The sequence below is a fragment of the Dioscorea cayenensis genome, chromosome 13, assembly GCF_009730915.1.
Source record: "Dioscorea cayenensis subsp. rotundata cultivar TDr96_F1 chromosome 13, TDr96_F1_v2_PseudoChromosome.rev07_lg8_w22 25.fasta, whole genome shotgun sequence".
In the NCBI taxonomy this organism is placed as follows: Eukaryota; Viridiplantae; Streptophyta; class Magnoliopsida; order Dioscoreales; family Dioscoreaceae; genus Dioscorea; species Dioscorea cayenensis.
Genome location: NC_052483.1, coordinates 7,190,127 through 7,251,613, shown reverse-complemented (window position 1 = coordinate 7,251,613; position 61,487 = coordinate 7,190,127). Strand labels below are relative to the sequence as shown.

At 34.3% G+C, this 61,487-nt stretch overlaps 4 protein-coding genes across 4 annotated transcripts; 1 reads left to right on the top strand and 3 right to left on the bottom strand.

Moving 5' to 3' along the window:
- The first annotated feature begins 19,712 nt into the window (after positions 1-19,712).
- Positions 19,713-22,269, top strand: LOC120274801 (small nuclear ribonucleoprotein-associated protein B'-like). The gene is given in 4 exon segments (XM_039281339.1): positions 19,713-20,277; positions 20,279-20,469; positions 20,471-20,671; positions 21,974-22,269. Coding segments are annotated over 3 exon segments (834 nt in total). The 5' UTR covers positions 19,713-19,818; the 3' UTR covers positions 20,655-20,671; positions 21,974-22,269.
- Positions 22,270-24,894: 2,625 nt separating this feature from the next.
- LOC120274975 (inner centromere protein) lies at positions 24,895-26,369 on the bottom strand. Its single transcript, XM_039281504.1, is given in 3 exon segments — positions 24,895-25,225; positions 25,227-25,283; positions 25,839-26,369. Coding segments are annotated over 3 exon segments (603 nt in total). The 5' UTR covers positions 26,271-26,369; the 3' UTR covers positions 24,895-25,111.
- A 721-nt stretch (positions 26,370-27,090) lies between these two features.
- Positions 27,091-35,227, bottom strand: LOC120274704 (protein RRP6-like 2). The gene is given in 15 exon segments (XM_039281232.1): positions 27,091-27,567; positions 27,569-27,994; positions 28,203-28,319; positions 28,424-28,702; positions 28,791-28,960; positions 29,060-29,147; positions 29,611-29,656; positions 29,808-29,890; positions 30,071-30,170; positions 30,290-30,340; positions 30,455-30,534; positions 31,639-31,722; positions 31,801-31,959; positions 32,957-33,112; positions 34,417-35,227. Coding segments are annotated over 15 exon segments (2,763 nt in total). The 5' UTR covers positions 35,095-35,227; the 3' UTR covers positions 27,091-27,321.
- Positions 35,228-36,740: 1,513 nt separating this feature from the next.
- On the bottom strand, positions 36,741-40,429 carry LOC120274965. Its single transcript, XM_039281497.1, is given in 13 exon segments — positions 36,741-37,112; positions 37,245-37,488; positions 37,573-37,685; positions 37,752-38,313; positions 38,443-38,471; positions 38,473-38,580; positions 38,582-38,613; positions 38,721-38,854; positions 39,148-39,155; positions 39,485-39,655; positions 39,763-39,858; positions 39,985-40,234; positions 40,372-40,429. Coding segments are annotated over 13 exon segments (2,016 nt in total). The 5' UTR covers positions 40,425-40,429; the 3' UTR covers positions 36,741-36,896.
- Positions 40,430-61,487: the final 21,058 nt, after the last annotated feature.

Genomic DNA, 61,487 nt, shown 5'->3' with positions numbered 1-61,487 from the left:
AATTCTCATGATGAAATCAATGTCTATTATGCAATTAAAAATTTCAATTATTAATATCATATTTAATATAAATAAAAATATTAAAATTATTACTTGAATCACTGCCAGAGCAGTTTATACATCACTTTAATAGTATTTATACATATCTATAGATACTATTAAAGTAGATGTGTATAATCTACTCCGGAAGCATTTCAAGAAACAATTTTAATTTTTTTTAAAATAATATTTAAGTTTTTATTTATATTACTTATAATATTAATAATTGAAAAACATTAATTATACCTAATTATTTATGTAATAAATGTTCATAAGATCTTTAAAATTCAAAGTATAAAATAGTTTATATAGTGTGAGTTGTTTAATTATATTATTTGATATATGATATTGTCTCAAAACTCTTCACAAAATTTTAAAAACTCCGATGCAAAGCCGGGAAAAATGCCTAATTAAGATTAATTTTGTTCCTTTCATGCACAAAGGTTCAATGGCCCTTCAGTATGTATAATTAACTTAAGTTATAAAAACAGTCTTTGGGAGATTGAAAAAAAAAAAAAAAAAAAAATAAAATAAGAGGACTGCCAGTCTTTGGTTTCGTTGCATAAAGATTTGGGCCCAACCCAGTTTTGCTATGGGCTTGGGCCAACTCAATTCCAATATATTTTTACATGATTCATGCCTTTATTTTCACTCATTTTAACTCAACTTTAATAATATATTATGGATACAAAAATAGGCCTTGTCAAGTATAAACACAAATACATTATTCCCCTCCCCTTCAATTTAAAAAAAGTTGGGGCATGCATGGGACGGGGAATTAATTTCTAAAATCTCAACCCATCTATGCCCTCATCTTACGAGTGAATTTGGATCATCCTCAAAACAAACACTATACACAAGAGACTTGGTGTTTATAAACCAATAGATTGTTAGTGTAAATACATTATTTATAACTATATATATATATATATAATTTTTTTTTAAAAATATATAACAAATACCTTAGAAAACATAGATGTGTTTTCAATGGATTCAAAAAATATATCTAATGAAATAAAGAATACAAAATTCATTAAAATAAAGATGTATGAGAAAAAAAAAAGTATATGAAAAAAACTTATATTTTCTTTTCCTGTAATCTTATTGTCTTCCGTCCAAACAAGGACAAAAACACAAGAAAACATTTTTCACCCTAGCCTCTTCTCCATGAATTTTCCTTCAATCCAAAATATACTAATAAAATGTATTTATTATATTGTTGTAGACATTTCACCTGGAAATATGGAATGGCTCTTGACGCACCAAACTTATCATATGATTTCATATGCTATCAAACAACATTATCAAACTATCTTCCTCCCATCCAATCAAACACTTCCAAAATAATAAATAAATATATATCATAAAGATAACATGCCCACAAGTCGTCAAAGCAATTTTATTTAAATGATTAGAAGTATTAGTATAGGTCCCTCATGTGGGGTACGGAGTGATGCGGGTTTAAATTTTTATTGGAGAAATTAATTTACAAGTGATGTTATACTCTCTCACGATGCACCCACGAGATGAGAGTGTGTTCGAGACATTAACTCACCGCACATATCATTTTGGACAAATGTGTAATGCGTTTGAGGCATTGACCTAAGCGCGATAGAGATACTAATATGTACTTGTCGCCTTTGTCTAAAAAACAAACTTAGATATTAATTATTTGATTAGAATCTTTTCATTCAAATGTATGTTTTATATATATAGCATGGTCATATGATTAATAACCTATAGACAAATTGAATCCCTTAAATAACTCTTTTGAGCCCACGTTAGGCTAGTGCTCATGGTGGTGGCTGATGGACTTAACCGATCCATATATATATATAACTAGTTTTACCAGATTAATTTTTAAAAACTCGACCATGGTTTTTAGTTTGGATTAATATTATATTACTTCAAAAAATTTGGACCAAGTAATATAGAAATGTGTTTGGTGCTGATATTTTCTATGAACAGTAATTTAAAGGTATCACTTAACCATGTTTGATAGTGTAATTTCCCAAAAATATGATATTGGAATGGAAAAGTGATTTTTTTTATATATACAGTGATCAAGTCACTTTTTCATGAGAATGGGATGTAAAGTCATTTTTTTCCCAAAATACCCTCAATCTTTCATCAAATTTATTCCACTCCTTAGCCTATGTTTTTCTTAACATCACTCTGTTTAGGACTGAAATGCTCAAATGATTATGATTTCAATGCTAAAAATATTTGACAAGTTATTGGTAAGTAAAATAATATAAGGGTATTTTTGTCATTATACTAAAAGATTCTCAAAAATGTCTTTTTACACCAAATATAAAAATAGTTTTTTTCATCAATTTAATCAGATTTTTCAATGCATAGAAAAAACCTATTATTTTTCTTTAGAATCATTTTTTTATCAATTACTTTCTTATTAATTAAATTTTATTAAACATCAACATTTACAAGGTAAATCACTAAATATTCCCTAAGATTAACTAGTTTGATTAATGAGGATAAAACTATTGTATTCCCAAAATATGATAATTTGAACAATATTACCAACTCAATTGGTGGTAATACAACATTCTTAGGGGGAATGTGAAGATTTTGTTTCATTATAGCCTTTAAATCGAATAAAATAACTAAAACATCAATTTTTTACAAAATTAAAAAATAAGTAAATTTCATGTTTTTTTCTTTCTTTACATACCTATCTCTCACACAATAATATATTTAATAAAATATTTGGTTGGAGATAAAAAAAAATATTTGAGATTAATTTGTTTAAAATATTAAATTGAGGAAAATTTTTATTTATTTAAAATAATTAAGTTTGATTTAATTAATATTAATACAATTAAATGGTTTAAAATTAAAATTTACCTTTTTCTAAATAACACATATTTATTACTAAATAATTTTAATATTTCTATCAACATATACTTAGTAAGTAAGGGCATTTTAGTAAAAAATCAATGACAATATAAAATTTTTGACTAACCAAACATTTATATTATTGCATTGTTAATCAAACAAAAATTACACATATTATATTCAATATGACTCTGGAATTACATTCTATAGAGTAATGTAAGATTCATTGAACCAAACAACCATAACAGTCACACACACTTCTATTTTCTTAATACCATTATTGCATATTTGCATTGACGCTTTAAAACTCTTTGCCTTGATACTGTTAGGCAAGGAAATTTCACCTAGATTAATTGCATCCTAATGACTAGAGGGATGTTGAAATCGTTGCATAGACTAGGAAATTTGGTCTTAGGGCAGTGTTTAACACACGTAATCCCAAATTTAGCAATTCTTAATTATGTTTCCTCTTTTTAGTTAAATTAATTGCACGCCATAGGTTAAGTCTCTCTCTCTCTCTCTCTCTCCGAACGTTCCTGAGCATTCTTGTCTCAGCCTTTCTTCCTCTCCTTCTCGGCTCTCCTTCATCCTTTGCCATGGCAAGCAGGGGAACCGCTCCTCCTCCATCATAGGCAGACATCGCCACAACGGTTCAAAGGCATTCCAACCCCTCTGATTGGTAGAATGGTCCAATGCTATCAAAGCTCAAAGCCAACACGACAGAGTTCATTCATATGGATGGAGATGCTATGTCGAGAGCTCGAATGTGTTTTCAAAACTCTGTATATGCATGGGAAGTTTTTTTGGTAAGCCTCCCCCATTTGATCAGGTAAAGCTGATACTTCAATCAAAGTGGAGTAATATAGGGGTTATTCATATATCTGATCTTCCTAATAGCTATCTTCTCCTTCATTGTAAAATGCACGAGGCCATGCAGAAACTTCTGATAGATGGCCCTTGGGCGGTTAATGGAATTATTCTGCAATTGGCACCATGGCAACCTTTCTTTGAGCCTACTTTTACTAAATTAACTATTGCAACTATCTAGTTGCAATTGCATAATCTCCCAATTGATTTCTAGGATGGGGATTCTTTGGAGACTATTGCTTCTTATAGTGCCAAGTTACTGAAGGTTGATGAGTATACAACCCCTCTGTCTTGTTCTAAGTTTGCTTGAATATGTGTTGAAATCGATTTAGCCAAACCTTTAAAGAAGGGATTATGGATTGATGATGATAATCATCGAGTGTTTGTTGTTATCTTATATGAAAAATTACCAACCTTTGTTATATTTGTGGAATGGTAGGGCATGGTTCCAACACCTGCAGCCACCGGAGTTCAGAAAATCAATGTCAAACTTCTCCATCCCTTTTCTTTGATCCTAGAGATCAATAGGGATTGGCGGTCAAGGAGATCTTGGTTCAGACGAATGAGGGCATGGATGTAATATGGAACAAGAGCCTTCAGACACTACTCATGAGAGTAAAAAGTTAATGGAGCAGCCTGATATGGATTATGGTCAATAAAATGCTCGTCTCCAAACAGCGGGGATGTGGCCAGGGTCATGGAGGCACCGGAGGTAAGAGATGCTTCCAAAGCTCATGACACATGCAATGACACTCCTCACGTGACACGTGGAGGGGCAAGTATTAGGAGGAGAGGAGGTCGTATTGAGGCTCACACCCGTTACACTCTTCCAGTTACTGTTGAGGAGGCTAACTTTATGGATGATAGGACCTCTCCTGCTGTCGATAAGATGATCACTCTAGAGAAATCCACAGCCATTGATCTTACGCAAGGTAATGGAGTGGATGTCACATGTCAGCCCATGCTGGAAACGAGTTTTAGGGTGAAATTGAGTCCTGATGTGAGGATGAGTTCCAAGGCTAAATTAAAAGATCCCCTTTACCTTTCTGCCCTTCCCCATATCCTTCTGACTTCTGAGAGGAGAGTTTGCATGGAGGTCTTAATGATGGGATTCTCCTATATAATCATTCCGAAGTGGTGGATAAAGAGGTTGTTGCTCTCAAGCCCCTCGCCCCTGGTCTCTTCAGTGGGGGAACTTGATCTTTCAATGAGTGAAACTGAGTTTGAAGAAAAGGAAATGAATGACTTTGAGGACCAGGAAAAACTAGAAAAACCAGATGATTCAATGACCTTGGATGAGTATCAACATGGTCTCTGAAAGGAAACACTGGCCCGAAAGGTTCCCTAACTGCAGACGGCTTCCCATAAGAAGGGAAGGGTTAATTAGGGATGTTTCTTCTCATTCTCTAGTTCTTTTATTTATACTGTTTTTCTATGAATTTAATCAAGATTATTTGTTGGAATTGCAGGGGTGTTTCAGGTCGAGGTACCACTTCCCAAATCGTTTATCTAATGAAAAACTTAATCCTCTTGTTTACTTTGTGGTAGAAACCAGAGCTAATAATGATAGGCTTGAAAGATTTTGTAATAAGCTTGGTTGTGAATGGGATTGGGCAGCTATAGTAGCTGAGGTGTACTCCGGCGGTATTGTTACATTTTGGCGTAAGAATATAGGGATTGTATCTTCCCTTGCTTCGTCCAAGTTTGCTCTTCATCTTGTTATTTCCACTAACCTCAACAATTCTTGGCTTCTCACAGTGGTTTATAATTCTAACCGCATTAGAGGCCAAATTGCCCTATGGAATGTGTTATCAAGCATGACTTCCTTAAATTTACCTTGTTTAATTATAGGAGCTTTAATTATGTTCTCTCCATGGATGAGTATGAGGGTGGCCCTCATTCTTATTATTCTTGTAAGGCGGGTAAGATTGCTGAATTTATGTATTCTAATAATCTTCTGGATGTGGATTTTATAGGTGTAGATTTTACCTGGTGTAACAATCAATTAGGGTTGGCCAGAAGATGGGATCCACTTGATAGATGTCTAGTTAATTCTCTTTGGTCAACCAATTTTGATTGTTGCATTCTGAAGCATCTTCCTCATATCTTTTCTGATCATGCTCCTATTCTCTTGTCTGCTTCTCCTTATAACTATCTCAAGTCTAAAATTTTTGTTTTGACAACTACTAGTTAGATTATATTGGTTGTCACACTGCTATTAAAGAAGCTTAGAATTTCCTTCCCCATTCTAGCCCCATGCATGTTTTTTCCCATCTTCTTGCTAGAACTAGGGCTAAGCTTCTAAATTGGAGATCAAAAGGCATGAATTCCATTGAAACTGATATGACCAATCTTGAAAAAGAAATTTTAGAAGCTGAGACTGTTGATGTTGTGGACACTAATAGAGAAAATTTTGAAGTCAATTTAGATGCAATGTACAGTAGATTCACATCTCTTCAAAGGCAACAATCTCTTAAATGGGCTGAAAGAGCTAGACTTATATGGGTGCATAATGGAGATTTTAACTCAACTTTTTTTCATAATACTATTAGCATTTGTAATCATCATAATAATATCTCCCATATCATGAATTCATAAGGTAATGTATTTACACATTGGAATGGTATTAAGCATACTTTTGTTAATTTCTTCTTTGGTCTTTGGGTTGAGGGCAGTGGTAAAAATTTTATTGATATTTTTCATGCTCTCCCTGATGATTTACCTTCAGTTTTAGATATTGATTATGAATCTCTTACTGCTGAAGTTTCCAAAAATGAAGTGTATCAAGTGTTACTTTCACTCCCTTCTAGTAAGAGTCCCAGTCCCGATGGCTTTAATATGGAATTTTTTTGGTTTTATTGGGATATTGTTGGAGATCATTTATTTGCTACTATTCAGTACTTCTTCTCTAATTCTGTTATACCTAGGTCTTGGTGTAAAACTTTTGATACCTTAATTCCTAAAAAAATCAACCCTTAGTATTTCTTTGACTTTCAGCCAATTTTCCTTTTCAATGTGTGTTATAAAATCATTTCTATAATCATTTAAAAATATTGCTGCCTAGACTTATTGGAAAAGAAAACAATGTTGTTTTGTTTCTGGGAGATGTCCTTTTGACAACATTATTGCCCTTCAGGAGGTTGTGCATTTCATTGATAGAGAGACTAATCACTTCCCTAGGATGTTAGTGAAAATTGATATTGAAAAGGCATATGATACAATGAGTTGGAATGCAATTCTTTCCACTCTTGCCAAAATGCATTTTTTCTAGTGTTTGGATTTTCTGGATTTATTCCTGCATTAGTTCTGCTTCTTGTTCCTTGATCATTAGTAAACAACCCTCTACTTGGATTTCCCCTTCTAGAGGCCTCAGACAGAGAGATCCTATATATCTCTTCCTATCTTTTTATCATTGTTTCTCAAAATCTAATTGCTCTCTTGAATTTTGCCATGAGAACCCATATGATTCCTGGTTTTAATTCTAATCTTTGGTGTAATTTCAATCACTTAATGTATGCTAATGATTTAATCCTCGCCACTCATGCTACCAGAAAAGTTGCTCTAAATATTAACTTTGTTTTGCTATCTATGAGAAATTAACTGGTCATTGTGCTAATTGTTCCAAGTATGAGATCTTTTCCCTAATACGTTTAATAGGAGACTCAAATTAAGCATTTGTAATATTCTCAACATTAATTCTGGTTCCTTTCCATTTACCTATTTGGGTATTTTAATCTCCTCTAAAAAGTTGGCCTTATCTCACTTATGTTCTATGTTAGACAAAGTTAAAAAGGCTATTGCTTCTTGGAATAAATCTTGAATCTTTTTAGTAGGTAAAAGAATTCTGATTAATTCCTCAGTTATGTCCATCCCTTTGTATTACCTTTCTGTATTCTAGACGGGATCTCTAAAATTGCTAGGAATTTTTTTTTTGTCCAAGGATGCCAATCGAAATGGCATCAACTCTGTTAGTTGGAAGGATATTACACTTGATCTTACTGAGGGGCTATCAAGAATCTTAAACACTCCAAGTTGGCTTTGAAGTTAAAAAAATGTTCTCAACTTTCTTAATAATTATGATTGTGTGCGGGTTGACATCCTTGTGCATAAATATGCGAAGATCAATATTTGGTCTGACTCTATCCGTCCTAGCTGCTCTTGGTTTTTCAGAGGCATGTGCCGAACTGCCAATATTACTAAACCTTACTTATGGTTGAAGAATGTGAATCCTGATAAAATTGATTTTCTTTATGACCCTTGGTATTTTGAAATTCCACTTGTTTTTAAGCCTACGTACTTGAACACGGATATAAATCTAGACTCTTATCAGGTGGCTAATCTTCTTTTGGATACTCATTGGAATTTGAATGCTTTAAATAATCTCTTTGGTGAGTTTGTGAACTTCTAATCTTAGTTTGAGCAATGTGGATTTTGAGAGTAACAACAAATGGGTGTGGTATCCAAATTCTTGTGGTAATAAGTTGTCTCGCATGATCTATACTTATTTTAACCATTCTGTGATTCATAAGGATATCTGGGAAGGTTGGAAGAGCATGTGGAAGTTAAATGTTGCTCCTCCGATGCAACATTTTATCTAGTTACTCATGCATAATAGGATCAAAACTTGTGACTATTTGTTCTCCTTGAATTTAGGACCTCAAACTTTATATGTTCTCTGTAACCTAGAAAATGAGACTGTTGAGCATCTCTTCGATCTGTTGTTGCAACAAGTCTCAAATCATTTAGAGGTTGGAGGTTGGTTGGTAATGAAATCGGCAAGACTATTTCCTTTGCTAATGGTATCACTTCATGCACTTGGATAATTTGTTCTCAGTCTGGCTTTGATCATTTCACTCAATTTGTAATTGTGGCCACGGCTTGGTTTATTTGGAAAGCCTGATTCAACTGTATCTTCAAGAATGAAAGATTGGATATCCATTCTATTGTCAAAAAAGTTGTTACTCATGTCAAGGAGTATCTTTACAATTCCTCTTCTCAAATGAAAAAAAAATTATTCTTGCTAATATTCCAGCTCAAGACAGTCCCCTCTTGTTCTCAATGGCTAGTTGGAATTCAAATACTCTTAGGGGAGGAGTTGGCTTCTATGTTATAAATTCTAATTATTCAATTTGTTTTGCAGGTTGTAGTAATTGTCAAGTAGGTTCTAAACTGGAGGCTGAGGCTTTTGCTCTTTTAATGGATCTAAGAAGCATCACTGCTCAGAGCCTAGTGGTCAAGTGTGTTTTCATAACGAGTGTTGATCTTCAAGAAGTTATTCAAAATGAGAATTGTCTTAATGCTTGGAGGATTGAAGCTTGGGTTAACAATATTAAAAATTTGATAATTTTTGTTGGAGCTCCTTAGGTCTGCTTGATCCCCAAAAATTAGGCTAGAGTAGCTAGGAGTTTAGCCATTCATGGGTCGAATCAACATGAGATCTCTTTGTTTCATCAAGGGAGAGAGCTTCCTAATTGGATTATGAAGTTGATTAAAAAACATGGTTTTGTTATGTAATAGTTCTTAGTGTTTTCTCTTAGATATTTGGTTTGTTCTTAGGGTAGCACTTAAGTAGCCTATATTTTTTTCTGTATTGTTTCTTCAGTTTATCTTTTCAATAAAAGCTCTTGAGCTCTTTTTATCCAAAAAAAAAAAAAAAACCAATTCTAATTTATGATTTTTCGGCTTTTGTTGGGCATTATTGGATACTTTGTATTTCATTGGCATAGTTAGGTTAGTGCTCATATCATATTCGGTTTATCGAACTAAATGTTTGCAAGTTTAAGAAGAAGAAGAAGAAGCCAACATTTGCCTTTGGCTTTATCTCTTAGTGGCCAATTCCATCAAGCAAGCTATGCAAAGCTTCCTTGATGGAAGCATTCAGTGATACCTTCGTATCTTTTTGATTCTCTTTGCATGTCACATCTACTATTTCCTTTTTTATTATTATAAAAAAACACACAATTTATTAATAAAACTCGGATAAAAACTCTAATAATCAGTTCATGAATCTCTCTCGTCATGTCCTCTGTTTTCAGAACAAAATCATGCAAAAATAATGCTTCAATTGAGAGGATAAGATGACAGCAAATGTGTGACAAAGGAATGATTCTTGATTCTAATCCCGCATGCCTCATTGAAATTTTTTTTGTCTTTTTCTTTCATAGTATACCAATAGTAAAACTATTAGTTACATAAACACACTCTTTTTTTTTACATGTTCATTTGATAATACGAGAATTTGTAAGATATTTAGATATGAATAAGGTAACCATCATTTCATATATTTATATATATATATATTAGTTACTCTAACACGCCTGCTTCCATTTCTGGGAAACTTCGTGAATGGCATGGAGACAAGGAAAACCACTTCATCTTTTCTTGAACTCATCATTTTCTCTTCCTCACACTCTTCTTCATCACTGCACACTTCCACTCTTCCTATCCAGTTCTCTCCGGCCACCCTCGCCGGCACAGTCTTGATCATTCCATCTTCTTCGTCGGAGATTCTTCTTCTTGCGAGAATCTCCTTCTTCATGATTCCCATATCTCATCTCAAGGAGGATACATAAACTATCTCCTTGTCTTCTACTGCATTTGCGACACTAATACTGTTCTTGGCTATGGAATACTAATCCTATGGCTCATCCTGCTGTTCTATCTCTTAGGAAACACAGCAGCAAGCTACTTTTGTTCAAGTTTACAAGGATTAGCAACAGTCTTGAAGCTCTCTCCTTCCATTGCTGGTGTGACACTGCTTTCTCTCGGCAACGGGGGCCCTGATGTCTTCTCCACCATTGCCTCCTCCACCACAACCAATACTTCTTCTCTAAGCCTTTACACTGTCTTGGGCGGTGCCTTCTTTGTCTCCACCGTCGTCGTTGGAATCATCAGCATTTGCGTTGGTCCTAAACAACTCTTCATCGACAAAACAAGCTTCATTAGAGATGTTACTTATCTCCTTCTTGCTCTTTCACTACTTGTTGTCATTCTTCTCCTTGAGAAGATCAACCTTTTCGGTGCTATTGCCTTCTCTAGCCTCTATCCAATCTATGTTGTTATCGTATCGGTCACGCATTGCTATCGAAGAGATTTTGAAGAGCTTGAAGAAGCTCCTTCTCCTCATTTAGTAGAATCACTACTACTTCTACCGATAGCTATTGAAAATGATTGTGATGAAGCAAAGAATAAGAACAGGAGAATCATTGACAAGTTGAGAGCAAGAGCATGGTTTTTCATCGGAAGAATTGCAGTTTACTTGCTCGAGCTTCCGCTCTCATTGCCGAGGAGACTAACAATTCCTGATGTTTGTGAAAAGAGATGGTGCAAGCCATTTGCAGTGATCTCAGTGACACTTGCACCGCTACTGCTGTCACTACTGTGGAACTCAAAAATGGAGGCAATTGGATCAAATAGACAGCATCATAATCTATGCAATCGCTTGTTTGATTGGGTTGATCTTAGGAATTACTGCATTTCTGACAACAAACAGCTCGAAGCCTCCGTCGAAGACACTTGTTCTGCTGCCATGGCTTGCAGCTGGATTTCTGATGAGCATGACCTGGACTTACATCATTGCTGAAGAATTAGTTTCTCTTATGGTATCAATTGGCACAATTCTGAACATCAGTTCTTCAGTCTTAGGACTCACTGTATTAGCCTGGGGGAACTCTCTTGGGGACTTGGTGTCGAATGTGGCGGTGGCAATGAACGGCGGCCAAAACGGAGTTCAAGTGGCGATCTCCGGTTGCTTCGCAGGACCGATATTCAATATTCTTATTGGGTTGAGTATTTCCTTCTTCTTGAAATCATGGAATGAGTTCCCATCTTGTGTTGAGATTCCATTGGACTTGAGCTTGTTACAAACATTTGGTTTCATGTTTGGTAGCTTTGTTATGGTCCCTTGTTATTTTGCCAAAGAGAGGGATGAAGCTTGATAAGGTTCTTGGTTCTGGTCTTATATCTATATACTTGTGTTTCCTCTCTGTTAGGCTTGTTCAATCTCTTGGATTGATCAACTTGTAGTTCTTTCTTTCTTTCATTGTTATTATGTTCATAATCCAATGTGATGAATTTTCAATGTATCTCTTTATTTTCTTGATCAATTATATGATCATATTTTGTAGAATCTTGGTCTGTGTTCTTCTACTCTAATTTCTGAATTAAGTGATTTGAGATTAAGATGTTTTTAAATGAATGATGGTGTTCATTAATTTAATGTGATGAATCTGCAATTCATCTCATTTCTTTTCTCGATCTGATTGCATTGTTTTGTTGTATTTTTACATGATTGAGATTGAGTATATTTTATGATTTCATTTCTGAATGAAATAATTGAGAATCAGTGTCTATCATGAAATTCTAAATGTTTGCTTATGAAATGATTAAAAATGATGCAGTAATTGAAACTGAAATTTAGATGTTACAATCAGCAGAAATGGTTTGTATCTTTTTTTATTGTTAATTTAATTTTGAATTTTATCGAATTATAAGTTGGGGATGTGGATTGTTTTGTCTATTTGGCAGGTTTGATGTGCCAAAAATGAGAGGAACAGTGAGTACCAACTAGCTCCATTATTTTTGTTTTCAAGGACTTTAGGAATCAATTTTTCTGACTACTTGCACAAATTATTGATTTGATTTCTTATGAAATAAATTTAAATTTGGTGTTTTATTTATTTATTTATTTTTCTGGTAATTAATGTTATCATAGAAAGGAGGAAACATTTAAAGAATTAGTAGTCCTTGATTTATTGTTAAAATCTAACAACAAAAAGGTTTTGGATAAAGAAGATGTGGTTCTTATTGGTTCAAGAACTATCTTCATCCTTGCTTTTTGGTGGCTCTTTGTCCCACATCAAATGAGACTTCTCAGCTTTTCATTGGACATGTGAAGGTTTTATTTTTTTTGTTTTTTCTTTTTTTTTTAAATTTTGTTTAGTGATAATATATGTAGAAGAATCACGACTCATGGATTAGTTGGGTTGAAAATTATGAAAGCATCATGCTTTATAATGATAATACATAACAAGTTATTCTTTGAATTAATATATATATATATATATATATATATATATATATTTAAAATAGATGGATAAACAACACATCCATTGACATATCACGTGTCCGCACACTGTGCCTGTAAAGAATCAAACTTAAAACTCATCCCGCACATAACGGATGAGATGTCACTAGACAATGAGTACTTTGGCAATAGAACTGTTGTTTGATGCACTAATTGAGAATTAAACTTAGATAATATAATTTTTTTAATTTTAAAAAAATTATAATTAATGACAAAAGTTATATATGCATCTCATTTCCTCAAAATATATATATATGTGTGTGTGTGCATCTCATAAATATGTACTAAATTGTATAAGTGAATCTATATTAAGTATTGATAACATTTGAGCAGAAAAAAGTGAACAAAATTTTTACAATGGATTCAATATGAATCAAATAATTTAATCTCTCGCACAACAAACTTACAAGAAAAAAAACCTTAAAATTAATGAATTTCCATAGTAAGGCCTAATCAACTATATACAAGAAACAATTATATATATATATATATATATATATATATATATATATAAAAGGTTGCATTCGGAATCAACATTCAATAGTCCCCTCTCCTACAGTTCTTCATCTAAAAGATTATATTAACCACAAGCCAACACATGCTATCTCTTTCCCACTGACTCTCTCTTTTACTTTTTATTATTTGTGTGCGGATATTTATGAAAGTCCATAAATAATGTTTCTTATAAGAAAATCACAATCACATGAAAATAACATTTTTAAATATACATTATATATTTTTTAAGTAGATTTTTTTTAATAATTATTAGATATAAACCAAAAAATATTATTTGATTTATCTCCTCGTCTCTTTAGATTTATCTCCTCGTCTCTTTACTTCATTTTGTTGTATCCTGTTTCTCCTCACTCTGGTGAGAGGAGTTTCCTACTTTGTACTGTCTTTTCCTATTTAATAAATCTGTGATTTATCTACATTTATTTAAAAAAAAAAATATTATTTGATCTGCTTGAACACAAAAGCCTAGATTACTTACCTATTATGAAGTCGGACGGATAGGTAGATAGATTGATTGGTAGTTTTCAAAGTGGACAATAATGCAAGCAAAGAGTGGGGTTGTTATGTTTTTTTCTTTTGGAGTGATGGTCTTGTGCATCATCATCATTCGTCCTTTTCTTTATATGCATATGTTCAATGAATGAAAATGAAACTTTGTCTTTCATTTCACTAAATTCTTGTGGAAATCAAATAAAATGTACATTATGAGTTGAAATGTGAAAGAAAAGGTTAAATGCTAGTGAAATTCAATATGCTGTCAACTTAAAGAGTGAAAAACACTTCTTTTTAATGATCACCAAAAATATTAATTAAAAAAACCTTAATATAGTTCATGAGTAGTCTACTCCTCCAGTCAGCTCAGACAGATCTATGATTCCAGTTAGTAGTCTTCGCCGGTCCAGCTTCCCTCTCCTTTTTAGTTTCTAACTTCTTTTCCTTTTCTTTTCTTTTTCGTGGATCGAGTGTCTCACTGCTGGTGAAAGACCTCAAGTTGTTTTCTCCGATATATGTTTTTGTATGTTTGTCTTTTTACTATTTTTTTCAATAAAATTGTAGTTTATCTACTTTAATAAAAAAAAAAGCTATGTAAAAATACATAAATCGAAACAATAAAATAATAGTAAGGTGGTTGCTTGTTTTTCTTTTTTAACTCTAACAAAATAATGTTGAAAATTTATTAAGGGGGTTTGGTTCAGTATCTCTAAAATAAGCGTTTATCTTGCATTATCGAAAATAATTTAGGTTATAATTTAAAGACAAATTTTACCCTTTTGTTTATGATGTGATGTCTGACGAGAATAGGCGAGCAATGGAAAATTCATTCCCATCCTAATTTTTTTTATAATCAAAACGAGATAAAAACGTTACCCACTCCAAACGCACATCACTGATATTGTCAATGTCAACCTCAATGCTAAAGAGTAATGAGAATGGAATAGTTTATTGATTGGAAAGGCAAAGCTTAAATACAAGAAGACATCTAACAAGACTCCTTTATGATAGGAGTATTATCATAACTAACTTACAAATAAAGCATGGCATGAAGAATAAATCAAAGTGAAAGATTTCAAGTATTAACCAAAAGAGACACGTGTACTAATAAATGCCATCCTCACCATTGATATCTAGCAATGTTATCAAAGAATTATTGTACCTTCGGTAAGTAGTAGCTTTCTCCTTCCCTTATTGATATTTTGTTTTTCTCTTATGAAAGATGTTTTGCTTTCAGATTATATACTAATGGTTTCATATATACTAGCTCCTTTTCACTCTCTAATGAGTGCAAGAAGGAATATGTTTATTGAGTTTTAGTGGGTTGTCATGGGAGATGAAACTTCTTGTTGTGAATGGTTTTATGTTGCTTGTCTACCATGATAATAACTTGGAAGAAATTATGTTTTGTGGATGTTTTATAAACTCTAAACTAATTGCCTGGAATAGGATTACAAGACCGCGAGATATGGGTGGTTGGGGTATACTTAACCTTCAGACCTTCAACAATGCTTTACTTGGAAAATGGTGGTGGAAACTTTCTAGCAACCCAAATTGTGGTTGGGCCAAAATTATTCATGCCAATTACTCTTTTAGAGATATAAACGGCATCCTTTTCCACAACCCACTCAGAAATAAATCTTTTTTCTGGGCGGGTGTGACTTCTACTCTTCACTCCTTCCGATCTTGTATTTCTAAAAAGATCAATAGTGGCTCCAATACCTATCTTTGGTTTGACCGCTGGCACGCAGGAATCCTACTAAGAGACCACTGGCCTGACCTTTTCAATGATTGTAAAGCTCCTTGGATAACAATTAGGCAATTCTCACAATTTATTAATAACACAGATCACATATTCCATACGGCCATGCAAGACACGCTATCTCCCCTTCTTGATATTATCCCTGAATGTTCTCACACACAGAATGACTCTCTTAATTGGACCCTTGAAAAAAGTGGCACTTTCACAGTTAAATCCTTCTACAAATATCTTATTGATGGTGGAACCCGCAGCCCACTATACCCCCTTTTTTGGAAAAGTTGTAACCCTAGCAAAATCACACTGTTCTGCTAGCTAGCTGGAGAAGACAAGATCCTCACTCTCTCTAACTTATTCAAGAAAGGTTGTAATTTTCAAAATTTCACTGACACTTGTGTCCTCTGTCACAACGGTTCTGAGAACATTCAACATCTTTTCCTCGATTGCGAATTCTCCAAACGCATCTGGGCATTCTTTACTCAATCCTTAGATTCTTCTTCTCTCCCACAAACCATCCCGCTCTTGTGGACCTCCTGGATTTTGTCCCTTGCACCTCGACTCCGACCACTCTGGGACCTCATTTCTCGTGCAATTTTATGGAATATGTTGCTTGAAAGAAACTCTCGTATCTTTCAACAGACTTCTTTACCTCAATTAAACCTAATTTTTAAAACTGCTAATATGCTTCTTTCATGGTTCCCAACAGCTGCGGGTAGACATCAACAAACACTCAATGAAGCATCACAGAAAATCAAGCGCTCCCTCGACTTCCTCGGCAAAGCGCATCAAATCCTCTCGCGAACTCGATCACGACACCCCCATAGGGAGTTGCTTTGCACCACCGGATCTTTTGGCCACGTACTCGAGATGCCAGACGGTGTCTTCCGCCTGAACATGCTTTTACCTCCTTTTATTTTCATTTCTCTGTTTTATTGTACTTTTCTCCTTCACTTCTGGTGAGAGAATTTTATCCCTGTACTGTTTTTTCTTTCTCAATAAATCAGTGGTTTATCCACTTTTCATCAAAAACTCTAAACTAATAGAAGTTACTCATAAGCTTATACTTTTGTTTTATTTATATAAGTTCATTTTGTATTAAATATTTTATTAGGCATGCTCGGCTATGAATGGATTGTTAATTTTTTTTTTTTGTAAAAATTAAAACTTAATCATCATTTTAAATTTAAGTTTATTAGTTGTTTTATTCATGTTGTAGTCGGTATATATTAATTTTAGTTTATATTTTTAATTATATTCTATTAAAAAGCTTTGTTTATGTTTATTTTAAATTTGTTAAAAATTTTAAATTGAAGGGCATTTTGGAAATTTTGCCACTTTGTCATGTTGCTTATCCCGAAATAAAGACATTAATAAAAATATTACCAATGATATGAGTATTCAACTAAATATAATTATGAAATTTCTGTAATATTATCATGCATATAACATTCCCCATTTCATTATTATAGTAATCTCATAACTGTCTAATTAAACCCGTGGAACAAATCCATCTCTAAATTCAAAAAAACAAAATACAAAATTATTCATCTAATTATTTTCATTCGTCTATTTATAATAGTTCTGACTTTTTATAATAAAACTAGAATTTATCTACTTTTATACTGAAAAATTATGATACTCTTGATAGCGTGAAAGCATTTGAATGACTTTTTAGAAATTTTTCTCAAGAAAATTTTGAAGTTTTGGTTGATGAAAGTAAATAGAATGAGAATCAATTCAAATCAGCTGTTTTGTCATATTTTTCTTGATTTTTGAAATTATTAATTAATTCGTTGATTTATTTATTTATTTTCCTAATGTGAACTCTTGTTTCTTCACAAAAATTTTATTTTGTTTCCACCCCGGAACACATTTGATATAGAAATCCCAATTGATATTTCACTGAAAGTAGCACCAAATATGGTGCAAATAACCAAACTAACAAGTGTGAATTTCTTTACTAAAATGCATTTGCTCGCTTCGTTATTTTGAATATTAACAATAGAATTTTTACTTGCAAAGGGTTGTCAAATTTGTTCTGCAGTGCTCTCAAGCAAAAAATAGGGTGTCCAAATCTCACCCAATATATAATGAGTATGAATTCACTGTATACTAATGGTGGGAAGGTCCTTGTGCATAGAATGCTATAGTCTCCGGGGTGGGAGTAGATTTACAATCTCAATCCTTGTACATCGGGTGAGAATGCACAGTTTGATGTTCATGAATTCCCGATTGTACGCATGTTCTACTTAGCCACAGACACTGACAATAAAAGCAGTCTTGACCCAACCCATCAGTTGAAATTGAAGATGGATTATGCCTTTGCCGACTACACTGGAAAGCTTTAAATCACAAGGAGGTTTTGTTTGCATTAATTGGAAATATGGAATATTGGGCTACTTCAAAAAGATTGAAAGCATTTAATTAGGGTAAATTGTTTGATAAAACACTACAAGTATAGCTCTTTTTCATTTTTAGGTTAAAACTTTAATTTGAATCAAAATGAGTTATTTAACTTTAAAATTTGTTTCACTGAATGGTCCCCGAGAGATTTCGACCTATTTTTTATGTTGTACATGCAAGAAATTCTTTACCATCATATATATAACACGATGTCTACTCAATTAGCAATTCTATCTCACCTGCCAACAAAAAATTGTGGACATCACATCATCAAAAATAGATTGGAATCTATTGGAGTGACACTCTGGTGATACAAAATTAAAGTTGGGTAATCATTTTTTATTAAAATTGAATTTTAGGACACCAAAATAAAAAATGGTCATTGTTTGATGCCCTATCAAAACATTTAACCCGATTTAATTAACTTATCCCACCGGTAACATATTGGAGGAGCTCTCTAGCTTTATCAAATATCATGCACAAATAGATGGTTATGATCTCCCAAAATGGTTCATGAAATTAAGCCTGTGAACACGTTGGGTTTTGGTTTTATGAAATAGTTTTTTTTTATTCATTTGTATCATATTTATAATTTAATGTCCCACTTAGTATCTACAAAGTAGCTCTTTTTATCTTACTTACATAATGTAATTTACTTATTGCATGATTATAAAGATTAAGTTGGAGAGTTAAGTACACAAAGCACTTTTATTATTATTACTATTATTATTGTTATTATTTTGACATAGTGAACAAGTCATATACTAAGGACATGTGCATACACACTCACCATGCAAACATGGAGATTAGACTGTAAATTTACTTCCCATAATTAGAGATTTTTTATAACACCACTATGTTCGGCGGGTTTCAAATCTTCGGCAATAAAAATTTTTATAAGACACATTTCATAATAGGATTAATATTATTAGACGAAAAGCTCTTTTTAAAATTTTTTTAAATCCAAAATAAATTGAGGCAATACAAAAAAACCAATTAATTTTCTAAATATAATTTTTGAATGTTATTACCAAATATATAAACCATATGCAATATTTTAATTATTATAAGTAACAATTAAAAAATGCATAATCATTTGTTCAATAAAAACGAGAGGGTTTTTCTTTACCAAAATCAAAGGAATTTTTTGTATATTTTTCTAAAAAGATATACAAAATTTGAGCCATAACAATTCCATCGAACTTGGTTTCCTAGTTTACATCAAAATTACTAGTTTTATAAAAAATAACATTTTACAAACGGTTTCTTAGTTTATTCGCATTTAATCCATTATATAGAATGTTTGTGTTTTTATTGAATCTTAACTCATATGAGATGAAGGCATATGTAGATAAAGGTGTTAATTCTTAATTTTTGCATGCAACTTGAAAATATTAAAATTTATTTTTCTTTTTAAAAGTCCAAAGTTAAACGGGTCGGATTCAAAGAGTGTCTTACCTGAATCCATGACAGTACAGAAAACATAAATATTAGACAAGCATTCAGAGCGCATAGAAATTTTTAAACAAATTTAGGGTTTTTAAAGAAAAGCATTTTCCATTTTTAATTGATTTTCTAAAGAAATTAAAAAGCCAATAATTTAAGCGGGATCCGATAACTCTATGCCCGAATCCAATAAAATTACACCCGAATCCGCTAACACCCTAGGCTATAATAAATAAGGCCGCACGTGCGTGGCTCTCACCTCTCCTGTTCGAAAACCCTAGATCGCTTCTTCGTCTCCTTCCCCAAAACCCTCGAAACCCTCGAAACCCTAGAGCTCGATCTAGATCTCGCCACCATGACGGTCTCCAAGGGATCGAAGATGCTCCAGTACATCAACTACCGTATGCGGATCACCATCCAGGATGGCCGCCAGCTCGTCGGGAAGTTCATGGCCTTCGATCGCCACATGAACCTCGTCATTGGTGACTGCGAGGAGTTCCGCCGCCTCCCTCCCGTCTCCAAGAAGAACCTCGCCGAACAACGTGAGGAGCGCCGCACACTTGGCCTTGTCCTCCTCCGCGGCGAAGAGGTCGTCTCTATGACCGTCGAAGGCCCTCCTCCTCCTGATGATTCTCGTGCCAAGGCCGTCGCTGCCGCCTCACTTGCTGGCCCCGGCCTTGGTCGTGCTGCCGGCCGTGGTGTCCCTACTGCCCCGCTTGTTCAGGCCCAGCCTGGCCTCGCTGGGCCGGTCCGCGGTGTTGGCGGCCCCGCCCCCGGAATGATGCAACCCCAGTTGAACCGTCCCCCCGTTCCCATCCTATACCGCACCGCCCGTCATCCGCCCTCCTGGTCCGTTCAGCGCCCCCGGTCAGGCTCCTCCTCTGGCTCGAGGTCCTCCAGGGCCTCATCCCGTGCAGTATCCCGGGCAGACGAGGCCTGGCGGTCCTCCACCTGCTCCTGGACCGTTCCCTGTGCCACCGCCGCAGTTTGGGCAAAGGCCAATGGGGACCACCACCGCCTCAGATGATGCGTGGCCCTCCGCCACCTCCAAGGCCTGGGATGCCGGGTCCTCCACCGCCCAGACCAGGGATGCCACCTCCGCCTGGCGGAGTCCCTGTCTTTGGACCTCCGAGAGCTGGGATGCCTCCACCTCCTCCCAATCCTCAGCAACAAGGCCAAAACCAACAGTAATTGAGATCTTCTATCAGGTGTGCTTCTGTTGGAAAATGTTAATCTTTCTTCATTAAATCATTTTAGATCTTGTTCTGTTTATGGATTTTACTTCCATATCAATGTTTATCTTATCTGAATTTCTTGCATTGCTTTTGTATGGAACATTATGAGTTGCTACAAAACCAAAAAAACAAAATGACTGCTTGCATAAATCTGTGGCTTTGAATTTTTGATGGATGGTATACCTGTGATTTAAGTCTAGAAGATGGCTTAGACCACTAGAAGAGGCCAAGAAGAAAAATGAATTACTGGCATGAAGTGGTGATGTTTATGTCTTGCTGTAATTATGCCGATTTTTTGTTGTTGTTGTCGTTGTTGTAGTAGTACAACAATGCCATTTTGGTTATTGATGCGAGCAATTAGCCAAAAACTATATGAAGATTTTCATCCATGTGTTGTTCTGTGTGTGGGTATGGATCAGGTTCCAAGTTTATTGTGAACTTTATTATGTATTCTTAAGCACTGTAATTATGATCCAAAATCTAGGACATGTAACTTGAGTCTTTTTCTGTTTATCAACTATAAGGACATGCTTTGCCAGGGGAAATTTTAAAATCATTTGAATGCTTTATATCAAATGAGCCTTTACTTCTGAAAAAATGGAGGATGGTCAAGAAGATAAACTTTTGTTGCTTGTTGAAGTTGTAAGTATGTGTGAAACTGGGGCCATCTAAAAATGAAGAATATTAAAGAAGTTTTTGTGAAGCACAGCTAGTATCTCTTGCATTTGGGGGTTGACAAATATTTGAAAAATTTTGAAGGCAATTGAAGGATGATGGAATTTGCGACGGATATAATAGCAGAGATAATAGATTTTGGGGTGAGATTTTAAAGAATTTAACTTATGAGCTTATAATAGTCTTTATGCTTTATAGGATGTAAATGTAGATGTTAACATTTATGGTCATGAATCTCATGATAGGATATTTTGTGGTCTGATGTGCCTGAGTGTATCTTTGAACAGGCGAAACCGACCTATTTTAACCTGTTGATTTCTAAGTCTTGTGGAATAACATTTTTTTCCGGTGAGAACTATTTTAGTCTGTTGGAATATGTTAAATGTTTAAATAAGTGGATACTGATACACCATGATATTTGTGCAAACTCAGCCCAGTTTACAGTGATACTAACTTTCAAAGATTTAGGCTTGGAAACTTGTAAGTTGTTTTTTTTTTTGCTCTTCATTGAGTGTGACATATTATGAAATCAAACCATATACCATGTGGTTAATGATGTTAAGTATTATGATATAGTATTTTCTCTCTTTGCTGGATCAGGTGTACCTGTGGACTGAAGATGTGTGGTTGTTGGTGGGATGTCTTCCATAGCAATTGTTCTTCAGTTTGAGTCTGTTTGAATGCCAATTTTAGTGTAGAACTGTTTACATCTGCAATTTAGTGGAGATCAAGTTTGACTGAGTTATTTACCTATTAACTGATGCTCGGGATATATGTTTCATGTAACTAAGGGATTTTATTTCTCACTTTTGACATATGGTACCATGACATTCTGATGCAGGACTTATTGGAATTTTGAAAATATCACAATAGCTCTGTTGATCATTCTCTGGTAATTTCTGTTTTTTTGTTATCTTGTTCATTGACAGGCATGATACAACCACTGGTGTTTGCTTGATAAAAATAAATAAATAAATAAACAGAAATTGTTGTTTATCTCTGTGTTCTAAGGGATGTTAAGAATCTTTCTTTTGAGCAATTTGATTTTGTTAGCTTAGATGCATATTGACTGGTTTTGTCTAACAAAGGTTAATATTAAAAAAAATAACACATGGCTTAAGTTAAAATCAGCTTCATAACCTCTCATCTTAAGAGTCAGAATAACAATCACTGGAATCAGGTAATTATTATAAAGTAATTGCTTCTGGCTATAATCTAACAACAGAATACATGGAGTTCTCATAATCTAACAACAGTAGGTAATTATACAGATATACAGGTGTGATGTATCCGTCAAGGGTTATTTATTGTAAAGCTGCCAGCAAATTTCGTAGCTGTGCTCATTAACCTACATAAACACATTGTCTATAGCTCACACACACACACACACACACACACACACACAAGAAAAAATTCTACTCCAACTCCAACAGAACACCATGAACTTTACATGTTTGGAACCACTTACCTAATGAAGAAGCTAGAAAAAGAAAACAGAAAATCAAGAGCTTAACCTCTGCCAGAAAGCCCTTCTCATCTATGTAGTTCTTCAGCAACTCCTTTAACATTAAATCATAAATATGCTTTAGTGCATAAGTAGTTGATCATGTCATCTGGGCGGCAACAAAAGTCTCATAATCTGCAGTCTGATATATGCAGAAAAATGAGATGGCAAAGCCAATCATCCATCAGGTAAATAAGAGAATAGTATCAAAGACGAATTGGAGAAGAAATTACACTTTGTTGGCCCTAACTTCACAAAAGTGATGCGGAGACACTCAAAAACTATTCCTTCCCAATTGTAGAGAATCCTTGATGCCTTCACAGTTTAAAAAAATGGTAACCCTTATAAGCAAAAATAGAGAAGTGGATTTCATACATTGGTTCTACAAACAAACTAGTTATCTTTTCATTGTCGTCTTTCACCGTCTGTGGGTTGATAAATCAGATTGATTGTAGAACATGAGGTATATGTCAGAACATTGTGAAGTAGGAAACTTGTCACCGTTTAAGACAGTGAATTGGTTAACATTATTCAGCTTTCCCTTCAACTAACAAATAAGACAAGGGTAAATGCAAAATCAAGGACTACAGGTCCTAGAACTAACGAACCAGAGATGATTGGCCCACCTCTCGATTGTCCCAAAAATAAAAAACTATCAAGCTCTAAATGAACACAGGATTTGTATATCATTATTCAGATCAGATGGTCAAGAAACAAGTACAACATTGTGGCACTTGAATTCTTGAGATCTCACTAATATTACCTCTTCCACCTGCATTTATCAGTAACATCAGAAAAATTTTGGGAGCAACCAATCAAGACATAAAAACCTTCTGAAGGTCACTAATCTTCCCCTAGACAGACAAGTTTCTTTCCAAAAAAATTGTGCCTTGTATCAGAAATAAAGTTACGATGAGATAAACACTTAGATCAGTCTGAGTTCAACTCTCTCTTCATTTTCCATTCTAATGGAAGGTGAAAAACCCAATCATGCAAAAACCCTTCCAAGTCAAATTGAAGAGATTTCAACAAGATCTGGGAAATAGCATGTTCAAACTTCAATTAGTAGTCACTAAGTTCTAATATCACAACCATTATTATATCCAGTTAAATAACAAACGAAAACAGTTAGCAAATCATGTCAATATTAAAGAAGATAGAGTTTATTCCATGACTATTTTAAACATACAGTCTACTAGTTGAAGGCTAATCAACAATATATAAATAAATCAGCAAAAAAATAAAACATAAAATAAAATAAAGTGGCCACAATGACCATCGTGATTGAGATATTTGAAATTTAATAAAGTAGGAAAAAGTTCAACATACTGAACAGTCATTCATCTAAACCATTACAAACAAAAATATCCAACTGCCAGCATAGAGTAAAAGTGTGAAATTAAAAGTCATGACCTGCCCGGTGTCAAAAAGGTTGTACGCATATATGGCAAAATCTCGCTGAAGCCAAAATGCCACATTGTGTCAAAGTCTGCCCCATGCATAACCTAACTAAGCAGAAAAACAGAAACAGAGTTTGCTCATTGAGAAAATATGACACAAAGAAAGGATGAAAATAAAACCTCTCTTTGAAGGATTCTTATCATAAAATCTTCCACTCATGTAGAGATTTGCAATAAGCAAGTGAGCCCATGAAATGACCCATAGTGGTTGTGTTCCAAATCAACCTGTAAATTGAAGGGGGGGAAAAAAAGAACCCACAAATTAATAAATAAAAGCAGCTTACTACTGCCACATTTGGAAGGAGAATTTCATCCCGGTACACTTGGAGCTCCTTGCTCTGAAATATGGCATATTATAGTAATAATCCATTTACAAAGAAGATAATACCAACAGACTAGCAAAATAATGTATCTAGCTATTGTTTGGATCATCCACAGACAACTGTGGATATGTCATTCAAGATAAGCCCATCATTGTGCTGCATGCATGGTCATGAGACATACACCCTTTCAGACAGACAACATCAACATATCATCAGAAAACAAACTGCGAGTGATTAATCTTCAATGCAAATGAATGGAATTCAAACCTTCAAGGTAGATTTGTCGAGATAATAAAATTTTTCCCTTTGAGGCTTTGCTATATATAGTTCACCAGAGAGGATGTGATGATAAACCCATAAAACACCATTCTCTGTGTTATGACATCAAGGGGCAGAAACAGCATGGGAGACTGAAAGTTTTACAATGACAAACCAGGGTACAAGCGAAAAACTAGAGGGCAGTTATAGCAGTTATGGCGTCAAGTATCCTCTTCTCCGATTTTTCCTCTGCAACCCACATTGAGCTCTGCCGAAGCAGAAGTTCTTTCTGTTCAGCCTTCTTCTTTCTCTCTCTGCAATTCCCTTGCCCTCCAAAGTTCCAGCTTCTCAGCTCTTTCTTTCAACTGTTTGGAATCAACATCCAAAGTCATAATACACTCCAAGAGCACATTGAAATAGAAACTAAGCAGCAACCAACTTATTATTACTAAAGTCCATATTGAGATCCAACAATGGATAACAGAACCTCAATTTAATTTTAAACACATCATTCCTGCCCAACAAAATAAAGTTTCACTTATACTATATTGAAAAAGAAGAGAAGCCTCCCTGAAAATATCTTCATTTCAGTACTAACATTACTTGAAGCTCTAAAAAATGCAAAAATGTCTCCTTTCTTCTTTCATGACAATGTACACACACACACACACACACATATTGATAAAAGAGAAGGAAATGAAAGCCATCAAAATAAACCACCATATTCACTGCTAAAACTACAAGTAAAAGAAGGATCAGCACAGTGTGTTTCATGGAAAAATCTAAGGAACTTGTGAGATAAATTTGTTCTTTTGAAACTCAGTATAAGCAAAGAGGTGGATCGATGAACAAGCAGATTATTATATGAAAAATGAAAAATAGATCTAAACCCTAAAATTATTGGGGAGGGGAGAGCTTACAAGCGTTTGACGGAACTCCTCCTGGAAGGCAATACGCTCTGCAGCACGAGTCTCGGCGGCCGCAGCCTTGGCGGCTCTTCTTTGCTCGTTGGCGAGGCGAGCGGCCTCGCGCCGGGCCTCATCCTTGCGTTGCTTCTCCACCCTCAAAAGCTCCACATCGTGGGCGTACTCTCTCCGCAGTTGCTTTACCTGGCGCTTATAGTCCTTTCGGAGGTGATCCAGCCTCGCCTGTGCCACTCTAGGATCATCAGGCTTCTCCCAGGACCCTAGAAATGCGCACGACGAGGAGAAATCGTGCGGCGGAGGGGGTGGATGCCGGCGTGAAGGTGGTGGTGCATTGTGGGTGGAGGATAGGGAGCGGATGGAGATGGATGAAGAAGGGCGAGAGAGGATGGAAGAACAACGAAGGCGGATGAGCAGCGCAGCTGCCATGGCGACAGAGAGAGAGAGAGAGAGAGAGAGACCACGATGGTACGTACAGTCGTCTTCTTCTTCTCCAAATGACAAAACCCTAAAAACTCACTAATGATTTACTAAATTTTTCAGTTAAGATTTGGCAAAGTGTATATTGCATTTAAATAATTTCTCAAACTTTTTTATTTATTTATTTTCTCTCTTTTACTATACAGCGCTTTAAATTATTATTATTATTATTATTATTATTTGAGTCATTAATTGCTTACTAAACTCTCTACTATTTTGAATCTTTGATTAATGAAAATGATTATATATGTATATATAATTTACTTTTTGGGTTGTTGTTTTGGAATGTGAGATAAATTTGTTGAATCAAGATGAAGGATCTGGGAAAAATACATTTCTATTAAAATTTATATTAATGGTTTTTTACTTGCTTGCCCTCTAAAAAATAAAAATAAATAAATTTACATTGTTCTATAATAAAACTGATATCAGTTTCCTCATAAATCTTTTTTATTAGCTTAATAAAAAATCAATTAAATTTTTTTGTAAAATAAGAAATTATTTTCTGCTACTTATTTTTGAAAGTAAAAATTAAAAAAACAAAAAATAATATATATTTTTATCAAGTTTATAAATTGATTTTTAATCTTAAAAATATACAAGCAAGTAGATATGATAACTGCTTTGTCTGAGAGTATATCAGCTATTACCGAATTTTCTAATGACATGCAAGTAATTAAAAAAAAAGGCGCTAAATATCTTAAATGCTTCTCGGCAAAACATTTAGCCATTAAGAAAAAGGATATATAAAGCAATTAAATAAGGGAGCTAAAAAAACTTCTGATTTGATTAATTTTCCCTTGTGAAGAACCCAAAACCACATGCCAAAAATCACTGTGCAACACATCCTGCCACTTCAACGAGCAGAACAGGTTGACCAAATGAAAGGGATATCAGGGGAAGGGGGGCACAAATAGAATGCCAACTATTATTTGTTCCCATTTGGATATTGATGGAGAAGCAAGCAACAACATACAAAAACCCCAGGGGGCCACACTTTCTAGCGAAAAGTGGCGTTTCGGTTACCTGAGGGCGGAAATGCTTGCCTCCGCCGTGGTTGCTGAAACTCACTTGCCCGTGAATCCGTTTCACGGGCAGTGGTAGTACCACCACGCACTGCTCCTTTTCGGCTTCTCACTGAATCTTGCGACCCCCGGGCATCATCACCAGCTCTTCCACCTTCTCCGAACCTGATCTGCTGCCTTGCATCAGCGTAATCAAATGGCCTGAACTGAGGATTTGAGATCCACTGGTTGCTGGGCGGACCGTTGGTTGCGTTTGCCACCTTTCATTTCGTTTAGTGATTTAAAGCACTGCTGAAAACTAGAGGAGAGTTCTGATAGTGACATTGGAGCTTCTTCGATCCTTGTTTCTGTCTTAGAGTCTGTGTTGCTGCCATTTTCCGGGAGCCGAGGAAACCATGCCCTGTGTTTTAGATTATTCTCAGCCATCTGGCAGTCCCCCGTTTCATTTTCCAAGGGAATCACTTCATCCAAACCGGTCGCGGTGGATGGCTGACTATCATTTTGTTGCATGTTTTCTGGATGTGCTTGTCTTGTGTTATTATCCATTTCTGGATGTGATTGCCTGGTGTTTTTCTCCAGTCCACTAAATGAATGCAATGGCGGAACAAATGAAGCTTCTATCTGGTCAACCTTGTTCACGTTCTTGCTCTGAAGACACATTTCCATGAGAATGCGATGGTGAGAATCCAGAAAAATGAATAGATTAACACGGTAGATAAAAAAAGATATGGTAAAAAAAACGTCTTCTAAGTAAATTACCTACCACGTAAATCAGCAACAAGAAAATCCCATCAAGCAAAAGCAACAAATGATATTTGAAACATCAAATTTCATTAGATGGTTTAATGAGAAATACCTGTTCAGCAGTGGCAACACTATCAATCATAACCTTCCTCTTGGAAGATGTAGCTCGAAACATTGATGATAAAGCACTACTGGACTTTCTCGATATTTGAGCAGCTGGTGGTTTAGCCTGCAAGAAGAACAGAAATCTATTAAGCTAACCAGAATTGATTTTGGAGGTAATGTCATTAACATTCTGAAACAGAATTCAAACAGATGTCTGTTAATTGTAACCTCAATTTTATGGTCATCGAGCTTTTCTCTATCAGCTGCTTTAGCTATCTCAGATTGCCTGATGATGCAATCTGTCATAGGCAATGGTATGGAATGGAAGCTATCTACTTGATTATCCTTAATATCTGCAGAAGTGACAGCCTGTTCTACATCACACTGGATTAAACTAGTGTCATTAGCACTAGTAACATCTGCTTGAGCAGTGGTCACATCCATATGATCCGCTGCTTCTGTTGGTACAGAGTTGCCGCCATTTGCTTCCAATTTTTGTGCTTCCAACTGAAAACAATAAAATGATATAATTCCTTTGACCAAACAGACTTCAGTTGTTCAGAAACATCTTCAGTTGTTTCTTCAGTAGACTTACATATTCCAACCGTGCTTTCTTCAGTTGTTCAGAAACATCTTCGAAGGCAGCAGAATTCTGAATTGCGCTCCTAATAATACTAACAAGAGAGTCAAAATGCCGCTCAATGATGGGGTTCTTTGATCTCATTAATCGCCGTAACTTATTGGAAGAAACAGGCATCTGTCGTGCTTTTCAGACAAACAATATGAAATAATATAAGTAAAATTCATATAGATACATAAACTAGAGCAAAGTTGTAATTAATAAAGATAATTGAATTATAGTACCAATCTCAAGTAGTAATCTATTTGGTAATACATAGCCAGTGCTCTCATCCTCAGCACGAGCAACATTGTCTCTCCATTGGAATAATGCCTGCAATAAAAACAGAAAAAATTATACTTTAAAAACATTTATTGCCTTTTCGGACTGCGCAACCATTTATCAACTATCAAAGTGCAAACCAAAGATATAGGGAAAAATAACACTGAGTTGGTACCCTTTTACTCAAATTTAAAAGGACTGTAAGTAAATTCCTACTATAGTTAATTTCAGCTCCCTAAACTGTTTTTGTTTTTTGGATAAAAGAGCTGCATGGTACCTAGAAAGAATAACAACAAACTGACTCTATGGACATTTTATCAGCTATCACAAGAAAAATTGTAGGAATCAAATGGCCTCGGTTATCAATCAGAAGATAGCTAATGATAGGTTAAGAAATTGCAAAGTTCACCATATCGACTTTCAAGGTTGTCAATCCACTGGATGATGACAAGGTTCAAAACAGATCTTCTGCTATTAAGATCCAGAATGGTAGAAGAGAGGAAGAGACACTTACCGCAACAATAGCCAATTGGCTTGAGTTAAAATCAGCTTCCTTTAACCTGTCACCATAGAAGTTAGAATAACAATCATTGGAATCGGATAATTAATTATAAAGAAGCCCTGGCCTTAATCTAGCAACAGAATACATCGAGTTATCATAGCATAAATGGGAAATTGTACTCAATAATTTGTGAATGGTAAGCAACGAACCCATATATATATAGGTATGATGTATCTGTCAAGAGTTCCTTCTCATAAAGTTGCCAGCAAATTTCATAGCTGCGCTCATAAACCTGCATAAACACACTGACAAATTTCATAACTCCTCCCAAAACAAATTCAACCAACCAACCAAACCCCAAGCCAACACCACCCTTTAAGTTTGAATGTTGACGCAATAAAAAAACATGTTTTGTAATGCTTACTTAACAAAGAGCAAAGAAAAAATAAACATAGAAAATCAAGAGCTGAACCTCTGCCAGAAGGTCCTTCTCATCTGTGGAGTTCTTCAGCAATTCCTTTCTCATTAAATCATATATATATAAGAGATAATGCGTATCCTCCCTGGCATACCTGTCAACACATGTTCCAGTTCAAACAAATTATAAACTAGAACAGAGTTTTAGAATAGACAATCTTCATTTGTTGGTTTCAATTGAAAAAAGAACTAAAGAAACACAAATACGCTTTACTTGATCATGTCATCAGGCAAAGGACGAAGTCTCCAATCTGCAGTCTGATATCTGCAGAGAAAAAAAAACAGAGAAATGGAGAAGTCATATATCCATCGGTAACAAAGAGAATAGTATAGTTAAATCAGAACATGATCAAGAAAAAATTGGAGAAGAAGAAATTACTCTTTGTTGGCCCTAACTTCACAAAAGTGATGCAGGAGATACTCCAAACTATTCCTTTCTAATTGTAGAACCCTTGATGCCTGCACAGTTGAAAAAGGTAACCAGCATAAGCAAAAGAGAAGTAGATTGCAAACACTGGTTTACTAACAAACAATGAAAAGCACTTCAGGTTATCTTTTCATAGGTGTCATTCCCATATGTGGGTTGATAAATCAAATTGATTATAGAACATGAGTTTAATATGTCAGTATGTAGTGAACTAGGAAACTTGTCACCCAGAAAGACAATGAATTGGTTAACATTACTCCCGAAAATAAAGCTCATATTTCATCTCTATCAGCTTTTCCTTTAACTAACAAACAATAAGACAGGGTAAATGTAAAATCAAGGACTACAGGTCCTAGAATCAATGAACCAGAAATAATTGGCCTCCCTCTCAATTAGCCCAAAAATATAAAACTATCAAGCTCTGAATGGACACAGGATTTGCATCTCATTATTCAGATCAGATGGTCAAGAAACAATTGAAATATTGTGGCACTTGAATTCTAAAGATCTCACTAATATTTCCTCTCCTACCTTCATTTTTCAGTAACACCAAAATTATTTTCGGAGCAACCAATCAAGATATAATAACCTTCTCAAGGTCACTAATCTTTCACTAGACAAGTTTCTTACTAAAGAAAGCATGTGTCTCATATCAGAAACAAAGTTATCATGAGATAAACATTTAGTCCAGTATGAGTTTAGCTCACTCTTCATTTTCCATTCCAATGGAAGTTTTAAAATCCATTCAAGCAAAAAACTTTTACCAGGCAAATTTAAGAAATTTCAACAAGATTTGGGAAAAAAACTTCGATTAGTAGCCACTTAAGCTCTAACATGGTAACCATTTTTGTCAAGTTGAATAACAAATGAAAACAGGAAGTAAATCATGTCCATATCAAGGAAAATAGAGTTTATTCCATAATTATTTTAAATAAACAATCTATATGTTGAAGGCCAATAAAAAAATAATTAAATCAGAAAAAAAAAAAAGAAACAGCCATGCTAGCCCATCATGGTTGAGATATTTGAAGTCTAATAAAGCAGTAAGAAGTTCAACGTACTGAACAGTCATCTAAAGTATTATAAAACAAAAGGATCCAACCGCAAGCAAAGCGTATGAAATTAAAGGTCAAGACCTGCCCAGTGTCAAAAAGGTTGCACACATATATGCCAAAATCTCGCTGAAGCCACATAATGTCAGAGTCCGCCCCATGCAAAACCTAATTTAGCAGAAAAATATAAACAGAGTTCTGTACATTGAGAAATTATGACACATTGAGAGAGGATGAAAAATAAACCTTTCTCTTTGACGGATCCTTGAACACTTCTCTCAGATATGGACCAACATGAATTCGCAATTTAAGCGTGTCAATTATAAAATCTTCCTCTCGTGTAGAGATTTGCATTAAGCAAGTGAGCCCTTGAAATGACCTATAGTGGTTGTGTTCCAAATCAACCTGTAAATTGGAGGGAAAAACCACAATTCAATAAATAAAAGCTTACTCCTGCCACATTCAGAAGGAGAATTTCATCCTAGTTTACTTGGAGATGCTTGCTCTGGAATATGGCATGTGACAGTAATAATCCATTTACAAGGAAGATAATACCAGCAGATAAGCAAATAATGTATGATGGCTTAAATGACAACCATAACAGCATCGGCAATCTAGAGATATCATTTCCTATAAAGTCCTTCTGCAGGGCAATAACCAACCACGGCTATGTATAACTATGATTACCAAAGAATTCTCAGAAGAATTCCACACAGAAAAGAACTCAGGCATTAGCTTTTCAGCCTATTCTGGGGAATTATTAAGTACTATGGTAGCTAGAAGGTCACCCTTCATAGAAAGAACAACTATACCTATAAAACAAAGGGTCAAAATACATAAAGGAGAAGAGAAGTCTACTTAAATTCATAAATTGCACGAAAATATCAATAACAGCCATTTCGCCTTTCCCTTATAATTTGAACTTTTAACTTTTATTATATACAGGATAAATAGAAACAAAGAATTTGATTCAAAAATTAGACTGGCTTTATTGGCTGCCTCCTTTGAAAAAGGATTAAAAAGCTAAAGCATAACATTCTTTTTCTTTCTTTCTTTCTTTTTTAAGAGTGTGGGCAGGCCAGCTTTTCTTATGTCCAACACTACTCAAACTCATGAACACACACATGGTGAGCGAGTGCCCCACCAACTCTTCTATGAGTTGTTTGACAAATCTTAACCAAGAAGAATTGGAGAAATGCAACAAAGACAGTAACTGCCACAAGTAAAGACGAAAAGATGATTCTAGTGTATGAAGAAAACATTGAATGAGGTAACATGTATTAAAAGTCATAAAATCCTTAATTTGGCAATCTAGTGGTGGAAAGCTATCCAAAACAACTTGCATTGTATACAAATTAAATCAGAAACACACATTAATAGATGAAAAACAATTGAAGCTCACCGCAAATTCATTAGCATCCTGCAACTTGGCACATAATTCTTTTAATCCATTCACTTCATCCACAAGTTTAAAGGGGGTGTCTTCTAAAGGAAGCGGTCTTACAGGATCACCTTCACCAACATTTCTATCAACAAAGTCCATAACAGAAAGCTTCTCCTGTAGGTAACATAGTGTTTCCAATTAGATTTGCATACATCAGAATTAGAAAAAAAGATACAACACTTGCACACATGTCAAATTAATCTCTTGAAAAAAGTTTCTTGTATAGATCTCATTGCCAGAAGGAATTTTTCCAATTTTATTTTAGCAACAAGGGAACAGATTCAACATGCTTGGCTTAAGAGAAACGACAACCAGACCCAAAGTAGAGAATTGAGAATCACTGTATATCAGATATGTTGTCAAAATTTAGGTCAAAGAAGTTGTTGAAATCATCAACTTGCATGTTAATGATGCAACCAAGACAATCTTTTCTAATGCATCATGATTATCCATCGACATAGCAGAAGTCTCTCTATGTGTTCCCTTAATTGCTTATATTCACATATATTCCACCGATAACATAGGATACCCTCTAACACAACATTTTATGTGATTTTTTAATCATATTCTGCACAATCACTAATTGGGTAAATTTTGGAGTACCATGAATACACTTTAAAGGAATCAATCAGCTGACTACTACTGAGAGATCCAGCAAAGGTGTGAAAAGCATTTATTTATGGTCCTCAGATCAAATTAAATAGCCATTGCTCCGAAAATATAGAGAACACCAAAGTCAATTGAAGGTAAATCCATTCTTCAAAGCCAACATTTGTCGACCAGAGCTCATGAAAATACAACCTTATTTTGCCCACATTCAAAGTTACACCAACATAACCAAGTCACCCAGCAATCAAACAGTTTTCAATGGAAAAAGAGAAAAAGAGAAGAAACTTGCAGTCTAGTTAATGTTTCAAGAAAAATTCAATTCTCAAGCCATTTAACATAATTCACACATGGTTTTGGCTAAAGAAATTCCTATGTAGCCCATAAAGAGTTCAAAGTTCACTTATTTACTTGATATCCTTATGTAGCTTAAATTATCTAAAGATATTCGCTAGCTAATGCCTTAGACCTTGATAAGAAAGCAATATGAATTAAAAGCCCCAAAGTGAAAGTGTTACTTCTTCCTGTTGAAAATAAAAATCCATTTGTGACTACTGATTAATTTTGTGGATTTCCTGAATAAGGCCCACAAGTAAGGAGATATCAACTACTTAACTATCACCAATTCCAATTCCATGAGCACGGATGAAAAATACTTTTCAAGGCATTCACCCAGCATTCTCCCGTTGAGAAAACCAGCATTCAAACTACAGCCGCAGGTATTACCATCAAAGAACTACTAAATAAAAGGGACAGCCATTGAAAGGACAAGAGGATGAACACAACTAAATATGGGGGAATAAAATACCGACCAGTGGATGAATAAAACGAGTCCCATCTTCACTCCTCTCCAACCAAACATGCTCAAATGGCTTATTGGAGTTGTTCACAATGATATTGAACTGGATTTGTGGGCGGGTGATCATCGGCATGTGGAACGCCACCTTGGAACGCGCCCCCTTCGTCTGCTGGTCCCTCGAGGCCACCTTCACCCCATAAGCTACATAGCTCGAGTCCTTCTCTGCACCACCGCGAAGTCCGCCGGTCACCCTCTTCTTCTTCCCATAAACAAGCTGAAACCCGTCTTGACCGTCTTCCAACGTTGAACTCCCTCCCTCCTCCTGCTTCTCTCTCAACTTCTTGAATTCATCCATCGACACCGAGAACCTTTCAAGAATATCGTCGTTGACGTTCACCAGCCAATCATAGTAGTCGTCGAGATCGTCAGGCAACCCCGGCGCAGGCTTCTCGCCCCAAAGTTTGGCGGAGGAGAGGCTCTTCAGAAAGGCCTCTGATCGGGCGGCGATGGAGCTCGCGGGTCGGCGGAACTCGGGGAAGTTATTGTAAAAATGGAAATCCTTGTCGGAGGGGATGGAACGGGACGCGGCGGAGAGACGGGTGGCGGAGGAGGAAAGGCGGCGGGAGACAAGTTCTTGAAGGGCATCCACCTTGTGCTTCACCGGAGACGGCGGAGATGCATCGTCGTCCATGAATCAAGAAGGCTTCCAAGAGCCAAACCAAGCGAGTTTCAGGATTCTAGGGTTAGGGTTTTGGGAGCGCCATTAGAGGAGCTCGCTTGCTCTCTTGCTTTTCTTTTCTCTCTCTCTCTCTCTCGCTCTTGTTAAGTACGTGATTGATATTTTCACACCCCCTCTTCGGCAATTGTGACAACGGACGAAGCTTTTCCTTTATGGAAAGATGAAGTGAAACTATGTGAAATAAGGAGTGATAATAAACAAGGGGTTTTCTTGTGCTTGTCCTACGATGACTGGAGACTTTTGGTTTCCGGATGTATGATAACGGGTCGGATCTTTTTTGGAAACGGATCACAGCATCCGGATCCAATAAGATGGTTTTCACTTTTCACTGAAGTAGGGAAATTGCAGTGATGCCCCTGTATAATTTTATATTTCACTATAATAATAATTCTTAGCAAATTAATTATGAGGGCTGTTAACAATGCCTCCAATCGTAAAAATTTATTTATTTTTTTCTTATATTCTCAAATATTTTTATTTATTTTTCATCCATTAAGTAATAATATATATATATATGAGAAGAAAAACCACCTAAATATCTATAATTTAAGATTTTTTTGGAAATTAATTTGGAGTACTTGAGTTTTTGCCTACAGAAACCAAGGGGATAGAGGACAGTTTTTTTTAAACAAAAACAACAAGTGACACTTTATAAATAGTGTTAAAAAAATATGATAGTACATTAGTTACTTACAATAGCTTAATAATCTTTTAAAATTTTGACTTAACACCTTTGTTTTTTCATAATTTCAATTAAACATTTTTAAAAATCTGACCCAACACCATTGCTTTTTCATAATTTCAATTAAGCATCTTTAAGGTATAATACCCTAATTGGTCCTTCTACTTTTTCTTCTCTTTGCTCTCTACTGCGTAAATGTTTCTCGACTAGTCCCTCTACTTTTAAAAAACGTGCCCACTTGGGCTAAAATCTTCCATGATCACTCTCCACTTTAAAAACGATCAAACCAGATGGGACTAAGTTTGAATTCATTTTTAAAAGTAGAGTGACTAGATGAGATCATTTCTAACTCAAGTAGCGATATTTTCAAAAAAATAAAAAGACTCAGTCGTGAGCGATTTTTGAGTAAAGAGTAGCACAAAGAGTATAGAAAAAAGTATATGGATTATTTTGGTGATTATACTCATATTTAACGAACACTAAAAAAAAATGTTTGTTTATCCAAATCATACTTTGATTTTTTATGAATATATGACTTTAAAAATGACTTAAAAATTAATACGTTGATTTTTATAAATATTTGTAGAAGTTAGTTATTTTTTAACATGTAAAATGTATAACTTTAAAAATAGATTTGTAAATCAAAATTTGGTACTGTCGGGTTTGGATCATAGCAAACGAATTCTTAATCCAAACCCGTTAGTTAATTTTCAGAACCCGGATGTCAAATTAACATAGAGAAGAAGCATGACATGGTGATGGAGCAGCACAATTTGCATTCACAAAATGGGAATAGTATGAAAATGAGAATAAGCATATCTTCATTCACATTCTTATTTATTTATTTATTTTGAACACTCACATGAGAAAAATTAAAACATCTCAACATTGGAATTGACTACTAATTCACCGGTAAAAGCTACAACAAAGTGTATATACAAATAAAAGGGTATGCTCAAATTGAGTGATGAACATGTATGAGTACATAATAAGTAAAATACATGCATAGTCTGGAACATGTTTAACACAATCCTAGCTCAGCAATGATCATCCAAACTCATATAGCAGAGGTTCAAGTGTTAATGGTTCGAACCGGAACAATAGGAATAGACTCCCACCACTCCCGAAACCGTCGGTGGCCTTGGCCTTGCGAGCTTGACGTAGATTTTCCGGCGTTCAATGTCGCGGTGAAGGTGGTGATCACTGAGAGCATTAGTATGAACTTGAATGGTATCACCACTAATACCATGGCCAATGCAGTCAAGGACAACATCACCTGGTTTGCTTGCTGCATTTTTGCATATTGAACAAATGAAAATCATTTACTGATAATCAATGTTTCCATCAGCAGAAATAATTTGTCCGTTAATTATTTTTATCGACGATGAAACATATACAAGTATTAATTCAAATAGAATACCTTTGGAGCTCGGGATTCAAGTATTGCTCGAATTTTCAATAAAGTGATGTTCATATTCTTGACCATATCATGCACACTTCTCAAACTATGTTGAGCTGCAACGATGCTTTCGACCGTTGTTTTATCAGATGAGGTAGAGACTACAATCTCCTGACGATTATTGCTAATCCTTTCCCGTCTCGCCCGAATCATCATCCCAACCAATGAAATCACACAAACTGCTAATGTGATGCCAACCCATTCCCTATATGTACAAATACAAAGAATTATATATACTTAAATTGCCGGTAAAGATCAATCTAATGAATAGAACAACTGGAGAACTTACTCGTAAATGACAATCAGAGAAACAGCGATTACAAAGACAGTGATTGCCGGTCTCTTCCATGTAAGGATTTTTTGCAACCATGGTAGCAAATCTCTCAATGGACTCAGTAACTCCTGTAATTTTTGAAATTAAGTTCATAAGCTAAGAAACTACATTATGTTTCAGGTGAAAAATCTTACCGCTAAAATAAGGAGGCTATCGGCAATGCCTTCCTCTTTCATAGATTCAACAGTAGCTTTTGCCACACGAACCTCCTTCGCCTCCTCCCTAGCTTGATTAACAGTCATGTCCAAAGTGGCAAATGAGTCGGCTTGGGAGCTTGTTTGCTCACTGATACATTCCTTCGCCTCCACACTTGTCTTCGAAACCTCAATTGGGTGAGTCATGTTTAAACTTTTCAATATAGAAGCTGCGCTACACGGGTGTACACTGTCCATTTGCTTCAAGCTGTTGCTTAATTCTTCTAGCACATAATCACCCTTGGGCAGCTCATCGAACAATGAGAAAATCAGGAAACTGGTTGGAGATGGTGGTGATATTCTTAGCAACTCTCTTGCTGCATGAAGCCGGAATACTCCCAAACCGGTTCGCGCCTGCATCTCCCATGCTTGTGTCGGATAAGTTATTTTAAAGCTAGATATAAATTGATGCAATAAGATGACTTCTTTAACTAGTGTCAACCAAAGATCACGTCTAATGGAGCTCGTCATTTCTGGAAACTCTAAAACAACAGGTTCCAATCTGGGAAGCAATGATCATGCATCAACTTTGTGTTACTATATATATAATCATGTATTCATTTCAGTAATTTTTCCATTATGATTTGAAGTTTTTTTTGTAAAAAAAAAAATAACTTACATATCAGAGGACTCATAGGTTATTGCTTTGTCGAACAAAGGGAGCTCCCCAAGGGCCAGTAGAAGCCGGCTTCACTTGATGATTCAGGTCAGGTTTTGAGAGATCAATCTTTAAAGCAGTTTCATAAGATATTACTCCAGAAGCCTCGAAAATAAAGTGCGAGGTTTGTCAATGTGAGTCTCCCTGCAAAGGAAGTAACATATTGAAAATTAATCTCAAATCAATCATTAATCTGATGATCAAGCTATATTTATTACATCAAAACGAACATCTCAAAATATGATACAAACCAGGCCAGCTTGTTCCTCCGATGTGGCGTATCACTCTCTGCGTTCTTGCAGTTCCTTCAATGTGTAAAATGAACTCATCGTCTGCTAGCTCAAAACCTGTCGGTGGCGCTTGTTTCTGCAGGTATTCGATGCATCTAAATGGAAACAAAATGCAGGTTAAGGTTCAGGAATTCGAGAATGATCAATAGCATGGCATTATCATAATTAAAATCAGATTTCTAATCTTAGCATACTAAACAAGTTTCAATCTTTTAAAAGTGTCACATATTTCCCTGAATCACTCACTGAATTAATGAAACAATTTTATGCAGAACAGGGTATAAATTAGTGGAAATTTAGACCAGATCCCAACCAAATATACAAATACATTAAATATATAATTCGAACAGCCCGAGCAGGAAAAAATAAGTTGTGATGGATGAATAACTTGTACATCTTTTTTCATAAATCCATTGAAAGCCAAAAAATGAAGATACTATGCTGCAGACACAGAACATCAACAATAAATTCATGCATGTATTTCTGATTATACATGCATGTTGTTCATGCTCACTAATTTAAGCCAATCTATTAAAGCAAATATTCAGAAAACTCAAAGTTATACACTCTGCAATACATCGGAAAGCAGAAAAATAAAATGCGAGAAATGAATTACTTCCTTATCTCATCTAAATAAAAATAGCAATGAATTGCAGAAACACTCTACAATATACATATTGAAAGATTGAAAACTAATTATTAAGTGTGAGATATATATGAATTACTTGTGAATCTCCTTTGAGATATCTATCATAAGCCGGAAAATGAAGACGATTCGCTGTGGACGCCGTCATTGCTTCAAAAGCAAACCGGGCATTAACAACATCAGCTATAACAGGAAGCAAAGATGCCAACCATACAAATGCATCTTCACCAACACTCTTCTCTTCATCCACCTATCAATATATATATATATATATATGTATATATACTTCATAAATTCATACACAGCCTAAAGTTCTCTAAAAATTTTCAATTCAATATTATAAACACAATAACTCACTAATAATGGCATAATATCTGAATAGAAAAGAGGAACATCATCTTCAACAGTACCACTTTGTTCCTTTCTATCCTCCTCCTCCTTTGCAATGTTTTCCTAATTGATTTTGAAAAAAAAAAAAGAACAAGGAATTCATAACAAGAATAGAATTAACAAACCTAACTAATCCCTGGAAAAAAAAAGGGGAAAAAATGAAAGAATTGGATAAAGCTAGGTTCAAACTGAATGGGAACTTTGGTCTTCATCACTGCAACATGGATTCTCCCAAGAAAGCATCATATCAAATGACAAACGAGAGAAGGATTCATCAGAGATCTTCTCCCCAATGCAGCCACATAGTTTTTCAACAGCTTTTAAGCTACAAAACTCAACTAATTTCTTTGAGTAGTATTTCTCTGCTTCTCCTTGCAATTCTGGCTTCAATCCTCTCTCAAACTCCTTCACCAGATCCTCCACTGTTCTGCCCTCTATCCTGAAAGAATTTCATTTCATATTCATCATATATATATATATATATATTAATTCTACATAAAAAAAGGTCACAAGAACTTCTGATATTATAATGTATACAAATATATACATATATATAGAGAGAGATGAATGTTATACTGAGAACATCTTTGGAGGAGGTGATTGGCAATGGAGGATAAGTGCTTTCTCATCTTCATTCCCATTGATTGCATGCCTTGGATCTATTGATCTTATGAAAAATTAAGATGCAAGGAACTAGATCATTGAGAGATACTTCTGTTGTTAGACTTGTATGCATTGCTTGAGCGACGTGGATTTCTACATAACAAGCCACGTGGATATTTCCCCTGCATGCAGCTTCTCCACGTGTTGGAAACTCATGCTACCACTATTCCACCTAGCCATGTTTATTATAATATATACTAGATTAAATGCAGGTTAAATATATCAAAAACAAAATATTGTAAAACTAGTATACATTTTGAAAATAAACAGTTTTATTGTTATTATTAAATTATTTTCAGTATGAAATGTATATTTTCAAAGATGTGAAGAATTGTGAAATATATTAGTGGAAATATTGAAGTATCATGCACTCACACCTCATCGTTAGAGATGGCAATGGGGGCGGTGGCTGGCCCGCGCCCCTGCCCGCCCGTCTAGTCCCGCTCCGCTATTTTTTTTTTAAATTTTCAATACTATACCCGACCCATGGATTTTTACACTCGCCCCACTCCGCCTTTACAAGAATTGAGATAAAAAAAATAAAAATTTCTATTATTTTTAGTTCATTTACATCAATAATTACAAAAATATAATATCACATTAAATAACAAATGGTACAAATTATATAACAACACAACAAACTATTCACCTCAAATTATAAGAAAATATTAGAACAATTTTAGTCAAATAAAAATATCAAAAACATAGTCCAAGACTCCAAATCCAACATCACATTACTTAAAAAAATACCAAAAACCTAACCATACAAAAGTAACTAATCAAAAGCAATTAAGTCCAACATAACCATTACATAGTCCAACATTACATTACATTACATGCTAATAAAAGCAATTAAGTCAAATAAAAACATAACATTACTAATCAAAACATGAAGAACATAATCATACAAAAACAACTTGTTTTTAAATTCACACAAATCAACTTTCTAGAATAATTAAGTTAAATGAAAACATAGTTCAACTTCCATTACTAATGAAATAACATTAATAAGAAACATCTTGTCATCTTGAGCTTATCTCCCTTTATCAATCCTAAAAAAAAGTAAACAAAAAAGAGACAATATCTTAATAAGAATTCTATAAAGATAAATAAATACGAAATAAGTAATATACTTATGTACAACATAATTTACAAGTCAAAAGCCATAAAATTCACATTATCTTCCTCCATACAAGTTGGAGTAGTTCTCGATCCCTTTATCAATCCTATAAAAAAGTAAACAAAAAAGAGAAAATATCTAAATAAGAATTCTATAAAGATATATAAATATGAAAGAAGTAATATATATATACTTATGTACAACATAATTTACCAAGTCAAAGCTATGAAATTGATATCATCTTCCTCCATACAAGTTGAAGTAGTTTCCAATGAATTTGTATTTGGATCTAGTAAAAAAAACAATATGCAAATCAAATTTGTAATAAAAGGTGAGATAAAAATAATAATAATTAAGTTACCTTTTAATTGATTCACCAACCAATTTTGGGCACAAGTTAAAGCTTCTACCATAGTTGGATGAAGTCTACTACGAGATGCACTCAACAATCTACTGCCGATACTAAATGTAGATTCTGAAGCCACTGTTGAGACATGAATAACATATAAATCTTTGGCAATCCTTTACATAATCGGATTTTTAACACCGGCAGTCTTTCACTATTGCAATATATCAAAATTATTTCATCTCGGTAAAACATCTTCTTCTAAATAAAAATCAAATTCTGACTTTTTTTGAGTACTTCTACCTTTTTCTGAGCCAATGTAGACGATGATACAGTGTTATTTCCAACTCCAAATTCTGAATATTTTGTTTGATATTCAGAAAGAAAGTTACAACAAATAGAATCAATTCTATCAATTGCAACATCACAAACATCTCCATATATTTTGGAAAAGTGATATTCCAACATGCATTTCTTGTACCTTGGATCAAACACCGTAGATATTCCCATGAAGCCATGAACTACACTCCAATATTTATCAAAATTTTCTAACATCCTTGTAGCCATCAATGCAACAACCGCATTAGAATCATAAAGGCATTCAGTTAACGCAAATTTGATCTCACAAATCTTTGGAAAATAAATGTTTGCCGTTAGATACTTTGTGCATGAAAAAATCTCAGTTGTTCATTAAAAAGTTGCAATTTTTCAGCAATTATCTTTGCCATATCCCAATCTGCCTCTGTTGGTGAAACCTTGCACATTAACTCTCTTTGTCTTTCATGGCTAAACACATTTTTATAGGAGAGGAATGTATCAATCATTAAATATGTTGAATTCCATCTTGTTTTGTAATCAAGACACAATTTTTTTGAAGTTGGGACACGTAATTATTGAGCACACTCTTCAAACTTCTCTATTCGTTTTGGAGTAGCTATCCAAAAATGAACACTTTCACGAATTCTATCAACACCATCTCCAGTCACATCCAACCCATCCTTGACAATCAAGTTTAAAATATGTGCACAACAACGCATATGGAAAAAATCACCGCAAAATAAAAGTGATCCTGGTTGAAGCCGATCAAGTAATAGATTGACAACACTATTGTTGGCAGAACAATTATCTAAAGTGATTGTAGATAATTTTCCATCAATTCCCCAATCTAATAGTATCTTCATTAACTCCTCAGTAATTACTTCTTTTGTGTGTGGGGCAGGGACATAACAAAACCTAAACATATATTAAGCCAATATTCATATAAATAACTTAAAATAATTAAAGGCATGAAAGAAAAATAAAAAATAAAATTATGAATTATAACATACCAAATTATCAATAAATTATAAATAAAATCATACCTTAGGATCCGTTTTTGTAAAGCCCAACAGTCATCAATGAAGTGAGCAGTAAGGGCCATGTATCCTTTTTTTTGGTGATCAGATGTCCACATATCACTTCTAATTGCAACTCTATTATCATTTATTTCAATCATTCTCATTGTTTTCAACTTCTCTTCTTCGTACATTTTAAGGATATCATTCCTTATTGTGTTCCGACAAACAATATTAAATAATGGTTGGAGGAGAGAGGAATATCTCCTAAAGCAGTCATGATCAACCATTGATAAAGGGTATTCATACACGATTATCATTCGAGCTAGCTCATTTCTTGTCAAAGCTTGGTTAAAGGCATAATTGCTAAGTGTTGTTGTTCCATCCACCTTGTTTTGCTTTGATAATAGAAGTTGTTGTTTAAGGTCTTTGTGTGTTCATTTTGGAGATCTTCTAAGGTGATCATGAAAATGAGTGGTTCCATTTTTAGACTTCCCACCAAGCATTGTTTTTTGCAATAATTACATATTGCTTTCCACTCTCCACGAATTTTCTTGTTTTGTGAAGTGTTCCTACACCACCGATTTTAATCTTTTGGGATTGTAAGTGGTGTCATCATCACAATTCATTGAAGATTTTGGACAATTTGGAGTTGAGGTAGAAAACCCATGATTTCCATCCGCCGATGATGGAGTAGGAGTTGATCTAGCATCCTCATCTTGAAATATAGGTGTTGATGATTCTTGTTCATTTTCCATAGGATTGGCCACAAGTTGGTTGTCCATAACAATTTTAATTAAAAAAAAAACCTGAAAAAAAACAAATTAATGAGGCAAATTATATTAAATCTTTAAAAAAAAATGAAAACCAATCAAACTATAATTCAAAACAGAACAATAAAAATATCATAGCTGATAGCTTAATCAATACAACAAAACTAATGTTGTCATCCTCTTTTACATTTAATTCGAGATTCAAAATCCCAAACAAAGCATTCAATTTGGTCAATCAAGCACAAAATTCTCAAAATAACATCTACACCTAGGGTTTAAAGTTTCAACTACAAGTTATCATCCCATTCCACAACAAGATTTCAAATTTACACAAAGAACAACAAGGAAAAACAATTATTCACAAAAATCAAAGCATAAACAATAGAAAAACAAAAGCGATTGGTCATCCATAAGAAATGAAACAAATTATCCAAATTAGGCAACAAAAGAAAGTAAATCAATCGATTTCCTGAAAACTAAAGATCAAGCAAGACTTGAATCGTTGATAAAGAGAAGTCCAACTGGATTGGAACTCACTTAGTTAGGGATTGAAGAGAAGCCCTATAAGCACGAGTGACTCTGACGCCGAAGAAGAGAAACCCTAGAAACACTTTTTCATCCAAATAAAATTTCTTGTTGCTCATTCTCGGTGACATAATTGGGAGTTTTTTTCCATTGGACAGCTCAGATTGTATCATGATATCAAGCACTTTTAAGTGATGACATGTCATAATATATATGATGAATTTCATTGAACGGTTGATATTGCATCATCATCTTGTAAATTTTTAAAAAATAAAAATTAAATATTTAATTATGTAAATGATTAAAAATGGGAATTAATGGTTGGAATATTTGGAGTTTAAATATTTTGATTTATATATAACTAATAATAGTTGTTATTAATTATATTGCATCAATGATTTAAACATAGTAGTTCATATTTAAAGCTTTTAAGGGTTTATTTGTAATATATATTTTTCATTTATATTAAAATTTTTTTAAAAATATGTTTGTATACTTACTTAAAAACTATTTCCTAGAAACATCTTTGATATTTCTCATATTTTTTGAAACACCATAAAATTGTTCAAAAAAATGTCAAAAAGGTCGGTAAACTAATAAACTTCAAGTTTGTAAGTTTGTGGTGAATATCTCATTATTTTTTATTTATTGGTTGTAAACTAAGAATGAGATTAGAAATTGAGGAAATGTTTTTTATAAAAACCCTTGTTAGCAAATTATATTTTTTCAAGTAATGTATTTTTGTAATTAAAACATTAATACATAAATTTAATCAAAATACATAACTAGTGAATATAATCTTATTTACTTTGATTTATAAAGTGAGAAATTTTAACATTATATGTATATATAAATATATAGGGTATATATGTAATTTTTTAGCAGGGCTGGGCGAGGCGGGGCAAGGTAATATCAAACCTACCCCGCCCCATCCCATTATAAAAAATCCCCGCCTCCGCCTCCCACCCCGCCCCCCAATTTTCACCAAAAAAACCGCCCCGTTCGGGGCGGATCGGGTCTTGTCCCAACTTATCCATGTTATTTATTCTTTTATTTATATTCACATAAGTATTGAAGAATTTTATTTAAAAATAAAATAAAACCCCATAAATGCATTTAAAGAGTTTTTTTTTCCTTATACATACATTTTGACAATAACAATTGAATTCAAAGTTCAATATTTTAGAAAACAATTTTGTCGGTTTTCACAATAACGTAAATAAGAGAGAAGGAAGAAGGCACGACGCTTAGAAAAATATTCAAAATAGCCTACCTATGCATTGATATATTCATTGAAATCAAAGAGTGGGTTGATTTTTATTTATTAAATTTTTTATATTATTATTTTTTAAATTTATGCAGTTATTAAAAAAATTATGCAGTCATTAAAAAACATACCAAAGAAAACCACTAAAAACATGAATTGATGCAACATTGGAGGTATAGGTTTGGTTTTGTTGAAGGGAAATATTTTTTATGTGACTCAAACATCTGACCATCACACAATGTTCCTGAAATTTTATTGACTCTGTTTCAATGGGTCTGTTGATTGGTGCCTTGCAAATTTTCCTCATATGATGACAATAATGTCAGGTTCCAGAGATATCAGTTATGTTATTGTTGGGTATTCTCAAAAGAAGAGCAGATTTGCTTTGATTTAGATTTGTAGATTTTATAATATAAAAATAAATAAATATTTGGGTATTCTCAAAAGAAGAGCATATTTGCTTTGATTTAGATTTGAAGATTTTATAATATAAAAATAAATAAATATTTGGGTATTCTTAAATAAGAGAAGATTTGGTTTAGCTCTGAAAATTGTTTAATATATAAATAAATAACTATTTTGTTATGTTTATAAAAACAGGTTTTTTCCCCCATTAGATGGTTATTATTAGTGATAATGTGTAATGCAATGATGAGAGAGAAAATTGATAAGTTGGGGGCAAATTAGTAAAAAAGAGGGAATACATATATACATTATATATATATATATATATATTTGATTGTTTTTTTCCGATGTATTAGATGTTATTAGATTGCCTTTGTGTAGTTATTGCATTAATATATATTGAAACTCCACATATAAGGGCATTTGGAGAGGTTTTGAGGATTTGTTAAGTATTATATATATACATGCAAATTAGATTTTTATATTATTTTATTTATTCATAATTTTTATATTTTTGATAGATTAATTAATTTTTTTCAAAACAAATATTTTTGATAGATTAATTAACTTTTTCAAAATAAATAGAATTTTTTAAAATGTAATAAATATTTCATTTGTTGATAATTTATATTGTTTATAACATATATATACAGGGGTGGACCCACATGGTCGGCAGCCCAGGCTGTGGCTGGCCGGAAAACTTTGGAATATCTCCGTTCGATAAAGTTTAAGCTTGGGTTGAAGTTGGGATGCAGTCCAGGCAGTTGATTGTCCAACCGTCGTTGGGCGGAGCCACGGAGCCGCGAAGGTCCGAAGGAGAGGGAAAAGAGGCCGTGGTTTGGCTGTCGGCTTGCCGCTAACTCGCTGAGTGTTGAGAATGCCGTATGCACTTAACTGCTTGAGAGTTGAGAAAATGAAGCCACGAGGGCCATGAAGAAGTTGTAATTTAAAAAAATTAAATCATTTCACTTAAGGCGAAACGCGTGTTTCACTTGCGTCATTTCAATTAAAAAAAATCGTTTTTCTTATTTTCCTCAAATTTAGAAGCCATTAATTTTTCCCAAAATTAAAATCCCTAACCTCTTCCCCAAATTTACCTCCTAGCTTTCACCAGGACCACCACCAATTTCGTTCCGTTGTTGGCCACCAAAGTTGCCGTTACATTGCCTCACAGTTTCTTCTCAATCACAAAGTCACAACTTCTTCTCAATCATAAGGCTAAAGTTAAGCACCATTGCACCATAGCAGAGACTTAGAGGTATATTTTCCGTTGATGCTCTTTTTCTCTGCTTCTCAGCCTTCTCTTGCTTGTGTTTGTGATAATTCCTGAGCAACAAAGCTTGTAGTAGACTAGCCGACCCGTGTTTTCATTCTCCTTGATTATCCCTGCAGTTTCAGACTACTGCTGCAATTTAGAAAATTATAAAAGTAACCATCCGACATGCTTTCCTATCATTCTTGATGTGAATGTGAATTTGAATGCTTCATGCTTGCTTACATAAATTAATTATTTATCTTGTGGTATGAATTGTATGATCACATGATTCACATTCATGCATCTCAGAACTCAGAAGGAATGGATTAAAATTATGAAATAGAAGAGGTGGGACCGTCATGTTTGATGCTTGAGAGTTGAGAATGAATGATTAATTAGATGCATAAGAGTGGGTCTTTCATCTATGTGCCAAAGAAACACAAAAACTATATATATATATATACATATGTAGGGTGAGATAAAGAGTGCTCGGGAAGGGGCCATCATAGTTGCTAGAGACCATCCATTATAAAAGATCCTTGAAATAGGCCCCCCGACTTGGTGCATGGTGCACCCATTAACTTTCTTTTGTACCGGTCTTTCTTCTAATATACACATGTATATCAACCAATGGTTTGACCTCTATGATTTCTTAGTGTATGTTCTTTATAAGATTAATCTTAATGTAATAACCGAATTAAGTTACTACATTTAAAGATAATTCTTCTGGACCCTGCATTTAGTCATAAAAATTGGATTATGGATACCAATAGAGTTAGGCATGACATGATACTATAAATTTCTTTTGCATTTTGCCATTATTTTTAGTTAAATGGGTCTACTTTGATTCTATGCTTTCTATGCCCTATAGCTATAAGCTATAACTATGGGAGAATTTATTTATTGTCATTGTTTGTTCTAGTTTTTACCAATATTGAAATCTTTTGCTTGATGTCAATCTAAGGCCATGATTTTTTTTTAAATTACTGCATGCATAATTTATCACATACAAGTATTCTGTTTTTTTTTTAAAATTATATATTTTTTAAATTGAAACTTAATGGTTATTCTAATATTTTTTTAATTTTTTTAATTATATAATTTATATTGTTTTAACTAATTTTGCATATGTTCCATTGAAGCAAGTAGTTAGTTTATTCATCTACTAGACTACTAACTCTAGTTTGTTGAGATTATTGATTTTCAAAATTGTTAATGTGTTGAGATTTTTGTATGGTACAGGTTATTTAATATGGACAAGTTTTTGACTAAAAGACCAAAAAGCACTGAGCCGAGTGTTAAAGATAATAACGCGACCACATCTTCAAGTCTGAAACGAGCAAGAGTTGAGTTTGATCAAAATAATCTAATCGCGGATCCCGGGCTTCGAATGCCGATTGAGAAATATGATGCCAACATTAGAGATGAGGTGAGATGATCTTATGTAGCAAAAGGTCTATGTTAACCAAAGACTCACAACTTTGCTAAGAAAAAAATATGGGAATCAGAATAGTTGTTTCAATCCTTCATGGTTTGATTCTTTTCCATGGTTAGAATATAGTGTGGAGAAGGATTCTGCATTTTGCTTGTGGTGTTATTTGTTTAAACCAATAACTTATGGATTGCAAAGCGGGAGGGATGTGTTTTCCAAAACGGGATATAATAATTTGAAGAATGCAGTTTCTACTTTCAGAGTTCATGAAGAAAATGTTGCTAGCATTCATAATTTTTCAGCTGATAAATTGGAATTGTTCAAGAACCCACGACAAAGTGTCACACAAAAGATCTCACAACATAGTTCAGAAATGGAAATTACTTATCGAGTTAGATTGACAGTTGTTCTAGATGTTGTGCGATTTTTGTTAAGACAAGGTTTAGCTTTTCGGGGGCATCATAAATCTTCAAGTTCCAAGAACAAGGGTAACTTTTTTGGAATTACTCTATTGGTATGGTGCACGTGTTGATAAGATTGCCAAGACATTGAAAGCAAATGCTCCCGGGAATAACCAAATGACTGCTCCAAAAATTCAAAAGGACTTGGTGTATTCTTGTGCTAAAAAGTGAGATCACTCATTATTGAAGACATTGGTGATCGGATTTTCTCACTTATGGTTGATGAAGCTAGAGACATTTCAATGAAGGAACAAATGGCTATTGTTTTGAGATATGTTGCTTCTCGTGGACAAGTGATTGAGAGATTTCTTTGTATAGAGCATGTGACAGACACTTCATCCAAGACTTTGAAAGAGGCTATTGATAATTTATTTGCAAAATATGGACTGTCCTTATCAAGGTTACGAGGTCAAAATTATGATGGAGCTTCTAATATGTGAGGAGAATTTAATAGCCTAAAGTCACTCATATTAAAGGATAATCCCATATGCAAGGTATGCTCATTGCTTTGTGCATCAACTTCAATTAGTTGTGGTTGGTCTTGCGAAAAAAATGCCTATTATTAATGACTTCTTTAGTTATGTGATTAAGATTGTCAATTTGGTTGGAGCATCATGTAAAAGGAAAGATGAACTTCGACAAAGACAACATGAAAATATAGTTACACATATAGAGAAAAGTGCAATTTCTACTGGTAGAGGCCTCAATCAAGAGACAAGCCTTGCAAGACCTGGGAACACAAATTGAGGATCTTATTATTATACAATACTTCATCTTCTAATGATGTGGCCAGCAGTAACGGAAGTTGTTGGAAATATTCATGATGATGGAACCAGCCTTGACCAACAAGGTGTAGCTTTGAGTTTGATTGATCGTATGTAAAGACTTGAATTTGTGTTCATATTATTTTTTATGAAACGGTGTTGGGTATAACAAATGGCTTGTCACAAGCATTGCAAGAGAAAAATCAAAATATAGTGGATGCGACATGGTTGAATGTGTCAAGTTTAAGTTGCAATCATTGAGAGATGATGGATGAGATGAATTGTTGACTGATGTTTTAGAGTTTTGTGTTAAAAGTGATATTGAGATGCCAAATAATATGGAAGATACTATGTTGGACCGAGGTCATCCAAGACATGAGAAACAAACTACTACATATTTGCACTACTATAGCGTTGATGTTTTTTACTTGGTTAGTATTTTTCATATCACTTTGACTTTATTTTGTTATTAAACTTTACATTTTTATTGATTAATGTTTGCTTTATTTTTTATGTCAGGTTCTTGATATGATTACGCAAGATATGAATAGTCATTTTTCAAAATCTACTATTGAATTGCTTTCTTGCATAAGTTGCATTAATCCAAAACAATCATTTTCAAGATTTGATTTTGTTAAATTAATTCATATTTCCGAGCTTTATCATGAAGATTTCTCAAAAATTGATCGAATGACATTGGTAGATCAATTAGAGATGTACATATGTGACATGAGAAAAAATGTTGATTTTTCTTCACTAGGAAGCATTGGAGAACTTGCTATAAAGTTGGTTGAAACAGAAAAATATGTCAGATATCCTCTAGTTTATCAGTTGATTGAGTTGGCGTTGGTCTTACCCATTTTCACTGCCTCCATTGAAAGAGTTTTTTCATCAATGATTATCATCAAGACCGATTTGTGTAACAAAATGGAGGATGATTTCTTGACTGATAGCTTGGTTTTGCTATATTGAGAAAGACATATTTAATGTAATTGATAATGAAGATATTTTACAGTATTTTCAAAATATGCGAACTCGTAGGATTCAATTGGCACCTCTTGATCGTAGCAATAACAACACTAGCTCAAGCATTGGCTCATAGTTTGTATTTGTATTTTTCATTTTTATTTCAGTTACTATGTATTGTCTTTGAACTTTGTTCGAATATTTATTATTAATATTGAATATCAACTTAGTTTGTATTGTTCTTTAAATTTGTCGTTGTATTTTGTGATTAATATTGAGCATTAACTTTTATTTAAGCCAGGGTTGGATCAAATTCCTGGGTCCGCCACTATATATATACATATAGTAAGTTTGAAAGATAAGATATATTTACTAAAAATTTATTTATATATGAATAAATTACAACATAGTTTTTTTTACGTAAGGACTGGTTTAAGGATATCAATCCGGAAAATTGGACCTCGCCACAGACTGGATAGTCTCTATCTGACTGCCCTACATATCATGAGCTAGCCCACCATCAGGTTTGCGGCAAAGGTGCCTCTGCATCTCAGTCTTCCATACTTTGGCATTCATTGTTTTTCTTTTTCTTTTTCTTGGCTTGTCTTTGAACTTTTGTGCCTCCGACACCCCTGACGATTGTGAGTCCACCAACTCATGGATGGGTCCGGACTCACCACCACGATTAGTACAATTTTTGCATTTTTTATCATCCAGAAACGCATTGATCAAGGACTCCAATCGCGTAACGACACCTTCAAGCTGTTCCAATCGCTCGTAAAGCTGGTCTAGTCGATCCTTTGTTCCTCTTGCCATCAAGATGGTTTTTTCTAGTCTTAAGTTTGCTTGGCTAGTGGTAGGTCGTCAACACCAATACATGATCATAAAAGCATATATAAGAGATAATCTTAATAAATAGGCAAAGGAAAGCATGCCTTTATATAGGTTTTTTTTTTCTTCTGTTATTGAGTTACATATCATTTTACTCATTAATGAAATGCCTTATTTCACTGCTTCAAGTCCAGTGTTTTAAATCAAATTACTTGATTATTTTTATGAAAGTTAAATAACAGACACTGCCAAATAATTTTAAATTTAAGTGTGATATATTTATTTTAAAGAATATCATTTAATTCGAAATTTAATTGGAAAACCGACAAATATATATATATATATATATATATATATATATATATATATATATATATATATATATATATATATTTGTATATCTATCTAGGTTTTTATTTGTTATGTTTTTTCAATATACCTTTCTTTAAGGATTTGTTTAAAAAAAATTCAATATTTTAAAAATTAATCCCTATGGTTCAAAAAATTATTGTCCTTCAAAGTTGAAACTCTTGCCGTTCAAGTATTAATATTATTTATTGAATATAAGTCACCCTGATCATGTTTCTCATGATTATCATTTATATTTTATATGTTTTATGTAATAAGAATTCCAATTTAAAAACTATAAATAGTGCAATCTCTTAAGACATACTTGAAAATAGGCATTTTTCTTATTGAAGATATTATCAATTAAACCTTTAGCTCAACAATAATCAGACCCAATAAACATAATTATGGTTTAGCAAGGAGGTTTTTTTTTGTTATTTTATTTTATTTTATTTTTGAGTTCACGTTTTAACAATTAATATAAAAACATGGGCTCATCTTACTGTGACTAACTCATTCTCAGAGAAAGAGATTAATAATAATAATAATAATAATAATAATAATAATAATAATAATAATAATAATAAACCACCTGGGCTTATATGTACCAATGTTCTCCTTTGCATTGCTTCAACAAACAATTTTTTTCCTTTTGGGTTAAAATGTGCACAAGTCTTAATAAACAAATTTCAAATTCTTGGTGAAAGTAAACATTATAGGTTGTTAATCTGATCCCAAATAGTCATTATTGTTAAGTGAAAGTAAACATTATAGGCTGTTAATCTGATCCTAATTAGTCAATATTGTTAATTTCAATTGATCATCACTGTTTTTTTAAATAATGAAATGAATATCAAGAATGTTATTTATTAACATGATCAAATAAAAAAGATCATCAACTATAAAATTTACCTGATTTTGGATAGTCTCAATCCGTCAAGCTTAAAACAATCTTAATTTTGGTGTAAAATGTGTATGGATCAAATCTTAAAGTTCACTTTGTTATAATGCAGTCACATACTTTTATAAATTATAAGCAATGAATGATAATTTTTTTATTCTATTTTCTGTATAAGTACATAAAAAGTCAAAACAGTTTCACTAAATGTCAAAATGTTAGAAGATTCTCGTGATCACATTTGCAACAAATTATATACACGTCAACAATTGAGGCAATTTGTGGCCCATGTTTATCCAAAAGTGGAGCCCTGTACAATAAATTCACATGAGAAATAAAATTAAAATCAATTAAATAGATAAAAAAGGACTGTATTTTCAAAGATATCTGACTGATTTTTTGTCCAAAGAGTGCTACCCTACTAGTGTGTCGATTCTCTCTGGTACACATCATTCAACAATCAAAAACCAAGCCTAACTCCAAATTAGATGACACACCTATGCATAAATGCATGTAATGGCCCCATTAGACATACTTTGGTTATACTATATATATATTTGGAAAATCAAAATCCAAGCAAAGTCCAAACAAAAGATCTTTTATCAATTATTCCACACAGTTAGAGATAGCTAGACATAGCTAACTACTGACACATAGAGAGAGATATTTGGAGATTTCTTAATAAATATAAATTGAAACACTTTTTCTCTTACCATTTATTGTTCATGCTTTCATATTTTCTAAGTATAATGCCACCCAAAAGACTTCTATGTCACTTGGCTTTGATAAATCCTATGCCATAAATTGAAATATGAGTAACATGTCTCTCAAAAGATTTCATTAAGAAGATCAGCACACAAAAATCCAATCTGTGTCAATGTGTGTTATTCATAAGTGAAAACGCTGGAGATTATGGAAATTAAACCAAACGAAAAAATTAAAAAAAAAACATATATGCTTACTGACCTCCATATCACAACATAGTATAAAGTCTATTGGGAGTCTGCTGAGTTTATCATCATATTTGTACACATATACACATGATTAACAACATATAAAGACATATATCTTGACAACTAATTAGAGGTACCAATTTTGGAGCTCTCTTGCCTCAGATGCTTCATATTGAGGTTTCTCTTATGCACATCTCCATATGAAACAACAACAGAGGCAAAACAATCCTTTCCATGAGCTTGTCACCGGTTCTTCTTCTTGGCTTGGAGTTCCATGAGCTTGTCCCGCTATTGAGCTAAAGCACATCATTAGTACAACTTTCAAATAGCAAAGATAACTCGAAAAACCAAACAGATAACAATAAACCATTAAAGAATAGCATAGCAAAGCAAAATTAAAAACACTATCATTACCTTGAGTTGTAATAGGTCTACATTTGTAATGCAAACCACCTCATCTTTTTTTATTGATGTTATGCTACGCACTTTAACTCAAGGACTATATCCACAAAATCCTACATTCAGAAATCACAGCTATAACTAAAATACATTAACAAAAATAGCATTTTGGATAAAAAAAAAGAAGCAAAAACTCACCATTTAACAATTGACTTCCACTGCAAAGCCATGCTTTCTACTGAACAACATTAATTGGAATTTCATGAGTTATAATATAAAACTATGTACACACACACATATAAAATATGAATATTTTAAGGTTATTTGATATACCGCATTGCGTCCTATTCAGGTCCAGAGAGGAAAACTCAGAGAGAACCCTGTGAGAACCTTAATGGCGACTGATATTTCAGGAAGGAAGAAGACAAAAGCAAGAGGAGCAGTTGGAGGTAGGTATTTGATATACCACAACTGCGTCATGTTCGGGTCTAGAGGGGAAAACTAGGAGAGAACCCGATTCAAGCGAGCTGGGTTTGGGTTCCAAATTCTCGGGCTCTTAGCTCCATCATAACAAAAGGGTAAGTCTGGAAAGTCGTAGCGTGGTGATGCAACGCTATTTCAACACCTCGCTGGAACCCTAGATGCATGAACACAACGGCCACCACCGCCTTCGGAGCTAGCCGAAGCTATTGTTTGTTGATGCTCCTCTCAAGCGCGCTCAAGCATGTGGTTCTCGACATGCAGAAGCAGCATACCCTAACATTGGCCTCGACATCACTTGAACTCTCTCTGATGAGCTCCCTCCAAAGTTATGGTTCACAGACGCTCCTCTCAAACCCCAGCTCAAGCATGTGGTTCTTGACATGCAGAAGCAGAAAACCCTAATGCTGGGCGCTGACCTCACTGCTTCTCTTTCTGATGAGCTCCTCCTCCACCTTCTCTCCACCCTCCTGTACTCTGCGCTTCTGGCCGTCTTCCTCGTCTACAAGCGATGGCTTCACCTCCTTGACCGCCTACACCGCCGCCTCATCCTCCTTAACTAGTCTTCTCTCCCTCGCATCCCTGGGCACTTCCTAGTTTGTCCAGTGGCTCCACATCCAGATCTAGGGTTAGAGGGGCAAAAATAACAAATAATTCAATCTGTTAGGTATGCTCACTCACTGGTGTTTCGAAGGTTTGGATATTAATGTGTACTAGCAAGAGAATAACAACTCTAAACATGTACTAGAAAAGGAGAAACACAATTCACTCTTATAAACTATAAAAAGATCTGGTGAGACACGTTACTGCGCGGGATTTATTGATAAAAGAAATAAAGATCAACCGATTTATTTTGATGCTTTGGGTTTTATTAAACTCATTAAAAAAACAAAAACACCCAACCAATAAGGGATGGCCAAATGCCCTCTCAGGAATCAACTTGGAAAAAAAGATTTTTAGGGGATAACTTTAAGAGGAAGTGTATATATATATATATATATATTAGAGTAAATTTCCATACAAGTGACCGTACTTCAACTAATTATTTCAAATTGGGGTCTAAATGCTAATTTTCATCAAATTGGTTATTAAACTTTGATTTCATTTCACAGGCGTGTGAACCAATTTTTTCTGGCCTATATCTTCTGACATGGCCACCGGGAATTCTCTGTCAGCATCTACGTGTCAAGCTGACTGCCAGTTGGTCCCCTTCCACGTCAGAGGTTGTTACCTCATCGCTGACCATGTCATAATAATTTTGCCATGTCGTCAACCTCAGCCTCACGTACAAGAAAGTCATCCATTGTCCTGACATGGTGCCTTTGTTTTTGGGGCTAATGCAAAGATAGAGAAATACATGGGAGAGAGAGATGTAGGACAAATAGAGGTGAGGCGAAAATGGTGGAGGATGGCGTTCTCACGATCATCGAAGTGAATCAAGAGATGGAGAGAGCCTTTTCAATTTTTTTATAGTGCTTTCAGAGAGATGTGGTTTGATCTGTTTATTTTTTATTTGGGTTTGTTATTTTTAGTGATTGATTTGGAACATTTGGTTGTATTTTGGTGAATGATTTGGTTGTATTTTCAGCCCTTTGAGAGTGGCAATCTAATAAATTTGGGGTTTTCATTATTGGTTCAGTTTTGTGTTATGTATTCATCTGTATTCTTCACTTAGTTCTATTGAGTTGTTCCCTCAATTATACTGGATTGCATTAGTCCTTGAGGTTTTTTTAATGCAATTTTCATTTGGAATTAAATAAAACTGCAGTTTTATGGAGATTGGTGTCCATGTTGAAATTAATTATAATTCCACCCAGGGAAAATGCAAGATTGAAGACACTTTAATTGCAATGTTAAAAATTTACATCAGTTTGATGCTGAAGACAAGTTAGCAAACTGTTGAACACAATTTAACAAACATTGAAATCACATAGAAATCACAACTTTACATGAGATGCCTGGTTGAAATAAATGAATTAGAAATTTACACAGCAAAAATGGCAAAGTAAAGGCATTAGATACATTGAAATGTAGTATAAACTGGTTGGCTCAATTAATTTTTTTGTAGTATTTAAAATTACATCAGATTACTGACTGAAGGCAATTCAACAGACTTACTTGAATTTCTGCCATTCAAGTCTACAACAATGACATTTTTTTATAAAACATTGTTACTGCCACCTGGTGACAATGTTACAAAAAACTTCTCAGACATTTGAGAAATGTTACAAAAATGATACAACCAAAAAAATAAAACACAAAAAAGGCCATTATGTCAAAAGTCCATGAACTATGGCAACCAGGGTTTTCTTCTTTTGTTTGCACATTCAGCTTTGCCCTTTCTCTTGAGGGTTTTTGTGAACCCTTTGAGATTTTTGTAATGTTAATTCTGTTTGTGTTGGTTATGTCTTGTTGGCCCCTTTTCTTGTTAATTGTTGCCCTTTCATCTGAGCTTCTCCCAAAGAGGATCCACCATGTATTGTTTGATCTAGAGCTGCAACAACCTGCATTGTTTGTATTTTTCCATTAGTAAAACAAAAATACAAATATTGTCAGAACACTAAGTATACTCTAAATAACCTTAAGCACCTAAGGCACAATCTCACTTGGGATCTTATGATGAAATGACACAAATGGTGCTTCATTTGGCCTCCCTTTTGTAGACCCTCTGATATGTAATTTTTCCTATTGTTGTTATGAAACAACATCAATTGGAATCGATTGATCTCCTGCTGTGTTTAAGCTTGCCATTCTTCTAAGGGTTGTTTCATGAGCCTCTCCAATGTTCTACAATGATATTAAAAAAATCAATAGATGAAGTTAATCACCTGTGAAGACTTGAAGAACTACATACACATGAATAATCACCTGTGAGAGATTATTTGTAGGGCCCTCCATAAATGTTTCATTTACCTCATTCTCATTAGTTAGCACTGAATTATCAACCTTGCAATGCCCACAAAGTACAAATTACATGTGTATCCAGTATAAATGCATTCTCTTCTAATCAGACTTTAAACAAAAAAAAAAGATACTCTATATAACCAAAACAACAGAATACCATTGATCTTGGGTTGCTTTGCATTGGTTGACTAGTTTGTCTAACTGAGCATGCATTCCTTCCCTACAATACACACTCATTAAATTAAAATCCCATGCACAACAACATACTTTTTATTTTTAAATATACATCAACTAAAAAAATTGGTTACCTGAACCCCATGGTATCTTTTACTATGACATGCATCACCACACAAGCTGCAGGTCATTCTGACTCCCTTCATGCTGACCTTTCCACTGGTACCCATCTCTTTTTTGCTAAGCATTGTCTTCATGCCCCTTCCTTTGTTCACTACCTCATGTGGTATGGTGGGACCCTGGTCGATCACTCTTTGGCCATGAATTTTTATCATGGGTTGAGTATATGATGTGCCTATATGTGTCCATGAATGTGCTGACCTTGTAGCATACATCCAAGTAATTTTTTGGTTTTTCCTCATTGTAGAACAAGACATATAAGGAATGACTACATGGTACACCACTAAGTTTCCACCTCCTACATGAACATGTACGCTCCTTCTTATCAATAATAAACTGACCCTCATGACCTACAACCTGGTATTTGTCACCACCAGACCAAGTGATGTTATAAAACCAACCTAATTGCTTTTGTTTCTCAAGCTTCTTAATAATTCTATGGCAGTGTTGGGTGGCTACCTTATGCATGGCATCTCTCCTCCTTTGCATTCTCTTCATTAATTGTGTCTTTATTATTTCATTAATTGTGATGATACCCTTGATCCTTGCTTCCAAGATTTGACTATTGAAGCATTCACACAAATTATTCAGGAGGATGTCACATGTAAATTGGGTTTGGAAGTGTGATCTACTTTAATGATGGGGTTCAATTTTTTTCATGTATTCAAGTGCCCCTACAGACATCTCTTTGAGAGTTTCCGTTGCTCTCTCATAAGCAGAGGTGTAACTTACACTAGCACAAGTCCATAATTGATATTTTAAGTGCTTTACCTCTAAAATTTTTCTTAAAATTTTTGTGAATTTGTCTGACACTACCTATGTTCACTGCGAGCGAATTGTTCTGCTATTGCTGACATTAAACCCTAGTGTGGTCAATTAATGATAGGTCAACCAAAAAAAAAAAAGAAAAAAATTGAATTAACAGAAAGAAGCATATGTATTTCAAAATTTCACAATTGGTCAACCAAAATAAAGAAACTACATTACGACAGAAAGAAGCAGAAAAATTTATCTGATTCAGCAGGAAAAAGCATTTATGTTTGAAAATTGGACAATAGGTTGACCAAAATAAAGAAAGTGCATTAGACATGCTAAAACAAAAAAATAAATAAATCTGATTCAGCAGAAAGAAGCATCCATATTTGAAAATTACACGACATGCCAAATTAAAGAAAGTACATTACACACGCTAAAGCAAAAAAAAAAAAAAATTGATTCAGCAGAAAGAAGCATATGTATTTGGAAATTGCACAATTGGTCAACCGAAATAAAGAAAGTACATCACAATTCCTTCTATGTTTGAAAATTGCACAATATGAAAATCAAAATAAAGAAATCTACACTCATACCTTTAGTGAGGAGATTATTTCATCCACCAATTGCCCATAAGCATGAGAGAAACCATGAGAATGGGAGGGAATAACAAAATAAGTAAGACAAAACTTATGCAGGACACATACTACAAATATTTCAAAACTAAAAAAAATTAAAGTGTACAACCTACCAGTCCACTTACCTGATTTTGCAATGATCACACCCACAACAAATTTCACATCCAATGCATGAAAAGTTAGGGAAAAATAGCCAAATAGAAATAGAAATTATACCAGTCAATTAAACAAGCATGAACAGTTATCATTAAAGTAAAACCTGAAAAAATTGGCAGCCTATCTTTTGTCTATCAGTCATGAATGCCCACTTGTGGCTGTCAACAATCCTAAGATTGTCAGCCAAGACTACCAGGAACCAATGTCAGTTGTCTCTTTACTCACTACTGCCGATACAAAAGGATAGATGCAGTCGTTTGCATCTATCCCAACAACAATTAGAAGTTAGCCTCCATAAAAACCCTTGAGGAAACAACCATTAAGTGACACAGGATGTCTGCACCCTACTAGGAAGCCTGCTCTTAATGGAGCTAGGCACACATAAAAAGCTTGAAAGACCCCATCCTCATTACACTTGATGACTATTGTTGAATCAGGGTGTGTCTTCATCAATTCTAACCTATAATCATGCAGCCTCCTCATTTCTGACTCCTTATCACCATATAGAATCCTTTAAACAAATAAGACAATGAAAATGAATTTTAAAGTCTGTAAGGTTTCTAGGTATGTAAAAATAAACTACCCTCATTATAGACCTAAGATGCATTGTATAAAAAACCAGGAATTTCGCATGTGTACAATACTCTTGGCTCTATAAGCCTTTATTCTGCTAATGTCCACTTTTTGGTTGGTCTTGACAGCTTGAACTATGCTAGCAAGTTTCCAACTTGGGTCTGCCCTGAATTGTTCAGGATAATTCCTAGCTATCCAGTCAGCATTTACATGTCTATTATTATGTTCTCTAGCACACTCATGTTCCAAAATTTTAGCCTTAATCTGTACTATGCTCTTGTCTTTCAACATTGGTGAAGCCCACAGATAGAAAGGACACCCCTTTTTACAAAAAGCTTTGCACTTTCTTTTATTGTTGGGTTTGAAATTTGTCTCATACCTATTTTGGATTCCATAATTTCTAGTAGTCTCCTTAAATTGTTTGAAGCTCCTAAGTCCTAAACCTCATCCCAATTTTGAATTGTGGGTTTTTCATGTCCACTTCATCATTAAACTCATTATATCTAGGTCTCATAGGCACTAATGACTCTTCATCTATAGAAAAGCATGATTCTAAGTTCTCTGAACCACCATAATTAGACTATACATTAATAACTATCTATAGAGCATCTCCTTGAATGTCTACATCAGCCCTAGCCCCTCCAACATTGGCTATTTCTACCTCATCTGATTTACCACTAGATGTATAATCTGAATCTTGTAAGTCACTTTCTTCATTCCTCCCATCCCTTTTCCCTATATCTTCTTTATGACCACCCCTAATTAGAATTTCTTCCAAGTCAGCATCTTTTACACCTTCATATTCATCCATTTCTATATCTTCCTCTACATCCCTCAAGAGTGTAACCCTGCTAAATTCACCCATACCATCGTCATGATTCACATTAACTTTAGTTTCATTAGTGGTGGAACCGCCCATAAGTGTAATACAGACATAGATCTCTCTAGGTGCCCCTACAGACAATTCCATCTTCAATGCATCCAAATCAGTTCTTATTTCTTGCATTCCTTTCTCATCACTTGTTACATTTAACCACCAAACCATGCAACACTCCACATCTAACTTAAACTCCTTTGCCATGCTTGTCAATTCA